At 37.4% G+C, this 66850-nt stretch overlaps 14 protein-coding genes and 1 pseudogene across 21 annotated transcripts in view; 4 read left to right on the forward strand and 11 right to left on the reverse strand.

Moving 5' to 3' along the window:
* Positions 1–1723: 1723 nt before the first annotated feature.
* Positions 1724–3966, reverse strand: LOC110427977 (alpha-dioxygenase PIOX-like). The gene is given in 8 exon segments (XM_089785569.1): positions 1724–1949; positions 2242–2485; positions 2567–2769; positions 2977–3204; positions 3341–3486; positions 3567–3691; positions 3694–3767; positions 3938–3966. Coding segments are annotated over 8 exon segments (1275 nt in total).
* Positions 3967–4602: 636 nt separating this feature from the next.
* On the forward strand, positions 4603–9506 carry LOC110428018 (protease Do-like 9). The gene is given in 12 exon segments (XM_021443688.2): positions 4603–4936; positions 4938–4980; positions 4983–5312; positions 5938–6039; positions 6042–6136; positions 6223–6403; positions 6568–6759; positions 7650–7882; positions 8468–8569; positions 8718–8768; positions 8865–8969; positions 9063–9506. Coding segments are annotated over 12 exon segments (1746 nt in total). The 5' UTR covers positions 4603–4723; the 3' UTR covers positions 9162–9506.
* Positions 9506–12155, reverse strand: LOC110428020 (WAT1-related protein At3g28050-like). 2 transcript variants are annotated; one of them, XM_021443691.2, is made up of 7 exons: positions 11712–12150; positions 11549–11614; positions 11293–11406; positions 10632–10902; positions 10356–10514; positions 10108–10259; positions 9506–10017 (listed from the first exon to the last, which is right to left on the reverse strand). In XM_021443691.2, exons 1-7 carry the CDS (start codon positions 11906–11908, stop codon positions 9846–9848), a joined length of 1131 nt encoding a protein of 376 aa, XP_021299366.1. In that variant the 5' UTR covers positions 11909–12150; the 3' UTR covers positions 9506–9845. The 2 variants fall into 2 exon arrangements, with proteins under 2 accessions (XP_021299366.1, XP_089641654.1); XM_089785528.1 differs by having other exon boundaries at positions 10356–10902; positions 11712–12155.
* A 1040-nt stretch (positions 12156–13195) lies between these two features.
* LOC110428019 (WAT1-related protein At4g15540-like) lies at positions 13196–16251 on the reverse strand. The gene is made up of 7 exons (XM_021443690.2): positions 15879–16251; positions 15706–15771; positions 15478–15591; positions 14198–14441; positions 13947–14105; positions 13716–13867; positions 13196–13616 (listed from the first exon to the last, which is right to left on the reverse strand). Exons 1-7 carry the CDS (start codon positions 16067–16069, stop codon positions 13463–13465), a joined length of 1080 nt encoding a protein of 359 aa, XP_021299365.1. The 5' UTR covers positions 16070–16251; the 3' UTR covers positions 13196–13462.
* A 1077-nt stretch (positions 16252–17328) lies between these two features.
* Positions 17329–20157, reverse strand: LOC110427755 (WAT1-related protein At5g40240-like). The gene is made up of 7 exons (XM_021443339.2): positions 19624–20157; positions 19446–19511; positions 19207–19320; positions 18480–18723; positions 18190–18348; positions 17961–18109; positions 17329–17820 (listed from the first exon to the last, which is right to left on the reverse strand). Exons 1-7 carry the CDS (start codon positions 19812–19814, stop codon positions 17658–17660), a joined length of 1086 nt encoding a protein of 361 aa, XP_021299014.1. The 5' UTR covers positions 19815–20157; the 3' UTR covers positions 17329–17657.
* A 2157-nt stretch (positions 20158–22314) lies between these two features.
* On the reverse strand, positions 22315–26273 carry LOC110427797 (WAT1-related protein At5g40240-like). 3 transcript variants are annotated; one of them, XM_021443402.2, is made up of 8 exons: positions 26136–26273; positions 24742–25591; positions 24579–24644; positions 24319–24432; positions 23579–23822; positions 23305–23463; positions 23076–23227; positions 22315–22931 (listed from the first exon to the last, which is right to left on the reverse strand). In XM_021443402.2, exons 2-8 carry the CDS (start codon positions 24927–24929, stop codon positions 22766–22768), a joined length of 1089 nt encoding a protein of 362 aa, XP_021299077.1. In that variant the 5' UTR covers positions 24930–25591; positions 26136–26273; the 3' UTR covers positions 22315–22765. The 3 variants fall into 3 exon arrangements, with proteins under 3 accessions (XP_021299077.1, XP_021299076.1, XP_089641675.1); XM_021443401.2 differs by having other exon boundaries at positions 24739–25591; XM_089785549.1 differs by lacking the exons at positions 24742–25591; positions 26136–26273 and having other exon boundaries at positions 24319–24424; positions 24579–24635.
* LOC110427796 (Pentatricopeptide repeat (PPR) superfamily protein) lies at positions 26142–27846 on the forward strand. Its single transcript, XM_021443400.1, has one exon. The coding sequence runs from the start codon at positions 26228–26230 to the stop codon at positions 27809–27811; it is 1584 nt and encodes a 527-aa protein (XP_021299075.1). The 5' UTR covers positions 26142–26227; the 3' UTR covers positions 27812–27846.
* A 138-nt stretch (positions 27847–27984) lies between these two features.
* LOC110427798 (WAT1-related protein At3g28050-like) lies at positions 27985–30674 on the reverse strand. Its single transcript, XM_021443403.2, has 7 exons — positions 30386–30674; positions 30213–30275; positions 29952–30065; positions 29487–29721; positions 29147–29305; positions 28747–28898; positions 27985–28441 (listed from the first exon to the last, which is right to left on the reverse strand). Exons 1-7 carry the CDS (start codon positions 30571–30573, stop codon positions 28300–28302), a joined length of 1053 nt encoding a protein of 350 aa, XP_021299078.1. The 5' UTR covers positions 30574–30674; the 3' UTR covers positions 27985–28299.
* A 652-nt stretch (positions 30675–31326) lies between these two features.
* On the reverse strand, positions 31327–40333 carry UVH3 (5'-3' exonuclease family protein). The gene is given in 20 exon segments (XM_021443322.2): positions 31327–31722; positions 31724–31779; positions 31782–31896; positions 32005–32532; positions 32727–32811; positions 33022–33158; positions 33261–33591; positions 33810–33895; positions 34392–34586; positions 35078–36878; positions 37076–37260; positions 37851–37904; positions 38009–38086; positions 38595–38709; positions 38784–38905; positions 39033–39110; positions 39300–39372; positions 39458–39630; positions 39900–40150; positions 40230–40333. Coding segments are annotated over 20 exon segments (4947 nt in total). The 5' UTR covers positions 40318–40333.
* Positions 40334–40680: 347 nt separating this feature from the next.
* LOC110427912 (protein RESTRICTED TEV MOVEMENT 3-like) lies at positions 40681–42595 on the reverse strand. Its single transcript, XM_021443553.1, has 6 exons — positions 42511–42595; positions 42103–42232; positions 41807–41976; positions 41445–41730; positions 41172–41341; positions 40681–41047 (listed from the first exon to the last, which is right to left on the reverse strand). The coding sequence occupies exons 1-6, from the start codon at positions 42533–42535 to the stop codon at positions 40890–40892; spliced, it is 939 nt and encodes a 312-aa protein (XP_021299228.1). The 5' UTR covers positions 42536–42595; the 3' UTR covers positions 40681–40889.
* A 1427-nt stretch (positions 42596–44022) lies between these two features.
* Positions 44023–46226, forward strand: LOC110427958 (putative inactive receptor kinase At2g26730; annotated as a pseudogene).
* A 2143-nt stretch (positions 46227–48369) lies between these two features.
* LOC110427935 (RING/U-box superfamily protein) lies at positions 48370–52701 on the forward strand. 5 transcript variants are annotated; one of them, XM_021443581.1, is made up of 2 exons: positions 48370–50055; positions 51637–52701. In XM_021443581.1, exon 1 carries the CDS (start codon positions 48850–48852, stop codon positions 50050–50052), a length of 1203 nt encoding a protein of 400 aa, XP_021299256.1. In that variant the 5' UTR covers positions 48370–48849; the 3' UTR covers positions 50053–50055; positions 51637–52701. The 5 variants fall into 5 exon arrangements, with proteins under 5 accessions (XP_021299256.1, XP_021299260.1, XP_021299257.1 ...); XM_021443585.1 differs by having other exon boundaries at positions 51679–52701; XM_021443582.2 differs by lacking the exon at positions 51637–52701 and adding an exon at positions 50636–51598.
* Positions 52702–53044: 343 nt separating this feature from the next.
* LOC149526311 (uncharacterized) lies at positions 53045–54228 on the reverse strand. Its single transcript, XM_089785531.1, has one exon. It carries the CDS (start codon positions 53969–53971, stop codon positions 53492–53494), a length of 480 nt encoding a protein of 159 aa, XP_089641657.1. The 5' UTR covers positions 53972–54228; the 3' UTR covers positions 53045–53491.
* Positions 54229–58326: 4098 nt separating this feature from the next.
* LOC110427948 (uncharacterized) lies at positions 58327–62215 on the reverse strand. The gene is made up of 7 exons (XM_089785530.1): positions 61792–62215; positions 61605–61685; positions 61311–61487; positions 60359–60529; positions 59917–60132; positions 59743–59831; positions 58327–59244 (listed from the first exon to the last, which is right to left on the reverse strand). The coding sequence occupies exons 1-7, from the start codon at positions 61874–61876 to the stop codon at positions 58561–58563; spliced, it is 1503 nt and encodes a 500-aa protein (XP_089641656.1). The 5' UTR covers positions 61877–62215; the 3' UTR covers positions 58327–58560.
* Positions 62216–64126: 1911 nt separating this feature from the next.
* The window catches only part of LOC110427947 (potassium transporter 8-like), a 5990-nt gene continuing 3266 nt past the window's right edge, over positions 64127–66850 (reverse strand). The window contains exons 6-8 of the mRNA XM_021443604.2: positions 66084–66207; positions 65747–66001; positions 64127–65348 (exon numbers count right to left, since the gene is read on the reverse strand). Coding sequence (XP_021299279.1) covers positions 64249–65348; positions 65747–66001; positions 66084–66207 — 1479 coding nt within the window. The 3' untranslated portion in view covers positions 64127–64248. The remainder of the gene's footprint in view (positions 65349–65746; positions 66002–66083; positions 66208–66850) is intronic.

Consider the following 66850-nt stretch of genomic DNA (forward strand, 5'->3'; position numbering starts at 1 on the left):
AAGAAGATAAGTTTTGAGAGTGGAATCAAACACTCTCCACGCTCCAATATTTTGCTTCTTTCTATTGCTTAGCTATACTTGTTTATCTGGACTGCATCGTATATGGGTAATTAGGACTTAAGTTGCATCTACTGACAACCCCTTGTAACTTTCACTATATTTGTAAGACCTTTTGTTTCTAGTTTCCACATCTTTCTACTGTAACCTGGAAATGGAATCTTTGAAAGAAATCAAGAAACCAAATGCAAAACTAGCATACGAGTATTTAAATTTTTAATTAGTACACGATACGATTTTTTTCTTAAAAAATAAAATTCGAATCTCTTTTTACTAATTTAAAAGATAAATAAATAAAATGCAAAACTAATCCCATAAATATGCATATATAGGGATCAACATTAGAAATCCTCTAGAAGAGTAAGAGGTTTTGGTGTATGGGATAAATCTAACAGGGTGGATGACCAGAAAGAGTGAGTAAGAGGTTTTCTTGAGCATTGCAACAGAAACTAGGGGGCTTTGTTAAATCGATACCACAAGATGGAGTGCTCATCCAATTGGCTTTAAGGAGAATGTGAATTTCCTTTGATCAATGTTTTATACTGTTGAAAGTGATGGACAATGATTGATGTTAAGGACATTCAATTGCTTGCTTTTTGGTAGGACATCCATACCCTGAAATGATAGGGTAGAAATCTTCATGGGGTGGCCTCCGCCATAGATATCAATTTCAGTATAGATCACGTTTATCTTTAGGAAAATTAAGGATATGGGTTCCGTACCTTCTTTCACTATCAACAAGATTAACCTTATTTGTATCGAAGAATGAATTATATGATCCTATAAAGTGACAGAGGTTGAATAAATATATCCAAGTAAAGGTGAATTAATATCATGTGTGAACTTTTTCAATTGCTGCTATACACTATTTATTAATTTTCTTCTTATGCAATACATAGTTTTTAGAGTTAATGTTACAATATTTAAGGTGTTATATAAATGCATAACAATTGGCCTTTGGGTTTCATTTTATGAAATTATATGTACCAAAAAAAATTAGAATCTAATGAAATATATATTGGTCAATATTGACATAATTAATGGTTTGTTACTCCAGATTAATGAAAGCTTCTGCTTTTCAAGAGAGGAAATTAACATAATTAAATACTAATGAACAAACTAAACAAATCAGAGCATTAAGCTAGACGAAACCTAGAACCTAAAATTAGCTGGGTCTCTATTTTGCCAAGGAGGTAAAGTCTTTCATTTTATATTTGTGAATTTTCAGAAGATAGATTCATTTTATATTTGATTTATAGCTGAAGCTTTTTAATGAAACTACTGGCTCATCAAAAAAACAAAAAAAAATATCACGATTTAGAGCATTGTTTTCCCATTACAATTCTGCTATCAAATCTCCTGTTGTACTTTGTTTCAACCATATATACTTCCTTAGAGAAGGTGAGGTAAGGAAAACGTGATGATCTCTAGTTTCATCAGCTTGCCCTGGCCACAAAGGAAACATGTTAAGTTTATTGAAAGTTGGACTCAAGTACATATAACCATCCAAGCAATAATTATGGAGTACTATTAAGATACATGATATATTGAACCATACAAGCCTATGCTATATGATTGCCACTGATGATGCCAGCCAAATATAAAGGTGAACCAGGGGAGACCAAACGGTGATCTTTAATAATTAAGTTTGGTTTGCTGCAGAGATTCAAGAAGGAACACGAAGATAAAGAGGAACATGATTGCGAGCATTTGGAGGTGAGTCCCAAACAGAGAATGCACTGCTGGAGTTCATCCATTTCTTTGTGATTTCGGGGTAATGCCGGTCTAGCACATCTTTCAGGCTCTCTGTTGTATTTACCCATTCGAATCCCTTCTTTGTATATGTCTCCTCATTGAAATTGCTTGTAAAGAACATGTCTGCCTCTAGCCTCCTGTGCCAGTACCCCATCCAAAAATATAGAAACACTCATTATTTAAGTTGCATAACTTTTGTGTCTGCCTAAATTGTACTATCCTTAATTCAAGCTATTGTAAGTGTAGAGTGAATTTTATGATTTGAGACAAGGACCTTACTTCCTCACCAACCCAATTAACCTCATAGAAATGTTTTTCATTTATTTTGGGAAGATTAAGTTTTGGAATTCAAAAGCTTCTCTCTTTACCTCTACGCATATATTCCCAATAACCTTTTTTTTGGATTTGATGATGTATATATTGCTTTACCTGGTTGCCATGAGGAGGAAGATGAAAAAAGCTGTCTCACTAATAGCAAATCCCTTAATCTTCTTCTCTGCCATGAGGCCAACTAGTAAGTCCAGCTCTTCGACATCATCATCATAAACTTCCTTAAGAGTTTGAATCTCTTCCGTATTATCTGTCAGGTCTTCCCATTTAGAAATTGGTATTAAGAATAAAGCCCTTCGGAATTGATTGTACCTAGCAACCTTTCTCTCTCTGTCCCTGTAAACTGCATGAGTAAAACACAAATGAACCAACTTCACATCACTTGTTGTTGAAACCACATAACAAGTTGGTAGATAGCAGTTACTTTCAAGAGCCGCCAGGTCCACACGATCAGGCCTATCTTTGCCATCGACATCTTGTGCTATAAGGTCCCGCAGCCAGAACGGGTAGTTCCAAAGCTTTGGTTGGCCACAGGCTTGGTGCCCCATTGAAACCATTTGTCTTGTGAATCCAATTTCTGACAAATTCTTTTCTCCTTCCTGGCCTATCAGATTAGCCATTGGAATTCTGCATTTAAAAATTACAAGAATCAAAATTAAGCAAAATATGTTTTGTCCTATATCTAAAAACTAAAACATTAAGGTACTGTAATTTATGTCTCTTTTTTGCTTCGCCCGTGCTCTAGCTATATTTCTATTAGGTTAATTACATGAAAATGAGGAGTATAGCTCATGTAAAGATGGAAAAAAGTATACATATCTTTTGTAGGCATACTTCTCAGTTAGTGGTGGAGATTTGTTGGGTCCTGGTGCAGCTTTGGTGTCCCTAAGGTAAAGGTAATCAGGTAGAAGCGAGTGCATTCGGTAGACGCTAACAATCTCTTCAGTCAATGAATATGGGACACCATGATTATCAGGCTTCTTCAGTCCGACGACACGTCCTAAGATGTCTCCCCCAACATGACCAAATTTGTCCTTGAATTTCTTTCGCAATAGTCCATACCTATATATGATGAGGTAATTGTCAGAGAGATACTTAGTAGTTTTACATGGAAATCTCAAAATTTTCAGCATTTTAATTCAGGCTAGTAGTGCATCAATTTAAATGGTTCTCTTTGCTCAAATCTGAGGTATATTACCAGTTAGTGCGCATTCCTGCAAGCAAGATATCAGTTTTCAGGAGTTACACAGTCCAATCAATGGTATGGATCTTTGCAATTACAGCAGAAGTCACCAGCCTTCCAATGTGGTATAAATGTTCATCATCGAAATCGCGATGTTCCTTCTAAAACAATTAAGAGCTGTCATATATATGTAATTAGATCAATAAATCAAGCAACCGAATTAAGGATGTCCAATGAATACCTTGATGGCATCACAAACTGCATTGTGCTCTTTAATGAAGAGAGCCTGCAGTGTGGAGACACCTGCCCAACTGTTTCGAACATCTCCTGACAATGCAATTCCTTGGTCATGAAGAAGAAGCCCATCTTGAGGTTCCCATCCTTGAAAGTCCTTAGTTTACGCAACCTTTCCACATTGGCACCATATATAACACTTCCATCCCTAGAAGGTCACGAATGATACATCTATGAATACATGCTATAGGGTACAAGTAAGATCAACAATTGTCAAGATAAATAATATTTAGTCGTAATCTATGTTTGCCAAGTTAAATAATTCTGCGGTTAAAATGATGCATGACACACGCAGCGTCCACATTATGGTGAACTTACCATCTTCTTAAGAGCATGAACATAACCATTTTAAGCACAATTTACCATCAAGTTTGCTGCCTGATTCCACATGTATCAATCAATATGCTTGCTTGTCAGACCGAGGTTTCTCTCTTCAGCCAAATCTCCACAATCGGTATCGCTCCTGTCGCCGAGCGGATCTACGATGGGGGGTGACTAATCCGCTGTTTCTCCTCCTTCCTTGTCAATTTCTATGTCACCTACCATCATCTCATAAAACGAAGTGAAATGTCATCGTAACTTTTGGCTCCTTTTGGAAAGCACTGTAATGTCCCAACAAATATTTAAAAATTTGAAGATCAAGTGTTAGCAGAGTTTGACGCTAGTTAAGGATAAATTATTTCTTTAATAAAGTCAAAATCTGATGTTTAAAACCTCCCACGTCCTAACCTACTGGCCAATAGCCAATGCTCTGGAATTGGGCAAAAGGCCCATCCTCGGAATCATTCCTGACCCACTACCATCAAGCCGAACTGTGTCATCAGAGCCCAATTGTAGCCATCAAGGTCCATGGGAGCCCAAAATGCAGGCTCAACTCACCAAGTAATCCTATTAACTGCCCCAAATTCTAAAATGGGCTGAAAGGCCCATATTCAGCACATCAAAAGCCCAAAGTACTATTCTCTCCACTCCTTCCACCTATTGCCTCTGCTTCAAACTTCAAACAAGGAGGCTGAAAGCAAAGAATCCCCTATCCCAAATTAACAATCCCCAAATCAAAAAGCCTGCATTGAAACCCCTATAGACCCTTTAAAACGAAATCCAATGGGGGAAACGAGAAAACGAGGCCGCAAACCGAAAACCCCAGCATCAACCACCGAAACTATGGACTTCCAATACACCGCCGCAGCCGCTGCCCAAAACGACGCTGTTACCGCCCAAAACGACGTCTTTATTGCTGCAAACGACGCCGTATCGACCGCCACCGCCAACAACCCACCACAGCGCGACGCGGGCCGAGGGCGACCCAGGAAGTCGCGGAGCGGGGCACACGGAGGATACGGAGCCGCACGTGGCGGCGTCTCGGAGCGGAGACCTTATCAAAACGGCGGGGTGGTGGTGGAGCTACCTCCGCAGCCAGTGGCGAAGTGGGAGAGTGTGGCGGCTAGGGTGCTGCCAGCGATGGATGCGGTGGTGAAGGTGTTTTGCGTTCACACGGAGCCGAATTATTCGCTGCCGTGGCAAAGGAAAAGGCAGTATTCTTCAAGTAGTAGTGGGTTTATAATTGGAGGGAAAAGAGTGTTAACAAATGCTCATTCAGTGGAACATTATACTCAGGTGAAGTTGAAGAAAAGGGGGTCTGATACTAAGTACTTGGCTACTGTTTTGGCTATTGGGACTGAATGTGATATTGGTAAGTGAAAGTTTTGACTTCTTTTTAGAATTTTTTGAAGTGCTCTCTCAAGCTGTTATGTGGGAATTTTCAATCTTTTGGGGATCGTTTTGGGTTTGGAGGTAGTTAAGTGGTTTGATTCTAATAGTGTTGAAATGAATAAAAAATGGTATTGGGTATTTTGTATTCGAGTGACGGGGTAGGGTATATAAAGTGTAGAGTTTTTCGTGGGAATTCGTTTTGAATGCTTGCAAGGCACTTAGAGGCAGTTTGTGTTTTTGCTTGTTTCTTTTTTTTTTTCCTCGCCCTTTTGGGTTCAGTGAAGTTTGAGTAGTGTGATTTTGCTGTATTGGAAAGGCCAGAGGACCAATTATTGATTTTGCTTGTTTTAGACAATTGGTTGATATGTCTATGTTTAGAGTAAATTGAAGTGATTTTTAGTGTTGAAACAGGTATATGTGGAAATAGCTCCTCTCAACATGTTTTCTGAATTTTCCGACTGCTTTGTTATGGATAGAGGCCTACTTGTGCTCTAGGAGAAACTAGATTTATGTGATTTGATTTTGTAAAAATGGCTATTGATTAAAGAAGGGTAATGTTGGAGTTGATTGATTAATAAATTTCTTTCATTTTGGGGATGATGCAGCAATGTTAACTGTTGGCGATGATGAGTTTTGGGAAGGTGTTTCGCCTGTTGAGTTTGGAGATTTGCCTGCACTACAAGATGCTGTAACTGTTGTGGGCTACCCGATGGAGGTGACACAATCTCTGTTACGAGTGGTGTTGTATCACGTATTGAGATACTCTCTTATGTTCATGGGTCAACGGAGCTCTTGGGACTACAGGTTGTGAAATTAGTTCTAGCTTCTGGCGGTTCAACATGTCTGCTTGTTATGTTTATTGACCTCTTGCAGTTGATATTCTGTTTCAGATAGATGCAGCTATAAACTCTGGAAATTCTGGCGGACCTGCCTTCAATGATAAGGGCAAATGTGTTGGTATTGCATTTCAATCTTTGAAACATGAAGATGTGGAAAATATTGGGTATGTCATACCTACACCAGTCATAATGCACTTCATTCAGGATTATGAAAAGAATGGAGCATATACAGGTATTATTCCAAGCAGTATCATTTTATTAAGTTCAGTCCAGTCATCATTCTTAGCTCTTTTTGCCTGGTTGTTTTTGGAATTAGAAAGTGGTATGACTTCAATTTTATTTCTGGTATATGTGCTTGAATTCTTACTCTAGTCCTCATGGTCATTTCTGTTTTAGGCTTCCCAATCCTTGGTGTTGAGTGGCAAAAGATGGAAAATCCTGATTTGCGCTTGGCAACGGGGATGAAACCTGATCAGAAGGGGGTCCGTATTAGGAGAATTGAGCCCACCGCTCCCGAATCTCATCTTCTGAAGCCATCTGATATTATACTTAGTTTTGATGGGGTAAAAGTTGCTAATGATGGAACAGGTAAGTTATTTCCTTTACCTCCCCGTGTTAGTAGGACGTGATGCTATTATGTTTATCAATAAAATTTTTACGTATGAATTTATGTATGCATATATGCATATTTCTTTATATTTTTCTAGTAATTTTTGCATCATCACTAGAGTCTAGACTATTCTCAGAGTCAGAATATTTTTATTTGCCTTTCTAGAACTAAAAGTTAATTCTTGTTTTTATTTTTGGTAGATTAGATGCAGATGTTTCTGTAGGATGTCCTTCTGAATTGAGAATGATGATTTGGCTGTGGTTACTTAACTTACACAAAAATTTGCTATGGAGACATTGTTTAGCATAATCGGGGGTCATCTATGAGAACTAGGTATTACAAGCAGTGTTTATTCTTAGTTTAATCAGGAGGTAGTTTTAAGGTCTAACAGATTTGGTTTCTTATAGTGCCTTGGTGCCCTAAAAGTTCTTTTTAACCTTGCAGAGGAGAGATTTCCTTAACAATCATGGCTGATATGATTTTTGGCCCAAAGAATTTAAAATTGTAACCAGAATAGAATCTTCAATTCTGAAAGTTGAATTATTCATGTGGTCTCTTTTGGTATTCAATATATTGCCTAATTTATAATATGAGTTCCGGAGTTTTGCAGTTTTCTCTACATATGAAAGTTTTTTCAGTTGTGGGTTCAGATGTTTTTTCATCAGCTGTGGTGGAGTGATGGTTGCTGCATAATGCTGGCCAACTAACATTTTACTATGAAGTGGAAAGTCCACTAGATGACGCTCACTTGTTTGAGTCCAGTTGTCTGTTAACTTTTAGTTTATTTAAGTATGTGGCAGTGTGTTAAATGGGAAACATCCTCCTGACCTTTTCTTTCTCTTTTATCTTACCCAAAAAAAAAAAACAGTTCCATTCAGGCATGGGGAGCGCATAGGTTTCAGCTATCTTGTTTCTCAGAAGTATACTGGGGATACTGCATTGGTTAAAGTTCTGCGTGATTCGGAGATAGTTGCACATGACATAAAACTTGCGACTCACAAGAGGCTCATCCCAGCACACACCAATGGGAAACCTCCTTCTTATTACATTATCGCTGGATTTGTTTTTACAGCTGTAACTGTTCCATACTTGCGTTCTGAGGTGCGTAGTGATAACTCTCTCTGTATGTGTGTGTTTCTTTCTCTCGAACTTGGTAAAGCAGTTGTTGGTGATTGTTTAAATGCATAACGAACTCTTTGTTTTAGCTTTTTGTTTCCTGTCTTTGTTGCGTTATTGAGACACTTGATTGGATTTCTTGTGATTGGTGGGACAAAGGGCTCCATTAGTGATGTTTGAGGTCTGCATTATTGGAGTGGTACACCATTCCTTCTGCTGTCATAGGAAATATTCAAGAGCTGTTTAATGTATAATTTGTCTTATCCATTGCTCAGAATTTGGAAAGCATCCATAAACTTGTTAAAGTTTTGTTCTAGTCTTGTGTGTGTCTGTGTGTGTGTGTGTGTGTTTTTATGTTTTATAGAACAATTTGTACATTGTCACTTATTTGCTAGATTCCCATCGTTTGGGGTCTGAAACCTACTTCATTCTTTCATTTTCATCTATTGTCGCAAATATGGTGAGCCTATCTTCATGAGTGTATGCTGAAGACTGGTTATGTTTTTATGTTTTGCTGTTTGAGTGGTCTAGTTTGCTTACTCCTAACATCCCTGTTTCTCTCATCTCCAGTACGGGAAGGATTATGAATTTGATGCACCAGTCAAACTATTGGATAAGCATCTACATGCAATGGCAGAGTCTACGGATGAACAGCTTCTTGTTGTTTCACAGGTCCCTGTTTTTTCTCATGTTTTTCCTTCTAAGACATTTTATAAATATTTACAATGTAAATTTACAGTCTGGTATAACAGGATGATTTGGTTTTCTTTCTTGTTCATGCAATAAACTTAATTTTTTAGAATTTTTCCTTCATTCTCAGGTGCTTGTGGCTGACATAAATATTGGATATGAAGAAATCGTCAATACTCAGGTCAGGGAGTGTTTCGAGACATTGCTGATGATGTAATGCATCTTAAAACAATAAAGAACACATGTTAAACTCTTTCTTTTAATATCTTTTATTTAGGTTCTTGCTTTCAATGGCAAACTTGTGAAGAATCTAAAGAACTTAGCTCATATGGTTGAGAACTGCAATGATGAATATTTAAGATTTGAACTGGAATATCAACAGGTTTTCCCTCTTTCTTTCTCGCATAAACACACCTAAACACACACACACACACACACATATTGGTTTTGCTGATTCTTCAACTTTGCCATGCAGATAGTAGTGCTACAAACCAAGGCTGCAAAGGCTGCAACTTTAGATATTCTAACCACACATTGTATATCTTCTGCAATGTCTGATGATCTCAAGACCTGATAGAAGGTTGAGGGGAAACACAAAAGATAATTGACGTGATTCTACTTTTGCATGTCTCCTCTGGAACATGATACAACCTAATGGAGTTATATTTGCCTGTACAAGCGGCCGTTGAGGGGTACCGCATAGTATTAAGTTTTGCCTCTTCCTTTGCGGGTGTAGTTATAGCCGGGTTGCACTCTTAGTTTTAGTTTACATTGGAAGGAAACAGAGAGGATATGAAGGTAAAGCTTTTTATTACTTCTTTGTTCTTATTTTACTTCTTGTAGAACAATGTATAGTCAAGTAGAGTTAATAACATATGGTATTGGAATTATACCAAACCATACATTTTGGTATCCGAATTAAAAGAATTTATTATTGCATTTATTTAAAGGAAAATTCAAACTAAGATGCTAATTAAATTTGTGAGAGCAAAATTAAAACTTTTCTTAAGTTTGGGGTAATTACATCATCCATCTATAAGTTGTACCATCTGTTTTCTATGCACAAATTTTGCTGGCAGATGGATTTGACATGGACCGAAGCCTGAAATAGGGGAGGCCGAGGTCTGAAGCAGACTTTGTAACCTATGTGCAGTGAAGAAATGATCCATCTCCTGCACTCTTGACTGCAGATGTGTTTTTGCCATTTGCAGATGGTGGTTCAGCAATGTGATTTTTGACATGCGTTTGTTTCTACTTTCTAGACATGTTCGTTTTTATAGCTTTGCAGCAGGGGGACTTTGTGGGCAGATGGTGACCCTCTGCTGCTGTCACTGACACTGTCACTGACATTTTCCTCCGCCATCTCTTCTTTTGCTTTTCCCCACATCACCGTATAAAATCCAATCGATATTATTGTTGCTCCAATGAGACTGCAACAAAATCCTCCGATTAGCTACAATATAAACTGATGAAATAAAATTAACCATGACGACAACAAAAGGCAGTGCTTTGTTTTATACCTCCCAAGATGCAGAGTATCACCTAGGAACATCACACCCATGGCAGCAGCAATGGCGATCGACAATGGCTTAAACATTGCCACGAAAACAGGTCCCTTCAAGCGCAGAGCCCATGTATGGACGGTATTGTTCAAGCAAGAACCAAAGAGACCCTAAACAGAGAATGTGGGCAAAACATTACATGGGAAATTCAGAGTAGGACTATTTAACCAACTCCTGTGTGCATCCGTGGTGCACTATTTTCTTACCGAGCAAACGACAGAGGCCAATGCTATATCTGGCCTCATTCTCCAAGCACTTGCATTTCTTTCTGAGACTAAACCAACAATTGCAGCTGTGAAGCTCACACATAAATTGTAAAAGAAGACTACTGTTAGTTCTGCCGGATACTCCTTCATGATCTGTGTCTGCATAACATTACAGAATCTATTTATTTCTTCCAATTTCCCCAAAGGGTACCACCATTTCCGCAAACATTTTGGAAAAATGTTTGCATGTTTTATAATTTGTAAACAAACTCTTACCTGAACAATGTACCAGAGTGGAACCAGGATATACTCAGCAGTGAGGAAAACGCCACCAATGACCCAGTTTGGGTTTGCAGAGTGAAGTCCACCAAAATCCAAATTTGATTTTGATGAATTAAGGGGTTGTTGAAGTGACATGGAAGGTGTTGAGGCTATGACTATTGCTGGGCCCTTGTAGAGGGTCACCACAAATGCACCTATAACTGATATTATGGTGCCTATCACTTTAGCCGCACTGCTTGTTCTCTTCCAAACTAGCTTCTCCATTCTTCCAAGTTGCAAGAAAAGAAAAAGGAAAATAAATCAAAATACAAGAAAGAAGAGAGAATAACAGACCATCGATTGTGGTCCTCAGAAAAAAAAAGGACTTGCCCCACTACACCGTAGAAATTGTCAGCCACTTGACAACACCGTACTCAAAAACTGCAAAAGTGAACCCCAAGTACCATCCAAAAAGCTAGAGGCATCTCACAACCGAAAGACGTTATCCAATGGACAGAATTAACTGATGAAAATCTATTCTAAACTGTCTCTGACCAAATGAATGTAGCTGCCAGTCCAAGTACTTTATCATAAAGCAAACGAGAGGGCAACCACTTTTCAAAGGATTTTGTGCACCAAAGGATGCTTTGCTAATTGGTGGTGGAACAAAAGTTACCCGAAAATGATGGCTAGGATGAATGTAAAAGCTGGTGTGAGGTTGCTGATTGCAGAAGCAAGAGTAGGAGAACTGTAAGTGATGCCTGTGTACCCCATGATCTGAGATGAACTCCTGTTCCAGTTTCAAAACAATCAAGTTAAAAAACACAACAAAATTTTCTATGAATGAAGAAAAATTAACGAAGGACGAATCGGCTAAAATCATGGTTCTTGATTCTAAAATTATCACAACTCTATCAGCCAAACCCAGTTACCCTATAAGTCCCAGAAGTCCAATTTTGCATAGAATAGGGAAGCTGAGTGGAGGAAGCACTCTTGATCTGCAAGAACCAAAGAGAAACAAATCAGAAATGACCACTTTTTGGCTTGCATATCTATAGTCTAAGATTGACAGACCAAGTGATGAGAAAGGAGGACCTGTAAGAGAAGAAAGGAGCAGGAAGGAGAACGAGAGCAGCTATGGCATAAGCATAGACCACAAAAACGTGGTAGCTCATGCCCTTCAAAGTAGCAGCTTTGAAAAGTGTGTTTAGCCCCACGTTTGCACACTCCATTGTCACCATAGCTGTGAACGGCAGCACATCCTTGTAACAATACCTCCATCTGCACACCATCTTTTCTTGTCTCAGTTTCTGTCAAAACCGAACAGAAACACCCCCCAGAGAAAAACACTGTAAAAATGGCTTTCGTGAAATTGTATGGTACTGTTATTGGTGAGGGGTGACTAGACAAACAACAGAAGCTGATCGTTACTTTATTATATGTGATTTCCTATGTGCTATAATTATTGGTCCCATGCGTTTTCTCATTTGACAAGCAAAGGAAAGAGTGGAGATAAGGCTATGTTTTTTTTTTTTTGTTTCATTGTTGGAAGGTGCAATTTATGATGTTTATAGTGGATTATAGTTAGTGATACATATAGCTTGTCCTAAGAATAAATAAATTCGGTTTATAGTGTGAAAAGTATCTTCCTTCATCAAATAATTTAAGATCTCATTTCATCATAGTTATTATATATTGGTTTTCATAATGTCCAAAGAAGAAAATGATCTTCCTAGTTGAAACCTCCATGATGGCAAATGTGTCATGGTCCAGGCTAGACTGACTCTGCTGCACCACCAAGAATTATTTCTCAGTAGTTGATGCTGATGGTGCCAAAGATAACTCTAAGCACACAACAGAACATCTTTTAAAGTTTGGTTATCAACAAACACTAGTCCAAATTCTAGTCACATCACTTGCTTTTTTGAGCTGATGGGTGCCTAAGAAGGATTAGTGGTGGTGTAATTAAAGCATAACAGTAATAAAGAAAAAGGCCGGTGCATGCCGAGAGAAGTTAAAAAGGACAAAATCTTGACATCCCAACGAAGAAGACACCACCTTGGGGTACAGCAAATGCTGCAGTTTGTAAGAGGCAGGCTGCGGCCGGATCCCAAACGCAAAGGCAAAGCAACTTGAGACCCTACGCACTCTCTATCCCCATTTTGGAAAAGGGGAACGTGTCCTCCACACTCTCTTTGAATAGGACATTTCACGATTCATCACTGCCTAAAAGCCAAAAGGAATCGTTTGCTTCACTTTCCTTGTGGCACTCTTTAACAGTTTTTCCCTTTACTCAAATTGAATATTTGTTATATATTTTTGAAAATTTAATTACAAATAAAATATACTAAATAGTGGTTAATATTATTTTTATTTAACCAAAGAAAAAGTGAAAATTGACATTAATTTAGAACCAAAAAGAATAATTAATTACAAAAAGTACTTTTGAGAAGGCTCAAGGAGCCCAAGTACCATCAAGCCGTAGCCCAAACAGTGCCAGCTGGGGATAGCTGGCTGGCCCAAAGGAGGCACGATGGGCTCAATCTGATGGCCTTTTGAAATGCCCGAACCCAACAATTGCCCAATAGCCATTAAGCCCTTTCTATCACGTGGGACCATAGAATGGCCGACCAGGTCACGTGATGGCCTCCACGTTGTCCGTGAAACATGTTTATGAGGTTTCGTGTTTGTCTCTTTAGAATTTATATCGCTTAATAAATATTAAATATATAAATATTGCATTTTGGGAATCCAAGTTTCTGTACATGGAGCTCTGTTTTTCAGTTCTTCAGCTTTATTGGAAACAAAATGGCTTACTAAGCTCAGAGTTGTTTTGAATGGATTCATTACTGAGTCCTAGCTTCGTTACATTGGGTTTGCAGCAAAGGCGCCTGGGAGGAGGATGCCAAGCTGCTAAAGCCAGAGTCAGCCATTTTTTCTTTTGCTTTTCCCCATATTACAGCATAAAATCCTACAGATAATATCACTGCTCCGATGACACTGCAAAATTTTGAGTTTAGGTCCAGCGTAGCAAATTGTGTATATGTAAAAAGTAGCTTCTTAAATGATTCTGCTAAGATAAGGAGAGAATTTTTGTACCTTCCAAGATGCAGAGTATCACCAAGGAATATAGCACTCAAAACAGCTGCAATAGGGATTGACAATGGCATAAAAAGTGCTACATAGACAGGACCCTTAACGCGCAGGCCCCAGATGTGCACAAGAACGCCAAGGAATGTCCCAGTAAATCCCTAAACAGAAGTAGTAAACTCACATTTAGAGAATGTCTAGCCTGCCTTGAAATTTTGTAATTGGTTAATGAATTCTTACAGAGTATACAACTGCAACTTTTGCTATGCTAGGCCTTAGTCTCCAGGCACTCAAGCTTGATTCTGCTAGCAAGCATACTGGTGCAGATATAATGGTTCCACATAAGTTGTAACAGAAGACTACGATCAGCTCTGCCGGGTATATCTTCATAACCTGTGTCTGTAGGTGCCTAACTAATCCAAGGTTAGTGTTCTGTATACAATTGAAAGTTTTCCGTGGGGTTGAGGGGGTGATCTAGTAACAAGCATTACCTGAATTATGTAGCAGATGGAAGCAAGGAGATACTCAACAGCAAGTAGGAGGCCACCAGTGGCCCAATTTGATTGTGAGGACTCAAGAGGCCAATATGATACAGATGATGATGGTGTCAAAGTGGGAGATGAAAACACTTCGGGGCCCTTGTAGAAAATAATCACTAATGCACCTGATATTGATGCTATGGTGCCAATAATTTTAGCTTGAGTGCTTGAGCTTCTCAATTCCCCATTTTCCATTCTTGTTATGTGCACCCAGAGAATTGGAAAGGGAAGGACCTAATTAGAAACTAGCACAACGATTATAGCTATGGATTTCAAGCTTACAAGTTACAACTTGGATTTTGACTCTTTACAAATTTAGTGTATACAATTTGATTTATCTTTGCTGACTATCATGTGAGAGTATGTCAGGTGACACCATTTAACTTGGGAGGAAGACTGTGAACGTAGATAATTGTAATTAATGCACAAATCTTTGTTTTTATGCAAATAGGAATGTGATCAGATATCTTCTTGTTGGAAGATGATCACAATTCTGGAAATGGAAGAAGCTGACCTGGCGAAAAGGATCAGAGGAGGAAAGGTGACGTTTCTTCAATTCAACAGCCTATACGCCAAGCTTGAATGTCGTTTCATTTAAGTTAGTTTTTAGTTTACTCAATACGACTATAGCCTATGTCATTTTTCACTTTACCTTTGGTAAATACAGCCTGAGCGTGTCATATTTGATGTTTTGTTAGCTGATATGCCAAGTGTTCAATTTCTATTTGGTAACCGTTGCCTGTCACTGAAACCAATGCATAGATTTCAGTGCACAGCCAACCATTTTTCATTCTCTTTCTTCGAGGTTCACTATAGTTGCTAATATCTCGGTGATTTCTTCTTAATCATAGTATATATATATATATATGTGAATATGAGTAGAAGATGTGTGAGCCTCTGTTTTTGAGCTCTACAATTGGTTTCCAGATTCATCTTTTTTCTTTGTTCTTTCTTGTTCACTGCCAAACCTCTAAAATCACAACACTTCTCAACCTTACAGCAATTGATTCCATTCTCAGCCTGATACTGACTTGCACTCTGATTTTCTTTCTCTCTACATTATCATTTGCTAATAATTATTTATTCACACTCTATTTTGACATCTTTTATGTTTATCAAATGTTGGAGTTCATCATGTGCTCATCACTTTAAGAGTATTTGATTGCAAATGATATAAGCTCTCTTACAAATTAATTAAATTCTTAACTTAAGGTAGTCATAAGCAAACAAACCTGAAAATGATGGCAAGGATGAAGGTAAACGCCGGAGTGAGGCTGCTGATTGCTGAAGCCAGAGTTGGTGAGCCATATTCTATACCTTTATATCCGCACATATGAGCTACAAACCTGTCACAAGCATTCTTTAGTAATTTGACTGTCTTGTAATCTTTTCCAGGCTGACGACAGATTGAAAGGAATTCTATGCAATAACATGTTACAGCTTTAAGAATGCTTCAATACCCAATAAGCCCGAAGAGACAAATTCTAGAGATAAGAGGGAACTTCAATTGGGGAAGAACTGCTGTGCTGCATATATCACTCAGACAAAGATGTTAGCTCATTATGTTCTAATGGAATTATTTGAGGTTATCAAATTATGCATGTGTTTCTAGATGACTGACAGATGGAAGGACCTGCGAAAGATTAAGGTAAAAGGGAGGAGAATAAAAGTAGCAACAACATAAGAGTATGTGATGAAGACATAATAGCTCATTCCTCTCAAAGTGGCTGCTTTGAAAAGAATTTTTGAGCCCACACTAGTGCACTCCACTGCAACCATTGCTGTGCATGGAAGGACCTCCTTGCGGAAATACTCCAATGCCATCTACCCCTCTTTCTTATCTCTCCTTGATCAGTTTCTTACTTCCCTGATTTCTCTCCCATTTGCAGTATTATTTACGTCATTTCTTTTAGTGTCGTTTGGAAGCAAACAAAAGGAAAACAGAAATTCGCCAACCAATAATTGTAGTTTGAACAGTTTATGTATTTACTACCACACAATAACACAGCACAAAGTCAGGATATCATAAGAAACACGTTTTTTAACTATAGTTGTACTGCTGGAGTGCATATACTGCTTGAAATTTTTAATTGATTGAGGAGTTATCTTTGTGATTTTTATCCATAGTCAAGCTAGTTTACATTTTTTCCATTCGTGAACCAACCATGCAACATTCCTGCCAGAAATATCATAAGGTAACTGAAATTCCCAAGTCCTTACGGAACTTATAATCAAAGAGATGACTTTAAGGCCCTTACATGACGCATACCAAGCTAGTTTTTAGCGATTTTAATGGAAACTGAGCAATCACAATGCAGATCCTGCTAATCTTGAACAATAAGATCATACAATCTGAAAATTGTCAACTTGGTAAGAACTGACCAGGATGCGTGTGAGAAGTATAGTTGACAGTCTCGGTGGGACTAAAATGGGATGGTTAAAAATGGATAGGTTTCTTTCAACTGATCAAATGCAGGATTTGGCGGGCCTTCTCAAACCACAGGAGAACATAGTAGTGAAAAGACAAATATTGAGTTACAAAACTAACGGGACTAAAGTTTTCCAAGCTTCGGACAAGAAGGCAATCCATCATTGTCTGATGCCATATCGTCTTTCATTAATGAAAGAGAGCATTGGGAGGTGTCTTTGCTTAAGATAGATGAGGTTGTTAATGCTACATTCACACTAAGACAACCCATCATTCCACCATTCCATACAGCGCAATCTTTCATCACAATTAGGAATTTGCTAAATCCGGAAATTTGGATTTTCCTGTAAAATGGCGATCATCTCATCCTCGGTGTCACACTTTAAGAATGCTGCTGTGTACACTTGACGTTTTTAATCAAAAGGATAACAAATACAGGTGATGCGTTGTCTCTGACTTATTCCAAGTTCTATGAAACTCTTTTTAAGTCTTTTGGTCTCTGTATTGCATTTGTATTGAACAAATTACTTAATGATTCAGAAAGCTTGAAATGAATCATCGAAGACTACGACTATTTTTCCATCCAATCTTTGTGCTACCGTTGGAATTTTTTGGTAGGTCGATGCACACAACATAACCAGTGGTTAACCTGAACTAAAAGAGCGGACCAAGTGAATTTTATTTTGATCAAAGTAATGGTGGTCTAATATTTCCCTGAAAATAAGAGGGGAACTGAGACTTTCACATTTCAAAGCCAGATTACAATACAGAAATATACAGCCATCAGGATTTTTTAATGCAACATAATCTACCTAGCGTTTCCTAGGATATGGAAGCTGCGTGGACCTTACACAAAAGAGGACTACATCATTTCACTAGGTCTGTGGCAGACATAGCTGCATTTTTCATCTGTCACGTACATCACTTTCAAAGAACTGTTTTACCTCCAAAAATATCTTCAAAATGATCTCAAAGTTCTACCAGCTACATATCTTCCACCTTATGGCTTTGCAACAAAGGAACCTTACCACTGGAAGAGGGCTCCAAGCTGTTTATTCCAGAGTCATCGTCAATCCTTTGTTCTTCTTTTGCCTTCCCCCAGATTACAGCATAAAATCCCATAGATATGATAACTGCTCCAACAAAACTGCAAAATTAAGATTGAACTAAGCTTATCATTTGTGATTATAAAGGGAATGGCTAACCAAAGTAAAATATTTGCCTTTGAAATGATTCTGCTCGATACTGCTAAAGGAAAAATATGAAATTGAAAGATAGTTTTAGTACCTTCCCACATGCAGAGAATCACCTAGGAAAACGGCACTCATGAAAGCAGCAATGGCTATTGATAGTGGTTTGAAAATTACAATGTAGACAGGCCCCTTCAAGTGAAGGCCCCATATGACCACAAGAGAGGAAAAGGTTTGGAAAATTCCCTTGACAAATAGAGAAACTCACATTTAGATACTACCAATTGTCTTCTACTTAATTGTAGTTTGATCACTAAATTTCTTACTGAGTATAGCACCGCAATAACTGATACGCTAGGCCTGAGAATCCAAGAACTCAAGTTTGGTTCTGCTATTAAGCAAACTGGTGCAGAGATAATGGTCGCACATAAGTTGTACAAGAAGGCTACAATTATCTCAGCTGGGTATATCACCATAACTTGGGCCTGGAAAGATCAACCTAATTAAAGTTTAGTTCTTTGGTAAAAACTTAAAAATTTTCTAAAGTGAGGAATTTGCATAAGAGTAAATAGTTTTCCAGAAGAACCAGGGTCCCCTGGAAATATACATGTTTTACCTGAATAATGTAACAGAATGAGAAAAGAACATAGGCAACAGTGAGTGAGATCCCACCAATGACCCAATTTGATTCTGATGACTCCAGGGGCCATTCAAGTAAAACAGATGATGATGTCCAAGGTGGAGAGGAAAAAACTTTGGGACCCTTGTAGAGAACAACTACTAATGCACCTGATATTGATGCTATGGTCCCCAAGACTTTAGCTTGACTGGATGAGCTTCTCAAGGCTACTCTTTCCAATCTTGTTAGTTATGGTATCCAAGGAAAGTGAGAAAAAACAAGACTCAGGCTACTATCTTCTCAAATTTACGAGAAGTCTGAGACAAAACAACAGCAACTTATGCACAATTTTTGCTAGTAATTTATGTCACTGTCTGTATCTGACCAGATCAAATATCCTGCATATGGTCACTCCTACATTCAAAAGCTTTCATAGTATAAAATTGTGATTTTTGTGAAATTAAGCTACAATTATTAAAAAAAGATTTTAAATCTTTCTGATGAAATTGAGTGATCAGCTTTGGGTTTTTAATTCTCAACTTCTCCATTATTTATCTGTCCATCCTTTATTTTTGTAATCTTCATTGTGAGAATGATTTCAAGGCTATATGTATTTTAATTTCAAAGGCTAGTTGAAGTTTAAAGGAGCGATGCCATACGAGTATGCAAGATAAAATGTAGAGTTTGAGATGATGAAGAACTGCTAGGAGAAGAAGGAAGAAACCTGGTGAGAATAGCAAGGATGAAGGTAATAGCTGGTGTGAGATTGCTGACCGCAGAAGCCATAGTTGGGGAGCTATATTCTATACCCTTGTATGCACATACTTGAGCTGAAAACCTGCTCACAAAAGGAAAAGCGATCTTGGTTTTTCTGTTACCATCTTCTAATCTTTTTCAAGCACTAGAAACTGATGACATCCCATAAATAGAAAAAAGAAAGAAATCTACAGCTCAGTTCAATACCCAATAAGCCCTAGAAGGAAAATTCTAGAGACAAGATGGAACTTCAACCGGGGAAGCACTGCTCTACTGCAGACATCAAAAGCGAACATAGATGTATCATCCAAGTGCAAAAATTTGAATGGATTTGGACAGGAAGACAGCATGTATATGTAAACATAAGAAAGGCAAATGGAAAGACCTGGGAAAGATGAAGGATAAAGGGAGGAAAAGAATGGTGCCAATAGCATAAGAATAGGCGATGAAGATGTAGTAGCTCATCCCCTTCAAAGTTGCTGCTTTGAATAGAATGTTGAGGCCTACGTTCATGGACTCTAATGCAACCATAGCTGTGAATGGCAGGACATCGTTGTAACAAGACCATCTTGCCATGATCTTCTCTTCCCCCTCTCCTGCCTTTCACTAGTTTGAAATGGAGAAACGGTCTCTCCTATCCCCAAATCAGAGGCTATACAAGGGAATCTTTTATCTCCTATTTTGTAGCATTAACTTTCAAGGCAACATCATCTTCCTTCTCTTTTTAACCATGGTTGGTAAGTGAGGTTGTTGGCTTGTTCTAGTTCTTATGTAATCTCTTTGGTCTTGTATTGAGAAAAATGTATAATCGAGCAAAACTTTGAAAATTTGTGCATGATATCGACTTGCACACTTTAGTTTCCTTGTTTTCCACCTACACATGCTCTGGTTGAATGATCTGTTCTTTTCCACCAAAGCTGGACTTCATCAGGCGTCCGCGAGCCAAGTTGCCTGTCCTGATATATAATTTTAATAATAAATAATAAATATTAATTTTATTATAATTTTAAAATATAAATATTTTATTAATTTATCAATTAAATAATACCTCAATTAATTAATAAATTTTTAAAAATATTAATTTATACATTAAAAAAAATGAAGAGTATTTGTCAACCGACTATCGTTGGAAAGAGCATTGCCACAACAAATTTCGGTGTCCCCCATGAGTGTTTCGTTGTCTGTCGGCCCATCTCGTCATTTCAAGTCCAAGCTTTGAGATCGCCATCTTGACACCACGCCGTCGCCAAGGTGGTGCGTGGCTGAACGTGCCGCCTCCGGTAATTCTCTTTGAGTTGAAAATAACGTGAAGCTGATTCGGAGGCACGTTTTTTATACCTTCGTCGCAAGAAATTTGGAAGTAATTTATTTTTTTTGTTTTAAGATATTTCATAATTAATATTTTCAGAAAATTTATTTTAAAATAAAAATATTTTGAAAAATATTTGAGTCTCACTTGCCTGTGTGAAGGGGGACCATGCATTGTTTTTCAAGTCAACGAAAGTTTATGCCACATCACATATGTTAATGAATTTTTCAATTTTGAGGCTTATAGTTTTCTTCATAATCTCTAATATTATTGATAACTTTATTTTATAAAATTATTTTATATTTTTTTTAATTTAAAAATGATTATTATTTTTTTATTTTTAATTAATTTAGACTTTATTTTTATATATTTTTTAGTAGTTTAAGTAAGTAATTTGAGTTTATTTTCATATTATTATGTCTTATTTGTACTTTTTATTAATTGTCTGACTACAATAAATTGCATGTTGTGTGGATAACAGCTTGAGTGCTTAGGCATCGAATGCACTGCTCAGCACCTTAAAATGGCCAAGGATAGAGCTTGGGGCCCATGACTTTGCACATTATTGGCCATCCTATTTTACATCAAATGGGCAACAAATAAGGTATAAATACAATCTTTTTATAATTAAAAAAAAAAGAGATTTAGACACAAAATTAGGCAAAAGGGGGTTGGAACCAAGAGGGAAAAAGAGGAGGAAATCAAGAGATTGAAAGATCAAAAAGTAGCTCCAAAGAATTTCTCACTTTAGATTTGATTTTCTCTCTTTTAACTCTTTATGTAAAAATGTTTCATTTTGCTGGAATTTGTGTTTGTATTTTGAATATGTTGAGCTAAAACTCTTAATCTAGGATTATGGTGAAATTTAATATGTATCTTGGTTATTGTGTTAGTTTCTTACTTATTTTCTATAGAAACATTGATGTTAACTCAAATTTGAAATTATTGCCCGTTTATTTACTTGATCACCATTTAAATGTGTTTAAGTATTTAAACGATACTTAAGAGAGTTAATCTAAATTAGATCTTGATTTTAGATAACGTGTATTCACTACACTTAGAAATGAATTTAAATGTTTTGATGTGTAATTAGGATATACATACGCGTAGTTGCCACATATAGTCAATTTTTAAAACTTTAACTTTAAGAATTTAATTTAATTGTTTCCTATAGACATATAACGATTTAATATACGTTAGGTAATTATGTAATATCTTGATGGAGAATTACACATGTTTTAGGATTTGGGACTAGCATCAATTTCTATTAAGATTAAGTAATTAAGCAAACACAATTTTAAGTGAAATATTAAAGGATACCATAATCTTAGACTATTAGATCATTACTTCCACCTCAATTTGTTATTTCCACTTTATAGATTAAAATTAGTTAATTAGATTATTTTTCAATTATTTCTCAAAATTTAGTGTTCAGATAAAATTAACTTATTTTAATTTTAGTAATTAGCAACGACTAGTAAACTAACTCCTCGGAATCAACAAACTCAATTTATCATTGTATTATTTGTTACGATCATGTGCACTTGTATGTAATCTTTATTTATATTTTGCATTTAATTTTAAGCACATTTCATATCACACAAGCAAAGCAGTACTTCAATCATATAAAGTCCATAACTATAATAAAGTCAATTATTGAGTTAATGTCACAAATTAATCAAACACCAATTTACTTGGTGAATTGACAATAAATTTATAAAAATAATAATAAAAGTATGAATATAAAGGATATATAAAATTGTGTATTAATAACTTTTTTATATAAAAAAATAAAACTCACAACAGACCAATTGCTATTATATAAAACATTTCATCTACAATTTGCCAACCATATGAAGACATTTGCATATGTTTCAAAAGCACTTGATGCTTTTGTCCAAAAATTAATTCAAACAAAGACAAATATTTTAAAACATAAGAATTCTCAAATAACTAGTTACATAGACACAACAAGACAAATCCTTCCTTGTTGGAGGGCCCTTCCTCTCCCTTTGGCTGGTGCAACTGATTTATTAACCAGAAGGGGTTGTTGGCCCAAGCTGTGCTTGTCAATCCATGACCTGAAGTGGTTCAACCAGAAGAAACAAGCTAAAATAATCTCAACTCTGATCTAAGAAACTTATTAAACCTTTTGATTCCCATCGTTCTGCAGGGATAGCATTCAAATGGTTGAGGGAAGAAGCATTGAGCCAGTAAGCTACATTTCTTCATCACTGTGGCTTTGCAAAAAAGGGACCTTACAACCGGACAAGGGTCCAGAGCTAGTACTTGACCCAGAGTCATAGTAAGTCATGTCTTCCTCTTGTGCTTTTCCCCATAGTACAGCATAGAGCCCAGCTGATAAGATCAATGCTCCAATGACACTGCAACATTACCATTGAATTATGCTTGTCAAAGAGTGATTATAGAAAGAATGGCCAACCAAAAGCAGAGATGTTTGCGACATGTTTGAAATGGCTCTACTAATAACTATCAATATTGTACAACTTAAAGCGTGGCTTTAATACCTTCCAAGGTACAATGCATCACCAAGGAAAAAGGCACTCATAATGGCTGCAATGACAATTGACAATGGCCTGAATATTGCAACATACACAGGCCCCTTCAAGCGCACACCCCATGAGTGTACACCAGTGCTGAAGTTTAATGCAAAAAGACCCTAAACAAATTAAGAAAAAGAACATTTAGATAGTGCAAATTATCTCCTTACAATTGTCGTTGATGCTAATTTCTTACCGAGTATAGGATAGAAGCAGCTACTATCCTAGGTGTTGGTCTCCAGGAACTCATATTTGATTCTGCTAGAAAGCATACTGGTACAGATAAAATGGTCAGAGACAAGTTGTAGATGAAAGTCACAATCATCTCTTCTGGGTATATCTTCATAATTTGGGCCTGTAAAACAACAAACAACTCAAGTTTAGTTTATGTGAAAATTTTCTATCTAGGAAAATGCTTATAATTGAACAGTTTTCTAGAGGATCCAGGGAACCTTGCAAACTAGTTTTACCTGAATAATATACCAGAATGAAGAAAAAAGATATGACGCAGCTAGTAAGAGCCCACCAAACACCCACTTTGATTGGGATGATCCGAAAGGCTGTTGAAGCAATACAGATGATGATGACCAGCATGGGGAAGAAAGAACTTGGGGGCCCTTGTAGAGAACAACTACTGATGCACCAGATATTGATGCTATGGTGCCAATGATTTTAGCTCGAGTGCTTGCGCTTCTCAATGCTACTTTCTCCATCCTGGTTTGGAAAGACGGGAGAAAGGAAAATGAAAAATTAAGGGGCTGAAGGTGCTAACATAAACATGAAACAATAGAAAATGTTACATAAGCCTTTCTACTTCTTACATGCCAAATGGCCATCCATACCCATTCTGAAATTAAAAATCTGATTATTTTAGTCTCATCATTGGTGGGAAGTTGTAAAAGTGTTAATCATATTGCTTGCCATATTTTATTTTATATTCTTCACAAATCGCGCCCGCTTCCATTGTTTAACTAGTGGAATTCATCATGTGCCCTTAAAGTATGAATAAAATAAGAAAGGTGAGCAATCAACGTTGCTGACTAATTATTATAGTTTCACCACTATGTATTAGTTAATTGTTTCCAATTAAACGGCCATATTGGTTCAAGATAAAAGACGTAACATGTATATTATTATGTTGGAAATTCCGACGGATTAAGATGCAACAGAAAATACATACGGATAATGAAAACTAAGAGAAGGAAGAAACCTGAAGAAGACAGCAAGCATGAAGGTAAAAGCTGGTGTAAGGTTGCTGATGGCGGAAGAAAGGGTTGGGGAGCCAAGTTCTAAACCTTTATACGCACATAATTGACCTGCAAATCTGTCCCCAAACGATGAACACAGTCTTGGCATATTGTTTTGTTTTTTCTTCGGTACTATATTGTAATCTTTGTCAATCACTAGCAAAAGAGTGCATCAAATGAACAAACAAGAAATCTCTGAGCTTGAGGTTCAGTACTTCCATACCCAACAAGACTGAGAAAGCAAAGTCTGGAGATGAGAGGGACCTCAAATTTGGGAAGCCCTGTTCTGCTGCATACACCAAATAAACATCGGAGCAAATTTTTAGTGAAATTCTAAGAGAACATGCATGTGATTTAGATGATTAGAAGAAGAAAGAAAAGACCACAATAAGAAGCAGGTCAAAGGGAGGAGAGCAAGGGTGGCCAAAACGTAGGCGTAGGCCATGAAGATGTAGTAGCTCATCCCCTTTGAAGAAGCAGCTTTGAATAGAATGTTCTGGACAACGTTGGAGCACTCTACTGCTACCATGGCTGTGAATGGGAGGACATCATTGTAGCAATACCGTCTTGCCATCTCCTCTGATCTATCTCTCTCTTCCTATATCTATCTAAAATATCAGGTTTGCCAACAATATATACTCTCCCTGCTCCCCTTGCTCATTAGAATAGAAGCTAGGGAGAAAGAGAAGGAAGAGACCTGGCCCTTTCCTTCTTCGTTCTAGCATCGACGTCATCATTTTGAATTTTTAATAAAAGTTGGTGGTCATATAATTGACCGGTTGCTTAGGCCACCCAATTTACAACGCTATTTCTCAGCTCTCAATTTGTTCGCTTCCCATTGATTGCATTATGAAAATATTCTGTGATTACATAAAAAAAAAAATTGCTACATCATAAGAGTAGATGAGGTTTTGCTCAAACACACTGCTTAAAACTCCATTCTAGGAAGCTGCTCACTTTGGATTATAGTTCAGCAGATTGTTATATGAAAACTGAGAAGGGCCGTAATTGGCTGATAGACTGTCATTCTCAAAAGGGATCCATAACAGACACAGTATCAGCAACAAATCTCCCATCCTATAACTCCTTGCCTGCATAGCCTGTCAAAATCCTTTGACAAAAAATTCCTCCCAGGAGCCCACTTTTATCATTTTTTATCATTTCGTACTTTCTTCATTTCAATCCACTTGACTTTTTCTCTGTCGTGCCAATGGTTTTAGCTCGATTACTTCCTTCCTTGTTATGGCATGCAAAGAAGGGAGAAAGAAAAGGACTCAGCAAAGCTCAAGGATAGAAATATCATAAACACGAAACAGTACTGCAATAATTTTTTTTTCATTTTTTATTATGTCACAATGAACTCGAATTCATCATGGCATCTCTACCATATGGTCATCCATTCATCTTCAGGGCCCGCACCCAAAAAATAAAAAAGGAGAAGTCCAGTCAATTATTCAGAATTATTGATGGAAAGTGATAAAAAATCTGAGACTTGCAACATATTTTATTCTCCAGTGCTTATCGTTTCCCCTTGTTTACTTTATTTTGATCATCTGCCTTGAGCACCCTATTTTCCTTCCTATGGTAGAGTCCTTCATGTTTTCTTCAATAAAGGCATAAGTAATCAACATGAGCGTTTTAGTCAATGGGTTATGTGTGTTCTATACTTTTTATTTTCATAAAACAAACAAAAATAATTCATTTTATTTCTAAATTTGCATAAATAAACTAAACACTACAAATTAATAGAAAATTTTAGCCAAAACGGCACCGTGTATACCTGGTCATCAGTCATCACCCTCCCCGCTAATAAAACTTTCAGCAGTTTTCAGTTACTTCCGTCAGAGTGGACAGTAGAAAGAGGCATTCTCCATGTATGGTTCAAGCCAACTAAAAGTAAACCAACAGGTCTTAGGAATCCTGGAAAAATGCAATCATCTCAGCCATCTAAAGCAACTCCAATCCTTCCTCATAACCCAGGGCCACTCCCGAACTCAGTTCTTCATTTTCAAGCTGGTTCGCTTTTGCACACTCAAGATTTTCAACTTCTGCCATGCTCGCTTACTCTTCGATCATCTTTATGCTCCCAATATTTACTTATACACTGCTATGATTACTGCATATGCCTCTCACCCCAACCACCATGCTTCCGCCTTTGCTCTTTACCGTCACATGCTTTGCAAGGGTAAGCCAACTCCGAACCATTTTATCTACCCTCATGTCTTAAAATCAGCCCCTGAAGTTTTGGAGTCTCATGGCACACAACTGGTTCATACCCAGATTTTTAAATCGGGTTTTGGACAATTCACAGTTGTTCAAACGGCTCTGGTTGATTCGTATGCGAGGACGGGTTCGAGCATTGGCATTGCAAGAGATTTGTTTGATGAAATGGCTGATAGGAATGTTGTGTCTTGGACTGCTATGGTTTCTGGGTATATGAAGGTAGGGGATGTTGGGAAGGCTCTTTTGCTTTTCGAGGAGATGCCTAATAGAGATGTTCCGTCTTGGAATGCTGTCATTGCAGGGTGCACACAGAATGGATTGTTTTCTGAGGCTATTTCACTCTTGAGAAGGATGGTTGTTGGGGGGAAACAAGGAGTTCATAGGCCTAATCAGGTTACAGTTGTGTGTAGTCTGTCAGCTTGTGGACACAATGTGATGTTTCAGCTCGGTAAATCGCTCCATGGTTATGTTTATAGAAACGGTGTTGGTGATGATTGTTTAGTAGCTAATGCTTTGATAGATATGTATGGTAAATGTGGGAGCCTAGAAACGGCAAGAAGGATTTTTGAAATGAGCTCAAAGAAAAACTTAACATCTTGGAACTCCATAATCAATTGTTTTGCACTTCACGGACAAAGTGAAAAGGCAATTAGTCTGTTTGAGGAGATGATCAAGTGTGGAGCCGAGGGTGTAAGACCAGATGCTGTTACCTTTATCGGTCTGTTGAATGCTTGTACACATGGAGGATTGGTTGAAAAAGGTCGTGCTTATTTTGAGTTGATGACTAGCAGTTACAACATTGAACCTCGGATTGAGCACTATGGTTGTTTAATTGATCTTCTTGGTAGAGCAGGTCAGTTTGAAGAAGCATTGGAAGTCATCAATGCTATGAAAATGGAGCCTGATGAGGTCGTTTGGGGCTCATTGCTAAATGGGTGTAAAATATATGGTCACACGGATTTGGCAGAGTTTGCAGTAAAAAAACTGATTGAAATTGACCCAAACAATGGTGGTTATGGCGTAATGCTGGCAAATTTATATGGAGAGTTGGGAAAATGGGATGAGGTTCGCAAAGTAAGGAAGAAGTTGAAGGAACAGAATTCTTACAAGATCCCAGGTTGCAGTTGGATCGAGGTAGATAGCCAAGTTCATCAATTCTATTCTGTTGATAAGACTCATCCTAGAACTGATGAGATATACAATATCCTGGAAAGCGTGGTTGGTTTGTACTAAGCTCATACTAGTTTGGTACCTTTGCCAGCCTTAGTCCAAATTGTTAACTGTGGCTCATGTGTTCTTTTATTAGTGACAAACTGTGGCTCATAAGTTCAGAAGCCTGGAACAGTTCTAATTGGAATGTTTTGCCCAGAAGCAAGAGCTTGCTTAGCTGTTGCAGCACCGTGGTGGAACATGTGAAACTGAATGATATTTCCAGCATGCTTTTAACGGAATTTACGGGAAAGAATGAAACTTCCCTGCCAACTACCACTGCTATGGTACATGATGTGCAAATCAGAACTGCTGAAGCTCTAGAGGTGCAAGGGTAAAGAGAGTTCAGAGCTGAAATGGCACTGTTTTTTGATGTTTCCACCAACATATTTCTCAAAAAGGAATGAGAAATGGAGAACAAGAGCAAAAACTAAGATTGTTTGTTTTAGCCAATTATACGGCTCTTTTTCTTTGTATTCTTCTAACAAGATGTAGAAACATTTTTACATGATTTAACTGCTCGGGATTAGAGGATCCTTTTGGCCGGATGATTCCAGGCGAGAAACTTCATTTTCCAAGACCATGTTCTTCTCTTTTGCTTGTCCCCACATCACGGTGTAGAATCCGATTGCAATAATAACGGATCCAATCACACTGCAAGAGAAACAGATCAAGGCCAATTTACTCTTTCTTTAGTTGCAGCAGTGTACATAAGATATCAGGAAAGCAATCATGAACCTTACTCAAAACTTAAGCCTGAATCACCATCAGTTAGATGGCTTTATCTTTTACATGAAATTTTGTTTACAATTTTTCTCATGAATTACCTTTATATCAATTGAATCTAAGTCTGTGATGTTCTAATGTTGGTGTGTGTTTGAAATTGATATCTGGTGGTTACTTAGGCAACTCATTAACGAGTATTTTTAAGTTCAGACTTCAAGTAGAGTATGACATACCTCCCTAGATAAAGAGTATCACCAAGAAATATGACTGTCAGGACTACAGCAACAACAATTCCCAAGGGTTTGAACATGGAAACATACACGGGTCCCTTCTTCTGTAAGCACCATGTATGAATAGCAATTCGAAACAAACTCCCAAATATTGCCTGCAAATGGAAAAAATTGATGCTAAATAACACAGAATATCCCAATAGGAATCTTAAACAGAGGTTTCTATTCAACCCTGTTTTGGGTTTCTCCCAAATATCAATTTATAGAATAGCTCTTAGCGGGAAAAAGTGATTAATCCAGCAACAAACTGTTTAAACTTTAACATATGAAACTTCTAAACATCATTAAAGAGTCTTGTAACGATGAACACTTCATCTAGGCTTTGATGGTTATTAATTCTTACCGTGCACACAATGGCAGCCACTTCAACATTAGACTTCAACTTCCATGCAGTTGGACTTCTTTCCAAAATTAGAGAGAAAACCAAGGATTGGATGGTTATAAAGAATGTATAGAAGAAGACTGTCGTCATCTTATCTGGATACTCCTTCACAGTGGCTGCCTGAAAGCATGAAATCATGGCTATGGTTATCCTCCATAATGGGTCACATATGATCATTAATTTGCTACAAGCAGAACAACACAACTTTTCCTAGCAGAAATTTTCGCCCATTACAAAAAAAAGTAAGTCTGAAGATGTGAAATCATTAATGGTGAATCCAAACTGAGCGTTCATATCATACCTGAACAACATTCCATGTTGCAGATGATAGGCAAACCAATACAATAAGAAAGCCTCCAATAATCCACTTAGATTGATCTGAGAGATGTAAATTCTGAGGAAAGTTTGAAGGAGATGAAGCCATCAGGACAGAAGGACCTTTATAGAGAGTCACTACAAATGCTCCTGTCACAGCTACAACAGCACCCAAGGCTTTTGCTTGACTGCTTGATCTTCCTAATTCCAGCTTTTCCATCCTATAGCTCAAAACATCATTAAATATGTATCATTAGGGAAAAGGATTTGTCTCTCACTCATAAAGAGCAGAAAACATAACTGCTAACTTTTACTTTCTTCATTATTCCACCCCCCACCCACCTTTTTTTATCACTCTGGTATTACATACTCGGTCTGTGAATTTAATATACCCTTGATCAATTTAAAAGTAAAATTTTCTGCTCAAACTTAGACCATTTTTCCTTACTACCTGAAGATTACTGCAAGCAGGAAAGTGAAAATGGGGATAAGATTTACTAAAGCCGATGAGAGAGTAGGAGAGCTGTACTTGACTCCAGTAAGATATACAATCTGTCCCGAGCTTCTGCAAAAGAGAAATTTTCTGTTGTCAAACAGTAGGCCTAGAAGAGGAAAACAAAATTCCAAAAGAATGTAAGGTTGATCATATAAGTTCAACACAGATGCCAAATTTTCAGTACCAACATGAACTGTGTTCTATTTTTCCCATTACCCTATCAAGCCCAGGAGGAAGAATCGCCAAAGCAGTGAGAAAGTCAAAGGAAGTTGCTTATTTCTGCACAAGTAAAATTCAGGAAGGTTGGAAACGATTCTCTCATAAAACATCAAAGTTTTTCAGCTATGAGCCAATAGTAACAAGGAGAAACAAGGAACAAGAAACAACACCTGCAAAAGATGAGGTATGGGAGAAGGATCAAGGTACCAAGAGCATTATAGTAGACAACTGAAACAATGTTGCTCATTCCTTTTGTTAAAGCTGCCTTACTGATCACTGAGATACCCACATCTGTACACTCCACTGTTATCATTGCCACAAACGGTGCTGCACTCCATAGGTAAGAAGTTAACCCCATCTTTTCACCAGGAAAATTTTGCAGGCCTTTTTTTGCCTGATAATTGCCCTTTTTTTCAGCCGCAGGCTGGAGGGAGAGAGATATGTACAGATATTTTGTCTTCAAACTAGGAAAACATGACTCATATATGATGTATCTGACCCCACTAGGAAAGCAACAGGTTGCTGCAATTGGTTTAATTATAACATGTGTCTTTAAATACTTTATGCCACAAAAAGCTCAACATGTGGGCCACTTTTATATCAGCTACTTGCATTGGACAACACTGTCCAACTTTTTGTACAAGGAGGGTCACATCTCACAACTAACACCAATTGAATACATCATGAAAAGAAATATATGTAATGTATATCATCACATAGTCATCATGTGGGCCACTTTTATATCAGCTACTTGCATTGGACAACACTGTCCAACTTTTTGTACAAGGAGGGTCACATCTCACAACTAACACCAATTGAATACATCATGAAAAGAAATATATGTAATGTATATCATCACATAGTCATCATGGATGTAATAAATATTTTCGTCCTAACATACTTCAAGATTCATCTGGGGAAAATTTAATACAAACAAATGTCAAGACAAAAGACCAAAAAAAAAAAAAAGGATAATTTACAAATTTACAGGCTCCAAAATGTTTCACAAACAAACTTACTGAACGTTACTACTCGGGTTCACCTCTTCCTCCGCTTCTCTTCAAGGTAGGCATTGCGCTTAGACCACCAACGACGGCCGCGTCCAGTGTCATTACGTTGTTCTCCTGAGGCAGCGCACATCCCTTGGAATATCTTTATTTGCTGTATTTTGATAGCCCAGATTCAGCTCAGTGAGAGATGCATTTTGGAATCCATCCGATGATCTTTTGGGACTGGAGGAAGGTTCAGCTGAAGCAGTGTTATCATCGGCTTTGTCCGTAAAAGCAAAGCCATCTGAAGAGTCAGTTGCAGCGACAGGATCTTGGTCGTAAGCAGCATCTGGGTCCTTAGATGTCTCATTTTCGTCAATGCAAAATCCACCTCCCATTTTCAGGTAATCTTTAGACGCTTCCGCTTCAGGAAAGGGATCAACACCTAGGCTTTCATCAGGGTGACCAACTTCCTTTTCATCCATGCAAAATCCACCTCCCCTTTCAAGATACTCTCTGACTGAAGTCCTCTTCAAAAGTAGGATCTCGTACTTCGCTAGGATTCTTTTCATTTAATCATCAGCTGCTTCTTGCTCCATTGCCTCTTCACAATTGTTTCTTTATTGCTCCAAGCCAACCTCATCTTCTAGGTCATTCACATTGTAATTCACAGGGTTTCGAGTTCGCATTGACTGAAGACACGAATAGGATTGAAGCAAACCATTAATAACCCAAGATACAATTTCGATTAGAGTTTTGTCAAGTGGAGCAATTCAACGGGGAAAAGGAAGAAAGCTTACCCTTCGCACTTGCTGTGGCCGATCTAACTTCTCTCCATCAACTTCCTGATAATCGTTGGCACTATTTCCACCAGAAGAGCTGGTTTCAGACTGCTCAAAATCAGGACTTGCATTACGCCTTCTTCTTCCTCCACCATGACCTTTACCTCTTCCAATCCCAGGTGATTGTTTATTGGTTTTCCGCCTGCGAGCTGCCTGTGGAGGCGGTTCTGGAGTGCTCTTTCCACGGCTCGTCTGAGATGGCCTTTTCCTTGATGGCTTAGGCACTGATTTTTCCATGGATTTGCTTTGACGTTGAGAAACAATGTCCTCTTTCCTGTTCGAAGGTTCCCCTGATTTGTCTTCTCCACTTTTAACTGGGCTAACTCTTCTCCTTTTCCTACTTTTAGAAACTTGTTGCATGGCATCGTCTATCAACTCTGAGGATTGGTTCCCAGTGATTCCTTTAACCGCTTTCTTAATTCTCTTGCTACGAATTTTTGCAAATCTTTCATTGAAAGTATAAAACGCTTCCAGTCGCAATTGAGTCTTAATTTAACAAATAAAAATATAAGGTATCACTAACTTCATCTATGACAAGTCTACCAATGATAACAAATTAATGAAGCATGATCAGTCACCGCACTATTCAAGATTCTTTACTAGGTGATGCTGCAAATGCTTTCAAGCGCATCATGTGCACAACCATGTAAGTATGAGAATGAGAGGAATGAGTCTCTAACCTCACGTTTTTCGTACTCTCTTAAAACAGGCAGTAGCAAATCGTCTGATTTCTGACTACCCCATCCAAACTTGTCCCAGCACAGTCTGCATGCAATCAAAGCAAATCAGAAAACGTTTAACACATAATCTTATTCAATCTACATAGCATATTCCAGTAAGAACCTCAAAAGTGTTTACGTTAAAAGTCTTCTCAAAATGTTTGCTAAAAGGCAGAACCTTGAACATACTTTAAAGGCAATAACATGCACTTATTAATTTTCATTAAAGCTTAAAGCTAAATGTAAGGTAACTCACTTGCGAAGTACAAAAAGATCTGGCCTTCCCCATGTGAAAGGCTCAGTTGACTTATCTACTTGTGGAGAAGAATATGCAGAAATAACTGCTTCACTTGGGAAAGATGAAGGTATATGCCAGTTCTTGCTCACATTTCTCTGTATATTGTAGTTCAATAAATTCAAAGATGATGGAGAAAGCAGAATAATGATTTTGTGATAAGGCAATAGAAAAGAATAAGCAGGAAACAACGCACTCACATGCTTGTTCATGAAAATCTGCTCTATGTCATCGATACAATCCGTAGACAGTGTGTTCTTGGCAGCTTGAGAAATATTCTGGTCAAATGAAGACAGTCCTTCAATGAGACTTCCAGAGAGACTTTCAGAGTCTCTCATACTGGTTTTTGCACCATTGTCGTCTTTGTCACTGAATTTTGAACCTCTCTTCCTTGCACTAGATCCTTCTTGCACATTAAGTTTCCCCAAGATGGTAGGATCTGGAGACTCAATCCACTCACGAAATTTATGAAGCCCATCTTCTTCTGGGAATGCATTTACAACCTCAATAGCATTAACAATGCCAATCCCACTGCATTAAAATATACATGAGTTAAAGATCAAGTAATTAGCAGGCTAACAGTGCAGAAGTGCATTGAACTAGGCACTAAATACTGTAAATGAAAGCAAAAATTCAAAACATAACAATCTCAAATGGAGCAGGTCTAGGAAAAGTGTTAACAATAAAGAGTAAAACTATTTTCTTCTAATTCATCAAATCAGTAGAGCCAAACTGCCTCCATTATTTACCTAACCCCCTCAGTATAGTCACTGCCAAGAAGCAATGCCATTCGTATTAGCTTTTCCCTTGTTAATCCAAGCTCCTTTTCAATGTCCTGGACCAAGAGAGAGACAGAGCCAAGAGAGGTAAGCAAACCAAAAATCTGAGGGGAATAAAGAAGAGACATAATATATACAGCAAGCACCATATGCAGGTCCATATACTGCAAAAAAGGCCAATAGCAAATAATATTTCCCAGAAAAAGAATTAAAAACAAGAAAAGGAAACATCATTAGAACAAGGCAAAAGACATACAGGTTGTATATGTGATAAGGATGCTAGAGTCTAGAGAACCACCAAAGGAAAAAGGAATGAAAAAATGGCAAGTGAAATCTCCATTATAAATATTCTAGAAAAACTATCAAAACAATTGAAAAACCAAAATCCACCCAACTGAAAGCACCCTTTAACGTTTATGAAGCCTTACTAAAAGAATGAAAAAACTGTGCATAATATTAAACAAACACTATGAATGAGTTACTTAAAATGAAAAGTAATTGAGGCACAAAAAGAAAATAAGAACTGCTCTGCAGCTTTATCAGAATCCAGACCTGCATAAAGTAAGTCTCGACATACTTCCGATCATCAAATATATTCTTGTAAACACTTCGTGCCCCAAACAAGAATACATCAGAATCATCAGTGACAACACCATCAACAAGGTTAGTTAGCTCCATATAAGCACATTGAGCTTCTGCCTCCATTGGTGCAATAATGTAGGGTAAGCCAAACATTTGCAGCAGTTCCTGCAGAGCACCAAGTGCACCAAAATATCAGTAGAGACATTAGGCAGAGAGCATTTTGGAGAGAGAAGATTCACTAGCAAATAACATCCAAGTACACCTAAAATCTCCCAATATTGACCATAACAAGTTAGATGCAGTTTTCATGTCTGTTCTCTACCAAGTTATATCCCTTCTGTTCACCAGCTAGCTCCCTTGCATGTAAGTATGGGAGAGAAAAATAACAAAAGAGGTGTGGAAATGCACATAAGTTCCAAATTCTAAGTAGAATGCCTCATGGTTTTTTTATGTGCATACTGATTGTTCAGACAGCTAAAACCATTTAAATTTTTGGCCTCAGACCTGTAAGTTTATTTTAGATTTGAAATGCTACCTTACCATGTTAGTAAGGATTCCTGTTCCCTAAAAGATAACTAACAGGCCAGTCCAAGCAATCTGGTAAACACGGCTATGGATGTCCTTTTAAAGTGTAACATGAAAGTCAGAACACAAACCTGACACTCTGCAAACATCTCACTACTGACAGATTCTGCATTACGCTCAAGCTTCCTCTGCTCATCTCCTAGATTCATGCATTCTTGACCTAAAATTAGCAGTTCCTCATCCAAACTAGCCTGTGTAAATTCAACATCTGCATAATCACTTCCCTTAACATTAGACATGTCAGGAGACTGCTCTGCTTCATTGACATAGTTTTCGTAAGTTCTATCCCCTGCTAATTCTTGCTCAATGTGAATATCTGATGTTGCTTTATTCATAGATGACTGCACCACAGGAACAGATGAATCAACTATCCCAATTGATTGATGCAATGATTTAGATTCAAAAATATTTTTCTTATCTTCAACCGTACTACACAGTTCAGTTTCAACCTCACTTTTCTTCTCACTAACCAGAGTAGATGGTTCACCTTCAGAATCATTTTTCTTATCAACCAGAATGGCACCAGGAAGGTCATCAAGTACCACGTCTAAACTGCGAGAACTATCCTTAGACCAAATATTAGAGACAGTTGACAATCCATCAACCTCATTTGAAGAATTAGACTGTTTTTCTGGAGCAAAATGGACCTCCTTTTCCAATGTTGTAACTAATACTGTACTTGCAATGTCCCTTGATTGTTCAGAATGGGGACCATCAGATCTTTCACAAGGTTTATTTAATAGTGTCCCATTTCTATCAGACGAATGCGCAATTGGTGACAGCCTCTCTGGAAAATTAGAGGTTTCTGATATGCTTAGTTCATCCACACTATACAGCTTCTGAACTCTATCTAAATTTTGACAAGATTTATTCTCCTGATTAACTTTACCCCCTGGAAAACTTGGTCCATCCATATTACTTTTTCCATGCGGAGATCCAAAACCTTCATCCACGTTTTCTCCAAAGTTTTTTAATTTCTCAAATTCAGAGGGAAAATAATTAGATTTTTTGGCACCTACATCTGTGAGACTTCTCCTTATTGCCTCCTGCAAATCAGCCTCCTCTTCCAAATAACCTTTAGAGAGCATTGCTCCTGATTCAACAGGGCCAGAGGAACTCTTGGGAGCATAGGAAGGTTCTTCCTCCCATTCCACTTCACTCTCATCACTGATATTGCTTTCCTTATAAGAGGGATTATTTTCAGCATCCATACAATGAGTAACACCATCCCATTTTCCTTCAGTCATTCCTTCCTCCCACTCACAATCTGAATCAGAATCTGAAGTGTGCTTTCCCGAAGGTTTATCCTCAGGAGAAGGTAGTGCTACAGGATCACCTGCTGCTAAACGTGCAAAGATATCATCATCATCATCAGAAAACTTGTTCCTTCCATCATCTTCAAAAGTTATTTCCATGTGAGCTTCAGTTTTAAATGCAGACTGCTGGTTGCTCTCATTCAAATTTACAGATTCACAGTTACCATCATGTGAAGTTTTTAAAAACTGGTTTTCACTAGATAAACTCTTTGAAGTGCCAATTCTGTTCCTATCTGGCACAGACTGTACATTGATATCCTTATTTGACTTTGTTCTTTCCTGCTCAATCTCTTTCATCAAATCCAAGTTCCTCTGTAAATCACGGGTCATATGAATCCCCATACCTCTCACTCTACTGACACGTACCCGGCCTCTTTCATCCAGATATGTCCCAACATCTTCATCAGGAGCACTAGTAGGCTCATTTGGGACTGATTCTGTCACCACATTGGACTTACAGATTGGTTTAACGCTATTCAAAGAACCTGAAGGATGATTTGACTGTATCTCTTGTTGCTTATCTTTATCTCTCTCTTTTCCAGCAGATGTAAGTATCCTGGCATAATTAAGAATTGTATAAACCAACAAAGTTATTATTCCTGTATGATAAAAACCAAAAGAGAAAATAAGCAAGAAGCCAGCCCCTTGTTTGAAGAAGAATTGCATAAACCAACAGATTGTAATAATATTGGTTTTCAGTCATAAGTTCATGCCTTGCATGGTCATGTGCATAACAACAAAATCACTACTTACTGTTTGTCTCCAGTAAATGATGATGAAAAAATAAATTCTCTGTTGGCTTCGGAAGCTATCCTTGAAGTTTGTACACCAGCAACCCCACTCCCAGCAGCAGCCCTCTGCACTTCATCTATCTCTCGACGGAAAGCAACAGTTTTAAGATAAGACTGTATTTGTAGCTCAGAGAATTTTTCAGGTGCCTAGATGTGCAGAAAAGAATCAAAGAAAAAGACGCATTAGGGCCAAATAGAAATACCTAATCAGAGTGACTACGGTAAAGAAACATATCATTAATGTGGTTCTGATATGCACTTTTTTAATAGGTAAAACCAAATGATATTAAAGAGACTGTCCTGTACCTACCCAAATATTCAGCAATATCTCCCAATTCTGATCAAACTTCATGAAATTATGAAAATCTAGGCTTCAACCATACTTTTTCTGTGTTAGATTGGACCTAGCATAGTCTATTAGCTTATGAAACAAATCCACTCAGACTTTGCGAAATTAACATATATTCCCAACTTCCATACATTGCTTCCATCATACTGAAACATCTCCGCATTCATTGTGTAGAGAGGGAGGGGTACAAGCTACTTACATTAAAAACCGGTAACTATGCATCTAATCATTGTATCTTCTAAAGTTAGAGCCTATTGGGTAAATGACACACACACAAGACAGTCCATCAAGTACACCTTCAGGAATCCTATAGCTTATGCCCTGCAAGATCGCATCCACTTTGAATCAACGTGAGCCCGTTGCATATGAAATCATCAAAGAAATATACCTTTTTGACTTTTTGATACTTTTGTCTGTTTTCAGCCATCAACTTTTCTCTCATCTATAAAAGAGAACGTAACAACAATCATCAAAAGATATTGTGAAGTAGAAGCCTAAAATCCAGAACTGACAAGAATATATAACCACATGTATAGATATCGTCACCTGAACAAGAAGATCAAGTTGCAGAGATGGAGGCAAAGCAGCTAAAACAGCTGGATCAACATTCCCATGCATTGCAGGCTAAAAATAAATGAGGTTAAAAAAAGTTACATAAGTATATGCATAACAATCAGCTGTCACAAAAGGACTGAATACAAGATCACATGACCACAAAGAGAGTCTGTATTTAGCAAATGGGGCAACAAGACAGTTCATAACAACAAAGTTTTCATACTTTTCCAAACTGAACAGGAGAAAATGATAGCATCTCAAAAATGCAGAATTTTCTATGACATGCAGTTTTGGAGCTTAAGAACATATTATTCTCAATCTTCCCAAATTCCATTTGCTAGAGTTTTCATACTTCTCCAAACTAAACTGGAGAAAATATAAGCATCTCAAAAATGCACAATTTTCTAGGACATGCAGTTTTGATGCTTAAGTACATAAAATCCTCAATCTTCACAAATTCTACAATTGCTAGGATTCAGAATCAAGTTAAGGTTGAATGATTTATTCTGATAACACTTATGACCATGACAAACACTAGATGCATTAAGTATTATGTAAAAATACAGGAAAAACTTACAAGTATCATCTCTTCATCATCATCACCATCCTCTTCAGAATGGATGGCTGCAGCTGATGTTGATGCATTATTGGCCAAATTGCTATCTTCCTGTGCCGCGAGAGATGCTGCCAACCTAAATTAAGTCATCAAAACAAACTATTCACAAACTGAATAGTTGATATAACTTCAATTGCAAATGTTGCTCACATTTCATCCAGCTTTTCCTGATTGTAACTACTTGATGCCATAGGATCATGTTCTGCATTACTCCTCTCCATGTTAGACTGATCCAGGTCATTTGAGAAGATCTTCTTACCCTTAGCATTATTCTGCAGTTTAATCAAGAAAACCAAATGTTACTGATATCAAGCATCAAAAGAACAAAAAACATGGAGAAAGCAAAACCTGGAAGGCAGAAATGACAAAATCTCTCAACCACCTATTTTTGCATCCCACCTGACTAAGAAGTTGGCGTTGCATTGACTTTGGCAAGGCAGCTAAAACATCTGGATCAATATTTCCATCAATATCTGGCTGCAAATGAATCAAGTACAATAACTATCATAAACTAAAAAATTTGAAAACATTAAAAGCAATGAGTACTTGAGTAATCCTTCCATTGAAGTGGTTCAGTCTAAGGTAAAATAATGAAAAGAAATACTTATCATAAACTAAAAAAGTTGAAAGACAGCAACTTTGAGTATATAGTTAGTATTTTCTTACAAGTATTATCTCTTCATATTCATCTTCATTTTCATCACCACCCCCATCCTCTGGAGGAATAGGCATTTCTGATCTAAAATAATAAGAAACCCATTTAAGGACATATATAGTAAAAAATGTCCCTACAACAACAACCAACTATTTAAAATGCAGCTTACTTTTCTTTGAGCTTAACATGATCGGAATTTGTCAATTCAACAGCATTACATCCCACATCGTTGGCGTCATACGGCTTATCTGAAGAAACCTTCTTACCCTTATCATTATTCTTCTGCTTTTTCCTCTGGTCCTCAAGATCCTTCGCCAATTCTTTCAGTCTCATTTGCTTAAGCTATTAACAAACAAAAAGATGGAAAAATAACTCAAAAAAGAATAAAGTTTGAATCCAAAAAGAAAAAAGAAATCTTTTTTTTCTGGCAGACATTCAAAATTACAACACCTTGGCAACTGCACTGTGGAAGAAGGTGACGGAAAAAATAGTAACCCCTTAACAATTTATTTTTTTAATTAGTAACATAAATAGTACTTAATTACCAAACTTAGCCTAAAAATTCAGCATTTCAAACTTAAATTTAAAGAAAAGAAATTACGAAATATTACGTGATTGAGGAGCAATTTTTCAGCGGTTTTACGGATCTTAGCCTGGGAGTTTTCTCGCTGTCGACGGCGTGCGATGACGGTGCGGCGCTTGAGAACCGGCGTGGCACCATCGAAGACGAAAACAGGCCTAGTTTTTAAATACAAAAGTTTGCAAATTCTCCGAAAAAACCCTAACAAATGAGCGTTTCGGACCATTTCTCCTTTCTCGTCTCTCATCGCTTTTATGAATTGAACCATCCAAATACTCGCATCTTCGAAAACAAAAACAAAAAAGTAAGATAATTTGTTTAAAGAATTTAGAATTGTTAGGGCTAGGGATTTGGGAGTTACCGATGGCAAGTTTCTTTCCGGCTAGCGTTTCGACGGAGACACGGCGGCCGACTGGGGCCAGTAGTTCCCAGAGACCGTGAACTCCCATTTTTCTAGGCTTGCTCAGCAAGATTTCAAAATTTTTTGTCTTCTGATCGATTTATATAGTTACTTAAAATTCGTTACCGTTGCCGCCAATAGGCTGAACGAGAACGATGGCTACAAGAAACGACGTCGCTTTGGTTCCTCATCATTTTATCTTACGTTTTTTGTTTTTGACATGTTCAAACTCAATTTCTTTCATTTTTTTTAATATATAACTGCAAATTTGAGCTCAGGACATGGAAAAACTTTGCTAGGATTAAACAAGCTTAAGCTTGTTTAATTGTCAAATTTAATTGAGACTAAAGCTTTAACAAGGATCCAAGCCGTAAAGAAGAAAAGCCCTTGGTTTGGGCTAAATTGATTGAATATAAGATGAGTTTCATCATCATAGAAGATAGTTTTATAAGGGTAATATTTCATCATAACGCCTATTCGAGTTTGCTGCCATGAGAATACCAGCTGCAGACTCAAATCAGCATTGCAGTTAGCATTGCAGATACATGGACATGGTCTTTGGTACTAATAACTCGAACTTATTCAAGTTTGAAATTGTATTGTAACTTCTTATAGACAGTTCTATAAGAAAAGCTTGACTTTAGAAACCATGGTGATTACTGCTTCAACTATCAAAGAATCATTCACAATGTAGCCTTTGGATGTATCCTGGAGTTCCCACAGTGGCAAGACGTATAGATAACCCCTTTGATAAGATGAAGGAGAAAACCAATGTGCAGCTGCAGCATATATCGGAAAACAAGAAATTAACACAATTAATAGATTCTCGGAAAACCAAAGGTTCCCAGCTTTCTTGCCATCAAAACAGGGTCTTTTCCACAAAATTTAACTGGAGAGTTTTACCTGTAAATTCCTTTGTATTGCTGGGGGTGTATCGGTCTTTGACTCTTAGTTTGTATTCTGCATATATTTTTCGTTTGGGTGGAAGCTGGTAAGCCTCTACCAACTCCAAGAAAACAGAGAGTGAATAACCCTTCCATAGTCCCTTTCCTCTAGGATAGACTATCAATTTCCTGTATTTAGTGACACAAACCACAAATCCCAATAGCAAAATTCAGTACAAGTGAAGAAGAGATCAACTTTTCAAGGGAGTAAGGCAAGTTGATACACAAGAACCATTTTGAGTCTCCAATAGTTTGAACATCAGAGGTATAATAGTCAGAGGATGATCTTGAATAGTTGTCAAGCTTGAAAGTTATTGTATTGTTGGCAGGCTGCTGTATCATGGAAAGACGCTCCAATTTTCCAGTATGTTTAATCACAAAAATCTCTACCCCAAACGTGCAAGAATCATCAACAAGGTATCCCTTTGAAGCATCATTGAAATGGTCAAGAGAGAGGAATTGGGCAATGCCCCATTCGGTTTTCATCTGGTAAAATCGCTTAATAGCCCCATCACCTTCTGCATGAAAAAACGAAGAAGAATTACTGGTTTTCTTGTATATAAAACAGGCAAGATTACGGATGAAAAGACACACCTTCAACGGTTAAGTATTTGTCACGAATCTGGTTAAGCACAAAGAACGTAAAGTTGACATTTACTTCCCATGTACGAGGTAAGTAATCTGTCTCTTCAATTTGCAAGTAAAGGGAGATGAAACCACATCCATTGCTTTTCTTGTTCCCGTTTGGGTAGAGTACCAACCTCCTAAGAATGGGGTGAAATCAGGGGGGGGAATGGAAGAGCCTTGAGACAATGCTATTTAAAGATCAAAACAATAATAGGGTATTGGGATTCAGGATGTAAAGCATTTCCCAAGAAATAAATCCTCACCATTTGTGACCCCCAACTTCAAATGCATCAGATTCATAATAATCCACACCTGTCTTAACCAATAAAGAGAATGACTCTATGTTGAATAGATAGTGAGCTGGTGGAAGATCTCTTGTAACTCTTCTGATTTCTACAAACATCAGAAACCATGTGATTACTGAAAGACTTTGTGTTTGGTTCAATCCATTCATTCATGATTTCAACTTATTAACTTACAAATAAAAGCATAAGATTGCATACCAGGTTTTCATGGAACCATAATATTCTCTTTATAAACGTAAAATTGCATGCAATAAGACATTGTGGAAGAACATGTTTCGATGGAAATTAATGGCAGGATATCCTCGAATTTCGACCAACTAATAAAAAATGAAAAAGGGCTCGTTTGAAGGGGAAAACAGAACATACCAGGTTTTGTCAGAATCTCTTCCATTACAAATTTGATTACCTTTTTACGTGCTAAGGATTTAAGGTCTTAAGGACAACATTTTCTTTTATATCCTAGGCTTGACATGGGATTCTTACCTTGTAAAACTTCATCGAGAAGACCTATTAGGGATGATATGCTTGCCTTGCCAACTCAAAAGAGACCTCTTAAAAGGAAGGAAAAAGAATAACACTAAAAGGACCTCTAATCTCAATTAGTTTAGTCAATAAAAAACTTTTGCTGATTATACAAAAAGTTTAAAGTAAATTTCACCTGTACTAATAATGGGGTTAAGGGGAAATGGAGGTCTATCCTTTATGTATAGCTCCATTGCATTGCTAAGAGAATACAGAAAACTCCTTACTTTTAACCAATGGAAACTTATCTTAAGGGTAAGGCAAAGGAATACAACGGTCTTGGAATCACTATATCTCCAATTTAAATTCTACTTTGTGTGAGTTATGTTATTCAACTTTTTTTAAGTTAGCCTTCTTCCAAGTATATATAGATCGGCTTGTTGTCTTTGGATAATCACTGGCAATATCATATCTGTAAAGTTAAACTTGTAAACTGTAAGCGGGTGAAAAATCCAGCACTAACTATTTAATCCCACAAGACATATGATCTCTGATGCTTTAGCTTATGAAAGACCAGAATATTGCATGTGAATTTAGTATACTACCAAAACAATGAGCACCCTTTTAGTTTTTATGGTAAATTCTCAGTAAACATTGAAAAATATATGATTACTGAAGAAGAAAGCATCGGATGCTTTTCTTTGGTGTATTCTCATTGATACCAAGACCATGTATCAATCTCTTTCATCCTTCTGCTTTATTATTGTTGTTATAATTTCCCCTTCTCTTGGGAAATTGCAACAAGTAATATGTGAGTTTCAGTTCAATTCCATCCTCGTCTCATGCCTTCAGTTTTATAACTCAAATCTTCCTCAAAAGGAAGTCACAGTCATTATGATGAGGATTTGTAAAAGTGGGTAAATCTAGTTCCTACTATAATATGACATATGTGGTTGGCTGGAGCTGAGAAGTAGATCTTGGTTACATGTTTACAGTATATTCAACTGGATCATTGATGATGAAGATCGGTCTGGGGCATGAGACCAAGCGCAAAAGGTCAAGATAGTCAGTAGCATGTACTTTGTGTGTCTTGATGAATATTCTCATTGAGAAAGACATGACATTATATTTCAAAACTTCCCCGTAGCTGCCGGTTCTTATCAGTTAATTTGGAGACAAATGGCTGATTGTTTAACTCTATTACGGCAATCAAATGCAGATGAAGACAAATTCTTGTTGTATATTCAGCCAATGGATCTCTTTTTTCATTAATTCCAGCAGTCACCAAAGCATAGAGATTTCCTCCTTGTTCCACAATCCCAATCAATGAAACGCCGTTCCATATGTACTACACCTGCAACCAAAGTTCTACTGTAAACCTGTTTGGACTAAACTTCAAGCCTGAGATCATCCAAAATGAAACAAATCTCCATCTGGGTACTTTCTGTTTCATTCGTTCTCATCACTCACGTGACAAATTCTGTGAATGATGGGGCCAGGGATTTGTTGGTTGAATTCTATAAACAATTGTCTAACAACAATATCCCACCTGATCCAAGTTTCGGTTGGAACTCAACTTCTGATCCCTGAAAGAATCAGTGGAAGGGTGTGACCTGTGATCCTAACACCAACAGTGTCGTTAAAAAAATAGTTTTTGATAATTTTAGTCTTTCAGGTTTTCTTAATGCTAGTGCTCTTTGCAATGTGCAGTCTCTTGCTGCGTCTCTTAATGTTATTAGTCTTACTCTGAACAACATTGGTGGTGCGATCCAAACTGATATTGCAAATTGCAAACAACTCACTCGCTTGCTCTTGGGTGGTACCCAGTTCTTCGGAAACCTTCGAGGCTCACATGCAATGTTAAGTAATCTGAAACAACTTGATATATCAAACAATCGATTTTCTGGTGACTTGCCAGGTTTGTCCAGGATTTCAGGTCTCAAGAATGTTCCTTGCTCAAAATAATCAGCTCACAGGGGAGATACCTGAATTTGATTTCTCCAATCTTGTTCAATTCAATGTCTCCAACAACTTCCTCGAGGGTCCTATTCCTGATGTGAAAGATCGATTTCCTGCAAGCTGCTTCCTAGGCAATCCTGAATTATGTGGAGATATATTGCGAAAACCTTGTCCACGAGAAAAAAAGAAATCAAAAGATGTCTCCAAGAATCAGATTCTTATGTGCTCAGGGTATATTGCACTGGGCTTGGCTATTGTTGCTTTGATTCTTTGCAGGCTCTAAAAGAAGAAAGGAGAAGTTGACTCTCCAAGTCCAAATAAGGTAGCATCAGTTGATGATGTTGTTGACAAGCCTAGTGTTACATCAACCGAGTTTAAAACAGAAGTGAGCAGATCAGAATTTTCAATCCATTCAGCTGAAAGTGCATTGGTCTCATCTTCACTAGTAGTTCTCACGAGTCCTGCAGTAAGTGACTTGAAATTAGAGGACTTGCTTAGAGCTTCAGCTGAGTTGCTTGGGAGGGGAAAGCACGGTACCCTCTGTAAAGTCATATTAGAGAATGGGATGGTGCTGGCTGTGAAAAGGATTAAAGATTGGACAATTTCAACTGATGATTCTAAGCAGAGGATGCATGGGCTAGACCAAGCAAAGCATCCAAAGGTCCTGCAAGCTCTTGCCTTCTATCGTTCAAAGCATGAGAAGCTCCTGGTCTATGAATATCAGCTGAATGGAAGTCTATTCTCACTTCTCCGTGGTAAGCATACTCATTTTCATCTAAAATGTTATCAGTGTTAGCTTTATGCTTGGCTGGTCTAAGATGTTGTCGTTTGGTGCCTCATTTGTTGATAGAAAACGTTTTTTCCTTCAAAAATATGTTGGAACTGAAAACTTAGGAAAACCCTTATGTTGCTGCACATGATTGCTTCTTTCATCTTCATTTCTGCAATCTGAACATGATAAACATATTTCAAACTTGAACATGCATTCTCAGATCAGACTTAACATATATGCCCTTTGCAACCTTAATTCACTTCTATTCTTAACCATATGCAAGGATTTGAGAAGCTGCAAATGTACTTCAGGAAACCGAAAGGGACAAAAATTTGAATAGGCAAGCAGACTTGTTGTTGCAGCAAAAATTGCTGAGGCATTGGCCTTCATGCATCAGGAGCTTCACAGCGATGGAATTGCTCATGGTAACTCAAAATCCTCAAATATCATGCTGAAAAAGAATATGGAACCTTGCATAAGTGAATATGGTCTTATGGTGGTGGATCCTCAAGAATCCTCTTCAAGTGCCAATGACAATGGCCAGAAAACAATGCAACGAGCTAAGGATAATGCATCTGATGCCTTCAAAGCAGCCATATATTGCCTTGGGGTGATTCTGCTTGAGCTACTAACTGGAAAGCTGGTCCAGAATGAAGGGGTTGAATTGACTTCATGGGTTCACTCAGTGGTTCGCAAAGAATGGACAGTAGAAGTTTTTGACGAGTCTCTAATTTCAGAAGGTGCAAGTGAAGAGAGGATGCTGAATCTGCTGCAGGTGCCTATAAAATGTGTTAACCATTCTCAGGCTAGGCCAAGCATTAACCAAGTTGTCACCATGATCAACACCATAAAGGAGGAAGAAGATAAATCACGAGTCAACGAACCATAATTGAACAACTTCTTCGTCCATCCACCAGATGAAGATTCACCCAAAGATGATACAGCAAATTTCAGGGTCCGTATGTTTTCTTTCAAATTTTTCATTACAGGTAGTCCGGCACTGAGTAAAACTTAATTTTGCAGAGAATATTTGTATTTTAAACTCAATAATTGAGCAGTAACTCCTGCCTTAAGTCCCATGTCTTAGAAGTTAGAATCTTCAAAAACTATTTTTATCACAAAATGATGGGATATATATTGCTACAATGTTATATTTTGATATGCTAGAGCTCCTAGTCTGTAAGACAACAGAAACATCGAACCATCACTGGCCTATCCATTTGTTGAATAAAGAGTACAAAAAATTCCCGATCTCAATGCTTTGGTAAGAAGGATATAATCTGCTATTCAATATGTTGTAAATTGATTCTATGGAACCTCAGCCTACTATGCAAAGAGGGCATTTTCCACAACATGAACTCATGCCCAGCAGGTCACGATAGCCTCTGGCAATGGCAGGCCTCTATACCATGTTGATGTCCCTTGTCTGTTGGCATGTCAGCATCCTTTGCTTGATGGGCACAAGGTTTCCTGTTGACGTTGGGCTAATGTTAGCTCAAAGTCAGTGTGGATGAAAATTCCACCAACAACTCAATGGATAATTAGTGGCAACAGGAATGCTATGAATGAATACAAAAGATTAAGGGTGAGCACCAATTTCCATTAGAGCAAGTGCTCCACTAGTAGTGAACATAATCCTGGGTTTGGCTCTTGTTTGTTGGCATACAGAAATTTCTTTTCCGAGTGCTCTGCTGGTCAAGCAAGGAATTATAGAATCTGAGACCAGAAAGCATATATGCTTTTACTTCTGCAGAGTGACAGATACAGTGATTCTCATAAAATGTGGGACTTCACTTTCAGAATCTATCCTTCAATATTTATGAATTGAAACTACATGACTTGACAATCATTGGAAACATGAAATCAAACATCCCATAAACATTTGTTACATTTCCATTGCTTGATAAATTAAGTTTCTTCTCCAGCTTTCCCACAGATTGTCCCTACATTGAGAAACATTATTAGCTTGATCACACACTTTTGCGCTCACTATATCCATAATGCGTGGCAGATCATCATCATCCATCATCACCCAAATCATGGTTTGCAAATTGGAATAATTAAAGGAAAGCTCATTCCTAAATCATAAGGAGTGCCCAACTACAGAAATCTCAACCCTTATCACCTAAAAGTCATCTGTCCCTTCCTTAAATATCCAACTAATGTCTGATTGTCATCCAAAACCTTCACCTAATTTGCCTTTAACATTAGGATGAAGACTCAAGAAGCATTCACATCTTCCACACTTCAAAGGCAAACCCAAGACAAGTAACAAATACAGGTTACCTTACGTATATATTAAAACCAAACTCACTCATGAAATGTGACAAATAAACTATATCCATGTGCAACAGAAACCTTTGTGACTCGATCATTGAATGAAGTGTTTTCATGTTCTTAATGCAATTCTTAATCTTTGCTTGAATGGGTAGTTGAAGGAGACTGCTGAAGCATTGATTGCATAATAATGGGAATTAGGTTGGATTTCGCTTAAAAAAAGGTACATTTGCTCTATCTTTTTGTTGTGGATTTTGATATTATTGTCCAAATACTTGGACTTTTATGTATAAAAAGAAGTCTACATTATCAATATCCTAATACAAGAGTTCTTGATTTGGGTGGCGTGCCATGCCATCAATGTGTGAACAAATAAGTCATAATTTCAATACACTATATTTAAAGATTATTAATGTGTAGACCTTTTTTTCCCAATACTTTTGAGCTTTTTCCAAGTGTAAAACTCAAGTCATTTTCATGTCATTAATCAAGGACACACCAATCTAACTGTAACCCCCAACCCTAACCCCCTAATTCAGTAAATGAAACTCAGTTAATCAAAGTCCAAAATCCTTTTCAGACTTTTTAGCCCAACCTCACAAAAGCCCAAACATAGCCAAGGACAGAATCACATTGTCTGTTTGTGGTTGACCATTTGAAACCCACGCGCTCAATTTGGCAAGTGGGGCCAAATTCCAGTGCTTCTTTTTGGCATCCTTTAACCTCGCACTTTGGAAACGACTGCTGGCTGTCCTGCCACTCCCTCCCCCCTGCCTTTTTTCTGTTCGACCAGGACCTAGAAGGGGGAGGAGACTCACTTTTGAGAGAGAGAGAACCCAAAAACCAAAGTGTTTTTTGACATTGGTTTCTTGTTTTTGCTGATTAATACTTGGATTAGATGCCCTTCTCCACTGTCCTCATCTTTCTCCCATTCTAAGTTACTTAAAGAAAAGAGCCCAACTTGATAAGGCTTCCTCTTTTTTTTAATGCTATAAAACTTTTGGTAAGTTTCAAAGACTCAAACTTTGCCAATTTCTTTTCTTTTTTGATATTATTTCGTGGAGTGTGAAAAAAAGATTTTGGAAGATATTAGTCCAAAGAAGGAAAACGAAACTTGTGGTGTATATGGTGTTCTTTTTCTAGTGAAAAGGAAAGGTATTGTTTTGAGCATTGTTTTTAGGCTGAAATATGAGTTGGGTTTGAGTTTTTTTTTTGGCTGTTTTGAGGTTTGGAGTATGGTTCTTGAGTGCAGCTATATAATCCGTGGAATGTTAGAAAGCCAAGGAAAGAGTTGGTTTTTGGAGCATAACCATTTGAAGATGTCTTGGGTTCATCATCATCAAATCAGGCAAAAAGATGGTTACTTTCAATATCCACCACCTCTTCCTCCATCTCCATATACTGCTGTTACTACTTTTCATAAAGATTCAAACCCTTCACCATCGTCAACATCATCATCTTCTGGTACTAGAATTAGTCCTGCAGTTCTGTTCATTATAGTAATCTTGGCTGTACTATTTTTCATCTCTGGTCTTCTACATCTGCTTGTTAGATTCCTTATAAAGCATCCGTCTTCATCTACATCTTCTCAGTCTAATAGATACCCTGAAATGTCTACCTCTGATGCTCTCCAAAGGCAGCTACAACAACTGTTTCATCTCCATGATTCTGGTTTAGATCAAGCTTTTATTGATGCTTTACCTGTTTTCCAGTACAGAGAAATAGTTGGTCTTAAAGAGCCTTTTGATTGTGCTGTTTGTTTATGTGAGTTCTCTGAGAAAGATAAGCTGAGATTGCTTCCTCTGTGTAGCCATGCTTTTCATATAAATTGTATTGACACTTGGCTGTTATCAAACTCAACATGCCCTCTTTGCAGAGGTACTCTTTTTACTCCTGGGTTTTCAATGGAAAATCCAATTTATGATTTCGATGACATAAGGGAAGATGAGGGGTGTGCTGGCAATGGGGAAAATGGATATACCCCCGGTCAGAAAACAGTGGAAATGGAAGAAATTGTTGTTGACAAGGGGGTTTTGCCCGTGAGGCTAGGTAAATTCAGAAGGCTAAATGATGGACCTGGGGAGGCAGGAGGAGAAACAAGTAGCAGCAATTTAGATGCAAGAAGGTGTTTTTCTATGGGTTCATATCAGTATGTGCTAGGTGACTCAGATCTTAGGGTTGCTCTGTCTAATGATCAAAGCAGTGGCCGTGATATAAAGCTATCAAAAGGGTTGGAACAGAATGGGAATTCTTCAGTAGAAAGGGATGCAGAGGCGAAAAAGATTAGTAATGTGGCCAAAGGGGAGAGCTTTTCTGTTTCCAAGATCTGGCTTTGGTCTAAGAAAGGCAAATTTTCAAGTTATTCAGATGCCCAAATCGGCATGCCTTCTTCTCTTAATACAGGCTTGCCATGGTTGGAGAAAACACAAGAAAAATGATAGGTAATTTCTTTGGCGGTTTCTGGTTGAGCTATTTATTCAATTGATCAAAGCTTGTTATGCTTTTGCTCAGCTCCTGCTTTGAAAATTTTTTTGAGATGCTAATTCAAAATTGTAATGGTTGGTTGTGATATATTTTTGTTCTGAAACCTCAAAGTAAAATTACTCACAAAGGCATTTGCTGGTTGTAACCTGAACTGAATGAGAGAATAGAATTCATGTAGGTAAGACTATGCTGTTGACTCTTCTTCTAATTCTAGCTGTGTTGCTGAACTCATGATGATGTCTTATTTCTGCAAAAGAAGAGATACGTATATTTTTTATCAAATAAAGAAGATATTCATACACTATGTTCCATGCTACTGCACATCTCAGCAATCTTATCTCATTTGAAGGGTTTGCACTGCCTATGTAGTATCATATATAGTGCATGACAAGAAATGTTGCTGCTCAGAGCAATTTGACTATTGTGTTAGTGTTTAGCTAGAACTCCATTGTCATCATGTTTAATTGTTACTTAACTTTGACATTGCGAACAGAATGATTTTATTCGCATCATGACAGTTTTGTTGTCAATCCACAGGTCAATTTGTTATGCAGAAGGTTATGGTCTAGTAAAGTTTGAATGATTAAGGTTGAAATGGTACTGGTTTTACATTGTTCACCTTAGGGGTGTGCTAGTTCAAAGTCAAACATGGAGTACTAATTTGAGTAGTTTCAAGCAAGGATGATGTCTCACAACTTAGGGAAATCATAATACTCTTTCAAGATGCAACTTTTTCCATGCAATTCTACTGTTAATTTGTTGCCCAAGATAGGCAATTCATGCTAGCCCAGTTCCATACTTTCCCCTATTGATGTTGAGCCTATAAAAAATCTCTCTCCCCAACAAAGTATAGTGATGTTTATATATGTCTAAACATGATCTAAGGCAGGAGCCTAGTGCTTTTGCTTTTCTTGGCTTTTGATGAGCCGGGGTTTTTCCCCCTGCCCTTTCCCTTTTACTTTTTAATATATCAACCCTTTTAGGATAATGTGCACTCAATCTGTTGTGTAGAGTGATTGTTGGCTTTGAGAGTGGGCAGTTGTGCAATGATGGTGGGATCCATGAAAGCTGTGTGACAGAAAATTTTTTTCAATCTTGTGATGAGTCCTTTAATTCAAAAATCTTGGCTGTAGCAGCTAAAACTGTGGGGTCATCTTTTGCTCTTCGCATGTGGCCTTGTTGAAATCAAAACCCTTTGCATTAAATCTAAATCCATTCTTATTTAAAAACCAAGGCTATCTACTGCATTATTTAACAGTCAAAATGCAGCAAGTTTGAGGAGAGCTGTTTACACTTGGATAAAATAAGAGTCAAAAGTGAGTAGAAAGAGGAAAAATAGAAGGAGAAGGGAAGAAACAAACAAATACTGATATCAAGCCATCGAGGGATGTCAAGTGTTGTCATTGTGGACCTAGATAGATTCTATGATCCAAACAAATTTATTATCATCTCCTTTTAAACATCTATTATGTTTATTTATATAAGAAGGTCTTAGGGTATTTCTTGTTTACAATATATATATTTTTAGAAGTATGCAGATGGTGGGTGGTGGTTCTGATGAACTGTAGTATATTGCAAAGGGATACCTATGTGAAAATGATCTTCAGCCCCACTTGAGAGGAAGTGTCCAACAATGACTGTTCAGAAATGATAATGTCATCTCTGGGATCCAAATATAAAAACAGAGCACACGGTCACCAACCAATGACAATTGCTTAAAGTACTTCCAAGGTGGGCTCCATAATCCTGCCTGTTAGAATCCTGTGAAGCTGTGAACTGCTCAGCGTTAACCACCTCAGAAGTCAGAATCATATCATATGACAACAATGAGGTACTTTTGTCTCTTTCATGTACCTCAGGGCCTGGTATGGAAAGGGATAAGCCTAGCCCACTGGGTAAAACCAAAATGTAAACTTTGGCCCAGCCCCCTCTTTTACCATCGCTGTTTGTCCAGTGAAAAGGTTTGCTCAGCCCTACTAGTAATAAACAGATTAGATTATTCAGCACAATAATGGTATTTGCCAACATGATCTAGTTCAGAAGTTAATCGTATCATATTGTCTGCAATCAGAAAAGGGTTGAGAATGTGCTAAAAACCTTGTGGCAAACAGAATGCATGAGAGTTAGTGATTTGACAACTACCCCTGCAAGATTCTACAGGGACAGCATTAAAAATAGAGCAGGAAATGTGGAATGTAGACAGGACTTTGGCATTGAGATGAGAGAATGATAAAAAGGGGGACTAATTTCCAGTAATGGTGGATCACAATCGAGTGATTTGTAAACTCATAAGCACTCCTTTCCTGTTAAAAACTGTTCTTCTGCACAATAACAGCCAGGACTAGGAGCCCATAAGCCAATGCTGTTATATTTTTTTTGGCAAGCTTTTGTCACTACTGAAAGAGGAGGAAGAACCCCAGTGGGATTGGGATTCTAGTACTAAAAAAGGAAAATGAAATTAGCTACAGGAAACTTGTGATTCAATGGCATCAACTCATTTAAAAGAGGCTTTTTTTTTGCCCTCTTTATTTACTATTAAAAAGATTGCACCTCGTTTTAAGGAATGGTGATATCCAAAATGGTAGCCCATGAAAGTGACTTTCTAGGAGTCACCATGATCTTCATGCATAATCTTATCAAATACAAAAAAAAAAATGAGCCCAATTAGTGCAAGAGGCAAAGTCATTTCAAGAATGACATTTACTTTTCTCAAGTTGCAAGGCCCTGAATGACCTTTAACTATGTTAGAAGGACCGCTAATTGACAAACCTGGAAAACAAAGTAGGACTCTACAAACCATGCACCACTCATCTCAACATCAATAATCAATAACATACAATCAAATGTCATATGCCAACATCAACAAGCACAAACTTTCACCCAATAGTGATCCAAAACCATAGTTTCAATTCACTTGGAAAATATGAAATTGAAATATAAAATAAAAGACACAAAAATCAAGGTTTTCCATAGATGTGGTACGTAGATGCCACTATATCAAACATTGCTGACTTAATTTCTCCCAAACTCCTAAATTATATCTAAAGCAAAATGAATTGCTACTTTCTCACCTTGGCAGTCTTTCAACTCTTTGATACTCTTAGGTAAAAATGGGACATGAACATTTGTATTAATTCTTTGATTATTTTACATTTCCCAGTACAAAAAGAACCCTTTTTTGACATTTACAAGTTCTCTTCGTCCTTCACTCATCTAGCAATATCAGGGAAAATATTATTCTCTTATTATCCTCAACAAAAAAAACAATTAATATTTTGCTTTACAAAAAAAAGATTAACCTTAACGTAAGCCTCGACCACGCCGCCAACTTTCTGGTGCGAGTGACTGTCACGTGAACTGAAAAACCGTAGCTCAAGCGAATGACGTGTACAGTCAGATGAGAAAGGGCCCGTCTTTGCCTAAATCCATGGAGGATTTCGTGGAGACAGGCAACGAGGCGTACCTGGAAGAGAAGTTTCTGTTCATAAAATCCTCATCGAAATGACCGTTTTGCCCCGGTCCTTCGTCGAAATTGAGGGAGTAACTCATGGGATCGTAATGGAATTTCGTTCCTCCGTTACCGGTTTTGTTCTTGTTGAACCGTCGTATAAACGTCTTCCATTTCGGTCCAGCTACCAGCTCCGACCATTCTCGAACCTTCTTCCACCCTCGGGTCCACCACGGCACGTAGTGACTTGTATTCGCGGAGGCGGCGGAGTTGGTATCGTCGGTCGAAATTCGCTCCCACCAGATTGATCTAACAGCAGAGCGACAAGGCATCCAAAAACAGCAGCCTCCATTGGAGAACTTGAGGTCATGGACGTCGTCTTCGACGACGACCGTCTCCTCCTCCATCGTAGGCAGTTGCGACATTCCTTTTGGAAAATGGAAACGCGCCCAGGAAATTCCCGTTACGATTAGATAGAACGAGATAGGGAGAGAAAGTGATTGAATTCTCTCTCACTTTCTCTCGCTTTCTCGAGAAAGAGAAAGAAATTAAGAATTTTCTCTCAGGAGAGACAGAGAGAGAGCCATTTCTTCTCTTTCTAATAAAAGATTTTTTTTTAATTTTTATTTATTTCTAACGGAAACGGCGGGAATTTAGGAGGTTGTAACAGCTAAACCAACTAACAATAACAGCCCTCGAAGCCGTAGATGGAGTTATTACTTTGTTTTATATTTAACGTTAAAAATAAATAACAGAGAATTTGATTCCCATATTTCTTAAAATTTAATTATTATTTTTATTAAATTATATTTAAAATTTTAATTTTAAAAATACATAAAATCTTTTGTATTAGTAATAAAAAATGGTAAGTTTGTGGGCTCTGTTGAAGCCCACGCCTTTATTGAACTTCGGCCTACGGGGTTTAGACTTAATAAATCACAATGAGAATTGCTACTTAATCAAAATTTCACAAAATTACCATATCCAATGATAATTAATATTCATACATTCAATCATATATATATATATATATATATATTAATTTTTTGATAATTTCACTATACCAACATTTACACTATGACTCATGACATTGAATTTAAGTTTATGTATATACAATTACTCAAACAAGCCGAGAGCAATAGTTGCTATTGGTTTAACATGGTTTGAAAGCACTGAAAACTCAGCATCCACGTGATCCTACATTGAAAAATTACCGTAGATTGGTCAATAGGCAAACAGCAAACATTTGAAAATGAAGTGACGTGGCCCAATTTTTATTCTTCTCTGCTATCTTCTCAACTTGGACTCTGCAACCATTCCACATTCACACAGGTTCAACTTCCACAGATGAATTTTCCTTTCCTGCTTCCTTGGTCAAAGCAAGCTTATCATGATTCCCTTTATAAATCACACTCATGCAAGATGACCACTCATCGTTTACAACAAGCAAAACAAGTTTTATCAATTACTCTTTGCTTTCCTCCAAAGATATGGCCATGAAACTCATCAAAACCCTCGGTTTCTTGCTCCTACTCACTTTCCTCACCTTCATGTTGCTAGCTTCCACCCCGGAAGCTCGCCGGTTCGCTCCCAATCGTCTCCGCAGTGCTGTTATGAAGGCTGACCCAAGCCAGTGGCGGAATGGGGGACCTCAACTTGATGAAGTTTTTCGAGTTCTGGATCTTTTGGGAATGAAGGATTCCTCCGGACCGAGCAATGGCGGCGAAGGGCATTGATATATACAGTCTATGGTGCAAACAAAACGTTGTTGTTAGTGTTAAGTTTCAACATAAATTCAAGGTGTTGTGATGTGTAATGGTTGAAAATAAATTCCTTGCCTTGGTCATTGCATAAGGGTCATATATAGAAGAAATATCATCAAATCCTTGTAAACATACAGAAGAATATATAAATTTTCTATTTACTCTTATATATTTATTTTCTTTCATCAACCAAGACAGCAAAAGAATATACTGCATGCTGACTAACAATGGCCATCTAAGTTTTGTTAATTACAAAGAAAAGGGTAATATGTTTTTCTAAGATTTAGCCTTTTTGTTAATGGCAAAGATCACATAATTTAACTTTTTTTAGATAAAATAAATTTTTTTAATTTAAAACAAAGATTCGAATCGTATTCTACGCACTAACCAATAAACTAAATGTTGAGATACCCTTATATCAAGCATCTTATTTATCAAGTCTTTAGAGTTGCTAGGCTTAGGGTTTGTGCTTTACGGTGTTAATTTCCATTTCTTCATTGTACAAAAAGCAAATTATATATATGTTTGAAACTTTGAAACCAACTGTGCCATGGCATGATTCATGGCACCTTTCATGTATCATGCTTCATAAAATAGGTATATATATATATTAGATTAAAAGAAAATTGTTACAAATTTGAATTCATCAAATTCCGTATTGCATATTGTTATTAAGTTGTTGGTTTTTCAAGTCAAATAATTTACATATTTAACACCATGTGCCCCTAATTTTTTAGGTCAGACGGTATATGACCGTAAAATTAACAAGTTGAAAACACTTTAAGCTTAGTCTCCCTTCAAGGTTGGACTTGGATTGGAATGAACCAGGCCGGGCGGCGTCTAGATCTGCAAAAGCTAGAGCACCTCACGATTTCATATCCCACACTTCAATCAGTAACGGAGTACCTTATATCATACACACATCTATCTTAAAATACTGGTAATTGTCGAGAAATATTTAACCTACCCTTGCGAAGGACAGGTAAAATCTATTGCTAGGATTAAGTAAGCACCTCTTTATAAGCGAGCTTCGTGGACTGTTTAAACATTTGGACGTTAAGTCTAGTTACAACACAATCCATAAAATAAATGAAATAATCTACCTAATTATATTGGTCAATTGGTAAACTTAAACAGTTTAGACTAGAACTATGTTTTCAAATTCAATGAACTGTGTCTAATCTAATTCTCGGAAGTTGACCCTCCAAAAATTCCAGCTCGGAAAACATGAACAACTTCCTCGAATGAATTTCCCTTCCTGCTTCCTTAACATGAGCACATTTCTCATACGTCTTTGAACTTACCAACATTTTCCCACTATTGCTTGTCGAACAAAGCTCACCATCGTCTCCTATATAAACCATGCAAACTGGCCACCTACTCATCCTCATGAGCAGAGAACGCAATAAGCTTACGTTGTTTAACCTCCATTCATGGCCATGAAACTCAAATTATCCCTCCCTTTCATTCTCCTCATTGCTTTCTTGAGCTTCATGTTACTGGTTTCAACTCCAGAAGCCCGTAGGCTTTCACCAGAACATCTCCATGGCGGCATTGTGAAACCCGGCGGCCCTATCCGACAAGGGCAGGGACTTCAACTTGATGATGTGGTTGAAGCTCTTGATCTGCTGGGAATCAAGAATACCTCCGGACCAAGTGATCGAGGAGAGGGGAATTGATAGATAGTGCAATGGTGCACCCACAGCCTTATAGTTAATAGTATTAGGAATGGCAATGTTTAATGGTTGAAAATAAACTCCTTGGGATTTAATCAACCTTATATCAAAATCCATGTGAAATAAATAAAAATAATTATTGTATGTATTACAAGCTTAATTTTGTCAATTTCGGACTATTGGATTTTATTGGTATATATATTTCTCTCTCGATAGATGTGGTTTCTTGATGTGAATCATGAGTGAAAATTACTTGATGTATTTTGTTATTAAATAAATATTTATTTATTTATTTTTGTATGAAAAATCTTACTCTCATCGATCCAAAAAATGAGAAAGAAATATAAATGTGAAAACATTAAGATTATTAAAAAAAGTCATGTTGAATACCTGATAAACACAAAAGTATGTTTGGTTTTTTTCATTTGAAATTAACTTATTATAATTAATGTTATTACTTTATTCAGAAGATTAAGAGAATATTTTTCATATTTTCTATCAAACTTGGGAGAGCAAAGGGTAGTTTACTCTAATTAAAAGCATCATTCATGACCAAATATTGTGGAATTCATATATAGCAAAGGGTGATGACTAGCTTTTCCTTGTTCAGGAGCATAGCAACTTCCAATGGGACTTCTCTTTCTCTATTGTAGAAGTTTGACCCAAAAGCATCAGCTCTTAACAATCCTTCCCACCCTATCATGGAAAATGCAACCAAAAGACTTATAAAGACTAGAATTCAACAGTGTTAATTAGTTAAAGAGGATTGAAGATGTTGACTCTCAAACTTTGTTCACCTGTCAAAGTTTCTCCAAGCCACCTACTTTACTAAGGAATTTTAAAATTATATATTTAATTTGAATAAGCAATAACCAAATGTCTCATACCATTGGTATATGTTACCCTCACCCAAAATAGAAACTAGCAGCATTTTTTTCCTTTTTCTTTAAAAAAAAAATCTGCCGACCATAGAAAGGTTAATCCAGGCGGATGAGTGCTTCTCTAGGAGATTGTGCAGCCAGTGAATAGTGATAATAATATTTACATCAACAAGTCAAAGAAATGGATAAGATACATTAGCTTGGTGCATTGGTAATTGAGACCCATCTGCCTGCAACAACACCTAGGCAGGCTGCATATTCTTTCTTGCAAAATTTATTAGGGAGTTTCTTTTAATAAAATTTTCTAGAGAAGCCATTAGCTTGAGGTCTGAGCGGCTCCCTATTGTTGGAGAGAATTCGTGTCATTTAGTTCAGTCTAGCCCTTCATACCACCACTAGCAGTGATCTAATTTTGCCCTTCAAAATTGGTGTAGCATCCAGATTGATTACACGCTGTCCAAAGTGCTAAACCAGTGACTTGATTCTCTTCATTTGGGGTCAACTACAATACATATATTACATCCTATTATGGGGAACAAACTTGGAAACTAACATATCTCCTAAGAAAGGAAAATCAAATGGAAAACTGTAAACTTACATCATCATCAGTCCTACATCCCCATGTTCATAGCATACATAGGGACTTGAAAGATCTTTGTTTGCTGTCATTTGATTAATAAACTCTGGCAGATGATCAATAGCCATGGGAGTAACCCATGTAATTCAAACGGGGTCGAAGGTTGTGGTGATTATAGATAGGATCCCCATAGTCCACAGCCTTTATCACCACAGCTTCACGCCTTCCACCCTGTTCTTGAACTGCCCCAAAAACGATCTCATTTGTCTCACAGCTCTTCTCATAATAAGTTTGTGGGTTGGATGAATAATGCTTATGTGGGTGCTGCTGCTGCTGTTGATGGTGCTGCATCTGCATTTGCTGCTGTTGCTGATAGTTAGCATCCCACCCATTATAGTGAGGCCGGCTTTGCTTGATATGGTGTTTTCTCTCAAGGTCCTTGGTCATAAATGGGTAACTTCTCTTGGGCGTTGGAGTCCTAGTATCTAAGGAAGGTGGCTCATCTTCATCAGGAATCACAAAGCTCTCTTGCATAGGCCATCCTCTGGATTGTATGGTTGATTGCTGGTACTGATGTTGATACTGATAGTGGCGAGGCTTCCTTCTAAAGCCCGAAAATAAGCCCCCAAAGATTTCAGCCACAGATGAGCCAGTATTGAGGACGAGCCTACCAATTGAACCAAAGAAGCCTTCTGCTTTTTCAGGTTCATCGTCGGGTGGAATTAAGGGAGGCCTGACTGATTTAGGAGGCCTCTGATATGGTGCCATAGTTGCTCCACTCTTTATTGGAGTTCTTGAGTCCTAAGAAGATTGGAACTTGCTTGGTCATTTCATGTAGAATTCAGAGAGTTGGAACTTTATGATAATATGTATGTGTCAGAACAATTTTCTAACATTCACATGCAACAATGAAATTACTCCATCCAGAGAAAATCAGAAAATCAAGTACAGTGAATAGTATTACATTCCCCATTCAATGCATAAGGAAAGAAGTGGGAAAACAATGAAAGTAGGATATATAATGGTTATGAATGCACTCACCAAATTTATGAGAAAGGAGAGAAGAAAGAATCCAGACATTTAAACTCTTATAATAAGTTACAAGCAAAGAAAATAAATATAAAGTTTAAAATCTCTGACCTTCCATCCATTTGCTTTGCAATTAGCAAACTTGAAAGCATTACATAAGGTATTATCTAAAATATTTTGAAGATTAATGGATGGGAAACTCTCTGATAATATAAGCAATAAATTAATGACTAGAAACAGAAGAAAAACATAGAACATTATGTCACTTACGTCACGGGAAGAGAACATTGCTTGTACTCTACGCTGCAGCAAGGCCAGCATGTAACCAAAGAAGCCAGCTGCAGCAAGCACTGCTATACCTACAATGATGGACCCATATCTTAAAGATTGTCACGGTCTTGAAAGAAAATGGCATCAACAATTTACAGTTCAAAAGAATTGTACCTAAATGAAAACTGCCATCATATTGATGGGAACAATCATCATCATTGAGTTGAATCTCACGAATTGCCTGGTTTCCTCTATCTATAACCAAAAGAGAGCAGCTACTTCCTACATAAACCACATCAAAATCATTTGAAAATTTTGCATCTTCACTTGGACCATCGACATGACCTCCTCCTCGGCTCCATTTTCCTCCACCAGCAATAGTTGTAACCCCTGCATAAAGAAATAAAATAAATTCAGCTCAGAGGTTGTGTTAGAATGGCTAATGATTTTCAAAGAACTTAAAACCTACAAAATTTTTAGCAAGGTAGCTGTGTAAGAATGGAGGATTTGGCGGACAATTTTCTTGCACTTATCTAACCACAACAGCTGTAAGACTAATTAAAATGAGAGTCCATTCTTTAATCATGAGAAATTCCTTGAACGTTGCCCAAATCACCTGATTCACTGATCTTCCTTATGGCCATATTCATTGTGTCTGCAATGTATACATTTCCGCTGTCATCCACTGTAAGACCTTTTGGATGATTCATTCTAGCTTCTCTTGGTTTCCCATCTACATGCCCAGAGTACCCTTCAGATGATCCAGCAACCAACTTAGGTCTGCTATCTGCAGATATTCATCCATGTCAGCAAATGAAAGAATGATAGGTTTTGGAGAATATTCAAATGAGCACCAAGAAAATGAACAGATGAGGTAGAAGAAAATCAAATAAGGAAAGAGAATCCTGGCATTTCTGTTTCTAAGAAAACAACGTAAAGTCTCATCAGTCCTCCAACTTTTCTAACTTTGAAATGATTCCAAAAATTAGAACAGCAAAGTGAACTTGGACTAGTCACCATTCAAAGTAACCAAGGTGATTAAACTTCATGAAGAAGCTCAAAGGTGTCCACACCTTAGTCAAATATTGAGTATTCAAAAAGTGAAAGTACTTACGCATAAGGCTTAGATCAGAAGATAAAGGACAAAATAAGTAAATTTTAAGTCTAAGTATTCAATAGAGAATGTCGACTTTGAAATAAAAAAGAAAAAGACTGCATAATCTTCAAAAAGATGTAACTGGTAGGCAGCAAACAGCACTAAATGGTGTTCTGTCCTTTTAAAAGTAGTGTCTTCTCCTAAACAAAAGCACATCGAACTTATCGACAACGTTGTGTAAGTAATGTGTTAAGAATCTATCAACAACTTAAACAGAAAGAAAAAAAAATGCTCCAAGTACCTCCTAGACAAAATTAATGAAAAGAGCCAAGCTTTCAAGTTTCAACCAAAAAACTTGAAATGTTCGGGTAGGCAATCAGCATTGTTAATAAACCCAAATCTTCCTCTCAAAAAAGGAAAAAAGAACACAAATCTTGAACCCCAGAAAAGTGCTACTGCAAAATTAACTTACATCTAGACAATGGCATTGAGATCTTGTAAATGTTACTATTTTCAGAATCCAACACCAAGATAGCTCCACTTGGGGAAACTTCAACAGCAAATGGCTCAATCCCAAGCTTGCTTCCATCAAAAACTGTTTCCACAGTGTATCCACCTTCAAATTTCATCATGGAACGGCTAGAAATAGCTGAGAAAACAAATCCCATCAGCCCAAAAAACCAGTCTTTAGACTCCACACAAAGAGGCAGGAAGACCAAAAATCAGAGGAAAATAGGAAACAGATTGAACAATGAAGCAAAGTTACCAGTTTTGGGTGCTGATTTTAGTGACCATAGCCATTTAACAAGAGCAGACACCACATTTGAGACAACTGAAGTTACAATTTCTGCAAAAAATCAAAATGAAAAGCAAAATTCAAACAAAAAAATATAACAAATACAGAGAAAAATAAAAACAAAAAGTAAAATGGTGAGAGCTTTTTTTAGACTTACTTGCAGGTGGGGTGGCAGAAACTGAAGAAAACCCATTAAAGAGAACCAAAAAAATGAGAGTAATAACTACCCATTTCCTCACCATTGCTTAAGTTTCTTACTCTAACATGGAAAACATAGAAGATGAAAAACAGTTCAAGCATGAAAGATTAGAGCTCTGTTAAAAAAATATTGTTGCTTTGCATATATATAGTTCCTTAAGAAGAAGACCCCACAAAAATATTGTTTGGCTTTGCCAACTTTTTTTGCTTTTACATTTTAATCAGTAGAAGCCTTTTTGAAAGAGAAAAAGAGAGGGTAGATACTATGAAGGGTTTAAATACCACTGTGTAGGGGAGCTCTGTTCAAGAAAAGGAAGTAAAGGCAAAAGAAAGAGAGGAAAGCCTTAAGTCTCTTAGACCATAGTGAATGCCAGTTAAAGCAGGAATCATATTCCCTGGTTTTGTCTTAAATTTTTTTGTTTTAATTGCTCTCAAATCATTTAATGACAAATTTGATCTTGGCAGCCATTGATTTTTTTTTTATTTTTTGCCCTTTTGCAGGCAAATGGGGCACTCTTGTTTGTAAACAAAAAGTGAATGAAATCATAGATGTGTTCAACAATTCTTTTTAACAAGTAGTAGACAGGTTGCTTGTATCAAATATTCCCTGTCTCAAATCAAATTTGTCTTTCATTACTTTTAAGTATATTTTGATTTACACTTTTTTTTAATAATTCAGACAAAAAACTTTATTAATCATAAGGAACATTGATACAATGAGACATACTTTTACTAAACATAAACAGCTTAACTCTAACCCTTATCAATTTCAATGTCATGTAAAAAGAACCTCATTAAAAAGCCTTTTCATGATAAAATTCAATGGGAAAAAACTCATGAAAAAGAAAAAGAATGCCCTTGCGTACATGTCTATTACATTAATCAAGGGATCTTGTAACCCTTCCATCACAACCAAGCTATTAGCTACAGCTCAAGTAAATCTTGCAAAACAATATTTGCTATATTGTTTGGCATATCCGCTACATTTGTCCAAAAGACTTCACCACTCATCAATGTCTTTGCATGTTGAGCTACTTTTAATATAACAAAAAAAAATTCAATTCTAGACAAGGGAAGTACTAAATTTTATGACTTCAATCTTTCTAAAGCTAGCATTACTCTAATTATGGTTCATGTGGCCATTTTGTTAAAGGAGCCCCTTGTTCAATTTGATTCTGCGGGATAAAGAAAGGGAAACTTGACTATTTCTTTACAAACTTCCAGGTGAGAATGCCTTTATAATCTCCTTAATAGCAAACTTTATTTAATTAAAGAAAAGAAACAAGCCTCCCTGTTTGTCTCTAATTTAATGCTTTACTTGTGATGTACAACTTCCAACTGATCTTTCCTTCCGTTTCTACTCTCCACCTTGTGGTAGCTGCCATGTGCTTTGGGTGGATAGGAACTTATCTGCCAATATGGAATCAAATTCAGTAACTATCTTTCTTTCTCTCTCTTTTTATTGGAGAATGTTTGCTTTCATGTTTCTTAGAATTCTTTTCTTTGGAAAGAGGATTTCTTTAGCTTCTCTTTTTTTCTTCATGGGGCTGAATTAGTGGTGTTTTTGATGAGATGCCCATGGCAATGATTTAACTTTAATTAATGCTTTTACTGGGTTTTGTTTGAAGCTTATATACAATGATTTTGCCCTTGAAAGTCTAGTCTGATAGTGAAAACTAATCATTGTAATCACATATTGAGAATCCCATTTTTCTTCATCTTTAGATTTGTTCAAGTTGCTGATGATTATAAATGAGGAAAAATCAGATAATTTTATGAAAAACAGTGTCAGCTTTGTCCATCACATTGTAACTTAGCATGAATTGCAGGCCTTTATTGTTGCATGGTTTTGATCAAAGGAGAAATTCCACTCATCTCTATAATATATGAATCATAGGCCTTGATCCCCAATTTAAGTGAGAGCTGATGCATTATTCAAGGTTCGTCCCCTAACTTATGCTAATATAAAAGGGAAATAAAGAGTAAGTACCCCATAGTTTAGGTTATCATCCCTGACACTGGGAAACTTTGCATGGATATCTTTTTCTAGGTTTAAATGTTATTGGACATTGTGCGATTGCATAGGAAGTTAGTACCATGAAATGTTTCAACATCGTACATTTCATGGTCACGTTGTCGATGCCAAAGACAGTGATGGTTCCACTTCCTTGACCTTAGCTTCTAATTTTTGTCTTTAATCTTGTAATCTCTCCTAACCTTAAAGTGATGTTGAGATGTTTCATCAGTCAACGAATCGTGTCAATTTGTAACCTTGTGCTGGAAACTGCTTACAATTGAACTCAAAACAGTACTTCCAAGTGATATAGCATCTCAAAAAGCTGTGTTCTATCATATACACGACGACTGGCAGAAAAGACAAATGATTGAATATAATACCTGTGCTGTGTACTCAAATTTATACCTGGTACACCATTCCCACCTCAAGTGTAGATGCATGAGGAATGCTTAAGGCATAGCTTGGTCCCCTAGAGTTTCTCCTCAAGAAATCATACCCAAAATTTATCACAATTTTCTTCATCAGACTTGACCCTTTCTTTGCCCTCACGTATGAGTGCCCAAGTATAAAAGCCATTCCTGCCTCCCTTGCTTCCATCAGTTCCTGCAATTCCTCCTTTGCATCCCTGTCTATCCGTGGGCTTTCCGGGACAACAAACCTCACCCTCTTCCTAGGCCTCTCTGGGGACTTTGCCTCCCTTAGCTCTGAAACGCATACTATTTCAGAAGAATCCTCACCATCTTCACACATTCTAATGTCCCCTACCATTTCAGAAGAATCTTTGCCATCTTCGCACATTCTTACACCTTCTAAATTTGATGATGAAGTCCCAATAACTGTCATTTTCTCATCATTTTCCAAGTCATCTATCCCAATAATACATTTCGGCCTCTCTGACCGAATAAATTCTGCAATGCTACAAATAAGGTCTTTCTCAAATTCCAAATCATCTTTGTGAATGTCTCGATATCCATACCGTGCTATACATCGATAGAGCCTATATTCCTTTGGACCAACTCTTCCTACTAGGAACCTTTCCATGGGACTGACATGTGGTACTGGAACTGACTTGATGCAAAGGAACACTACAACTTGGTGGAAAGCAGGGAGGTTGGTGACAAAGTGAGAAAAAATAGCTGGGATTCCTGAAACAAGCTCCGTATGTATAAGGCCAATGCCTCGAACCCGAACAATGCCTAGAGTAGGACCTAGAGCGAGGAGCCAATTGATAGAGACCTTATTCTGGACATCAAACTCGTACTTCTTGAGTGTGCCATAGTGCCAAACATACATTATGAGTAAAAATATAAAAGCAAGGGCAATAGGAACCCAAGCCCCTTCAAGGAACTTGATAAGAGATGCTGAGAAGTAGAGTGCCTCTATGGAGCCAAAGAAGAATATAAACAAAAGAGCTAGGTAGACACTTTTGTGCCAGCATATGACAATGACCAGGGGCATCAGGCATGTGGTCACCAGCATAACTGTTATAACTGCCAAACCTGTTAGAGAAAAGAAGAAGGTGCTGTAAGAATGACCATGATTACAAACTCTCAGAAGAAAATGTTAATTCAATTAAGTGAAATTGGAACTTGAACATCACTATCAGAAATAATTTAAAAGCAAACACAATTTGGAGGATTTCACTCCCATGTCACAGCAGTTATCATATCAGAATATGAAGTTAATTTGAACAACCCCGCTGTTCTGTTTTATTGTACTAACAGTGAAACATCTTCATTTCAAAGACATGTTAAGTAGTTGGAGAGAATGCAGATTTAAGCAGTAGAGATTGTCATTTCTGAATCATGCGTATCATACAACCAGATTTCCCATCTCTCCCACCTTGAACCCCTAAGTAAACAAATAAATAAATAGCATCGAAAGGAGAAGACGAAACCTGCTGCATTTCCCATGCGTTTTGTGTCTCTAAAACCAACAGTCACGGCCAAGCACAACAGCAATAAAGTCCAATTGATTTCTGGAATGTAAATCTGGCCGTGGATTTTGGATGAAGTATGTATAATTTTGACCCTTGGGAAGCAACCCAAAGCAGAACACTGTTTGATAATTGAAAATGTTCCAGTGATGATCGCTTGACTTCCTACAACTGCTGCAAGTATGGCTATAACTAGAACAGGCCATCTTATTTTCTCTGAAACAACAATGACTCTTAGACTTAGCTAATCAATATTATCAAGATCGAAGTGAATCTGTGTCATCTATGAAGAACATACCAGGTACAGACACATAGAATCCAATCCGGTAGTCAGTTTCATTAATATGATGCACAGAAAGATAAGCAGCTTGGCCCATATATGCAAGGATTAAGGATGGATAAACCACAAAGGTGAAAGCAATCTGCAGGAAAGTTACCTTTAGTTAGGGAAATGACAATGTCACCATTTCACTCATAAAATACTGAATGTAGGCAATTTTTCATGAATTACATATGAACATAATTGAGTCAAAATAAGTCAGGAAACATGAACATATTTGTTTAAATTGTGCATGATGTGCAAGTCTAATAAGGCATTGATATATCCAAATATTCTTCTTGTGAAGCAAACATGACCTTCCTGTCTAATTAATAACCAGCTACTGTGATAGCAATTTAAAGGAGCTTGTCCCGTCTGAAAATGAGCCAATTTTTAATTAGTTTTCACTGCTTCTTGGCCTCCCTTTCTATTTTCCTCATCTGCATATTTTGGGCATTGTAAGCACCCTACAGACATTTGAACACAACCCCAAATCAACTTGACTAAGAGAGTCCCTTACAAATAGCCTCTGGGTGTAGAGCCATAATTCTTTGGGCTATATTTTTCCCTTTCCGGCCTGATCCTGGTAGGTCAGTATCGAGACATGTAACTGCGTTCAGATTGGGTTACATGCTAACCCAAAGGAAGAAGCCTAGGATAGGGGAGGGTTTTTTTTTAGTTCTTTGATATCATTCATCCTCTACCTAACGGTTGTCCATCGACAATGCAATTATGCAGCTACACAT

Source organism: Theobroma umbraticum, unplaced genomic scaffold (assembly GCF_002168275.2).
Source record: "Theobroma umbraticum cultivar Fairchild unplaced genomic scaffold, ASM216827v3 scaffold_239.0, whole genome shotgun sequence".
NCBI classification, from domain to species: domain Eukaryota; kingdom Viridiplantae; phylum Streptophyta; class Magnoliopsida; order Malvales; family Malvaceae; genus Theobroma; species Theobroma umbraticum.

What these genes read in the sequence shown, in the direction of transcription:
- LOC110427796 (XM_021443400.1), top strand. Translation starts at nt 26,228, where the DNA reads ATGTATGGTTCAAGCCAACTAAAAGTAAACCAACAGGTCTTAGGAATC.
- LOC110427948 (XM_089785530.1), bottom strand. Translation starts at nt 61,876, where the DNA reads ATGGTGAGGAAATGGGTAGTTATTACTCTCATTTTTTTGGTTCTCTTT. An exon ending in CTCAATGCCATTGTCTAGAT is followed by an intron (nt 60,530 to 61,310) that starts GTAAGTTAATTT and finishes GAATATCTGCAG; the next exon opens with ATAGCAGACCTAAGTTGGTT. An exon ending in TGATGGCAGTTTTCATTTAG is followed by an intron (nt 59,832 to 59,916) that starts GTACAATTCTTT and finishes CCATCATTGTAG; the next exon opens with GTATAGCAGTGCTTGCTGCA.
- LOC110427912 (XM_021443553.1), bottom strand. Translation starts at nt 42,535, where the DNA reads ATGGAAGAGATTCTGACAAAACCTG. An exon ending in AGAGATTCTGACAAAACCTG is followed by an intron (nt 42,233 to 42,510) that starts GTATGTTCTGTT and finishes TGATGTTTGTAG; the next exon opens with AAATCAGAAGAGTTACAAGA. An exon ending in CAATACAAAGGAATTTACAG is followed by an intron (nt 41,048 to 41,171) that starts GTAAAACTCTCC and finishes TATATGCTGCAG; the next exon opens with CTGCACATTGGTTTTCTCCT.
- LOC110427755 (XM_021443339.2), bottom strand. Translation starts at nt 19,814, where the DNA reads ATGGCAAGATGGTCTTGTTACAACGATGTCCTGCCATTCACAGCTATG. An exon ending in TTCCTTCTAGGGCTTATTGG is followed by an intron (nt 19,321 to 19,445) that starts GTATTGAACTGA and finishes TTTTGTGAGCAG; the next exon opens with GTTTTCAGCTCAAGTATGTG. An exon ending in TTATTGCGGTGCTATACTCA is followed by an intron (nt 18,110 to 18,189) that starts GTAAGAAATTTA and finishes CTATTTGTCAAG; the next exon opens with GGAATTTTCCAAACCTTTTC.
- LOC110427798 (XM_021443403.2), bottom strand. Translation starts at nt 30,573, where the DNA reads ATGGGGTTAACTTCTTACCTATGGAGTGCAGCACCGTTTGTGGCAATG. An exon ending in CTGCTTGCAGTAATCTTCAG is followed by an intron (nt 29,722 to 29,951) that starts GTAGTAAGGAAA and finishes TTTGAGCTATAG; the next exon opens with GATGGAAAAGCTGGAATTAG. An exon ending in CAACATGGAATGTTGTTCAG is followed by an intron (nt 29,306 to 29,486) that starts GTATGATATGAA and finishes TCATGCTTTCAG; the next exon opens with GCAGCCACTGTGAAGGAGTA.
- LOC110428020 (XM_089785528.1), bottom strand. Translation starts at nt 11,908, where the DNA reads ATGGTGTGCAGATGGAGGTATTGTTACAAGGATGTGCTGCCGTTCACA. An exon ending in GGACTTCTGGGACTTATAGG is followed by an intron (nt 11,407 to 11,548) that starts GTAACTGGGTTT and finishes AAACTGGAACAG; the next exon opens with GAGTTCATCTCAGATCATGG. An exon ending in ATCCTAGCCATCATTTTCGG is followed by an intron (nt 10,903 to 11,292) that starts GTAACTTTTGTT and finishes GCAACTTGGAAG; the next exon opens with AATGGAGAAGCTAGTTTGGA.
- LOC110427797 (XM_021443401.2), bottom strand. Translation starts at nt 24,929, where the DNA reads ATGGCAAGACGGTATTGCTACAATGATGTCCTCCCATTCACAGCCATG. An exon ending in TGCTTTCTCAGTCTTGTTGG is followed by an intron (nt 24,433 to 24,578) that starts GTATGGAAGTAC and finishes GTTTGGGGACAG; the next exon opens with ATTTGCAGGTCAATTATGTG. An exon ending in CTGCTTCTATCCTATACTCG is followed by an intron (nt 23,228 to 23,304) that starts GTAAGAAATTAG and finishes TAATTTGTTTAG; the next exon opens with GGTCTTTTTGCATTAAACTT.
- LOC149526311 (XM_089785531.1), bottom strand. Translation starts at nt 53,971, where the DNA reads ATGTCGCAACTGCCTACGATGGAGGAGGAGACGGTCGTCGTCGAAGAC.
- LOC110427935 (XM_021443581.1), top strand. Translation starts at nt 48,850, where the DNA reads ATGGTTCTTGAGTGCAGCTATATAATCCGTGGAATGTTAGAAAGCCAA.
- LOC110428019 (XM_021443690.2), bottom strand. Translation starts at nt 16,069, where the DNA reads ATGGCATTGGAGTATTTCCGCAAGGAGGTCCTTCCATGCACAGCAATG. An exon ending in ATCCTTGCCATCATTTTCAG is followed by an intron (nt 14,442 to 15,477) that starts GTTTGTTTGCTT and finishes GCACATAACAAG; the next exon opens with AATGGAAAATGGGGAATTGA. An exon ending in CCATCTGCTACATAATTCAG is followed by an intron (nt 14,106 to 14,197) that starts GTAATGCTTGTT and finishes AGGCACCTACAG; the next exon opens with ACACAGGTTATGAAGATATA.